A 60948-nucleotide genomic window follows, 5' to 3' on the forward strand; every position below is an offset into this window, starting at 1 on the left:
AGTGAGGACCAACTCCATATTAATGCCCATGATTTTGGAATGAGATGATCGATGATCAGGTGTCCACATACATGTTGTGTATAATGAAACAAGAATCTAAATAATTGTCAGTGCTATAATTTATCATTATCATTATTATTATTCTAGAATGATTATTCTAATATAATTCTAAATATATTTTTTATCGTTACCATGCTATATATTAAATGTGGCTATTAGTTAAATTAAGGTTAAATAAATACATGTAGCTAAGATAGCAAGACTTGAGCGGAGCAGGCCAGAGGGACCTATTTGTGCAAGATTCCATTCCTAGGCTTTCGGTTTTAATTAAGCGCCACTCTGCACGAAGGGACATATGGGTCCGGCAGACGCTTCATTAATCCCTTCATCGCATTTGTGGATGTTAAACAATAAAAGGCCTTGAGCTTGGAGTTTTAAAACCCAGCCTTGGCTCTGGTCACTGCTGCGGGGTGCGGACCAGGGCCCGGTTTCTCAAAAGGATCTTAAGGCTAAATTCGTTAGAACCTTCGTAGGAATATCGTTCAATCTCCAAGCTGTTTCTGAAAAACGTCTTTATTAACGTTGCACTTGAAAACGCTCATAATCTAACTCCTGCCTCAGACCACTCGTAGAACAGCTAAGTGGGTCTTCAGATGCTTTTTGCCCTCAACGCGTCACTTTATACACAGAAGATCTCCGTAAACATAGAATCACGTGGCTAATCCGTCTTTTTGTGACCGCTGAACAAAGTTGACTACAAATACAAAGTTGCCAATGTCTTTGCAATTGATACGAACAAGCGACGTATAACAATAAACTTCAATTGTAAACAGAGATGACTGCATTAAAATATAGACAGTAGGCTGTAAGCCTATTTCAATCATACTGAAATACATGTAATGTTCAATCAATTCATTTATATTTTGATACTTCTAGGCTACTGTCTGTAATGTGTCTCAATATATTTAATGATGTATAGCCTAACATGTGCGCAATCATGTGACAAATCGGTGATTTAGTGATTTTTTTAAAATTGGGAAAGCATTAGAATAAGTCGCCTCATAATGTGCAGCCATAGGTCGTAATAGGAGTTTATCAGTATTGTGAAATATTTCTAATGGAGAAAGCTGATCTGAGAGCAGCGCTCCCTTTTTTTCGATCCTATCAGTATCTGTGTTCCAATGACGCACTTAGCGACCATTATTTTTGCCTGGTGTTTTGGGAAATGCATGTTTCATCTTCAGAGGTTGTAGGAAAGAGGTATCTTAAAACACTCGTAAGACTAAATTCCACAGCTACCGGGAAACCAGGCCCAGCTCTGGGCTGGCCGAAAGGCCATAGAGGCAAAATAGAACTTTCCCAAGCACACCAGACAGGTACTTGCTCGTGCGCCCAGCGAATTCCACGCATTGCCATGAGCGAAAATAGGCTATGATTCAGCGCCCGCAAAGCGCCCCAAGCCCCAAACATCCGTAGAGAAACATTAGGAAATGTCAATATGACTCAGTCAACCTTTATTGGTTTTGTGACTTAGAGAATTTGTTAAGGGTTTTCAAAATACAGAAAGATCTCAAAGTTCTTATATTTGATCGATTTTCTGCTGCAGTGATATATTCATTCAGTAAATATAATTGTAGGCTAGACCTACAATGGTTTAGATATATCAGAATTGGGAAAAGTAGCCTAATTTCTCCCCTGTGAGCTATCAATATTATATCAATGAACTCTTCAGAATTTAGTTTGTATATGGGCTATTGGTAGACAAAATCATTGTTATTTAAAATGTCCCACACTGGGAATCTAAAAAAGACAAATAAAAATGGTACTATAATTTTGTACTCATCCAACTTGCACAACCAGGGTTGGTATATTTGATGTCAATATGTCAATATCATCACCTCCCCTATAAGCCATAATGCTATAGCGTCTTTTGTCATTTGAAATTGACCAGTTCCATGCAAACGCAGGTGTCTACAAGAACACCGTTAAAAATATACAAGTGTTCTTTTATAAAGAATAGAGCCTCTTTATAAAATAAACCAATGGCCATGTTGTTTGTGAGAACTAAACTAAAGACTACTGTGTATTGTTATGCAAAAGGGATGCTGTCCTACATTCCCAGGGATACAGGCAGTGACAGCAGTGTCTCTATCACATATCAACACAACAACACATACATAATTCATCTACATCACCAAACATGGAATCTCATTTGACTTGATGAAACAATAGTTTTTCTGTGTTATATAAAGGATGTAGTTTCTGACGGTTGGGGAATATGGTAAATGGTTAATAACCATGGTACACACACACTGACACCCACCCACCCACCCACACACACTGACACCCCCCCCCCCCCACACACACACACACACACACACAGACACCCACACTGACCCCCCCCCCCACACACACGAGTCAAACCATTTCATGTTTAGTGTGATTTCATCCAAAGGATGACATGATTTTATGAGATTAAATGTACACTTTAATATGGTATTTTAATGATGCAGAATGTATCCTGATGTATTAATTAGACAAAGTGCTCAGGGAAAATGAGGACCAAAACAGCAATTGCAAAAAACAAAGAAGAATGCTTGGTTGGTTATCATTGATGGTGAAGGAAATGCCTTCTACATTACACATTGACCAAGTATTGTTGTACATATTAGTGACATAAAACAAGATACCATAGATTATATATAGTATAAGAGGCAGATTTATTGTCATATTATGGTGTGACATGACTGAAACTACATTTCAAACAATATTCAACCAACAGGTCTGATAGGCTACACACAAAACCGACCCAATACAGGGGTGTTACTTCGTCGCATTTTCTCCCCTTGACTGTGACTTGGTTCTGATCCATTACAATTGACTATTGCTGCCCATTTTATAAGGGTCCCAGGCTTCCAACATGGACCTCCTCAGTGCACTACCAATAATAGCAGCGCACACCAAGGACGCTAACTGTTAGTGGCTCTGGATAAGAGTGCCGGCTAACTAAATTGTAAATATGTACCATGTTGGGTGTAAAACATAAAAACACCTCTACTACTATCATGTTAAACTGATGCTTGTTGTTTTCTTTACCCTTTGTGTTTGTCTGTGGTGATTTTGGTTACACTTTTTACATGAAAAAAAGGAATCCTCTTAGTCCATTGATTTTCTTGGACATATAATTGTAACGGTTTTCTTCCATTGAAGGAGAGGACCAAAGCGCAGCGTGGTTAGTGTTCATCTTATTTAATAATACTCCCAACTGAACACTTCAAATTACAAACAACTGTGAAAACAGTCGTACCTGGTGCATAGACAGAAGACAACCACCCACAAACACCAACACAAAACAAGCTACCTAAATATGGTTCCCAATCAGAGACAATGACTAACACCTGCCTCTGATTGAGAACTATATCAGGCCATACATAGAAACAGACAAACTAGACACACAACATAGAATGCCCACCCAGCTCACGTCCTGACCAACACTAAAACAAGGAAAACACAAAGAACTATGGTCAGAACGTGACAATAATATCATGTATACTCTTTCAATTCTTAGAAAACTATGGTTTATATCATATTCTGTACATACATTTTGCCAATAATTATTCATTTTATATACATATAAGTAAATTGTTTATAAGTATAGAGAATTCTGACTGTAAATTGGAATGGCTTTAGTTTAGGATTTGGTCTGTGTGGCGTTTTGAACCATATCGATGGGGTTACACATGTGAACCCAATATATCAACATCGTCTTCTTTATTCCAGAGATAAAGACACAAAGCTGAAAGCTTATTACAGGTTTTTAACGTTCGGACATCTGTAAAAAATAAAAATAAATAAATACCATTTGAGTATCAGAATGGCTTTCGGGTGATGTTAATGGCTAGTTATTGTTCCTCATGCAGCTTCCGTTTAGCTTGGAGACCTTTCAACCTGGATTATATAGACAGACTACAGGACAACCAGCCAATAAAACACTCCAGTCTTTATACCAACGCACCATTAGCATGAAAAAACACAAATCTCCTTAAGAGCAAAATGGAGATGCTCTAATAACAGATTACATACATCTAATGGCACAATTTGAATTAGTTCATAAGCTTGTTGTGAGGCTAAAAGCATTTGGAACGGAATCTGAAAAGGCTGATAGACTGGTGGTGTGTTGTCAGGCACACTGTCCCTAGAAGGGTACACAGAACATCTCTATGTGGTCTCTGGGACATATGATGGAGACTCATTGGCCCACCGCTCAGGTGTTTGAGTCTGATGATGTCAGTGAATATCCAACAGGCTCTCACCTGACCCAGTTAAGAGTTTGTTTTTAAAGGCACCCTATTCAAAGCTATGTCTCAAAAGGCACCTTATAGAGTGGGCTGTGTTTTTAAAGGAACCTATTCAAAGCTATGTCTCAAAAGGCACCTTATAGAGTGGGCTGTGTTTTTAAAGGAACCCTATTCAAAGCTATGTCTCAAAAGGCACCTTATAGAGTGGGCTGTGTTTTTAAAGGAACCCTATTCAAAGCTATGTCTCAAAAGGCACCTTATAGAGTGGGCTGTGTTTTTAAAGGAACCCTATTCAAAGCTGTGTCTCAAAAGGCACCTTATTTAAAGAGTGGGCTATATAAGGAATAACAAGCTATTCGGGGCACAGACAGAGAGAAAGAGACAGGAAGAGATGGAAAGGGAGAGAATAGAAAACAGTTTCATTGTTCACACAGCAGTTTATTTGTTCAAACAACTACAATTAGTCCTGAGGGACAGTGACTAAAGACTGAAGTCTCTTTACTTTAACTAGTGTTTGTTATCATCCTGGGTCGGATTTATGGTAGATCAGTGTCTAGGGGAAACAGACTCTGCTTTAATCATTCTCCAGAGTAAGGGTTAGGGTTAGAGATCAAAGGTCAGAGGGCCATCCCAGCTGTCAGCTGCCAGTCGTCTCCTGCCATCAGCTAACTACTGTAAGACTGGATCAGGAAGAGCACGGACATGGGATATCATCCACACCAGCACTGCAATGTCCCCCATCAACTAGATGTGGTACAATCAACCTCTATTTACATGGCATACATCTCTATGAGGGACAACTGGGACCCTCTCACCCTGAGTCCGTAAAGGGACACAAAGGAATGGCTCATTTCAAACCTAGTTGCTCACACTAATGACCTGTACACAATCTCTCATCTGAATCTAGACTCTAGAACAATGTGTCTAGAACACCCTACTAGAACACTATTCATGGATTGCACGTTTTGTCACAATATTGTTTTGAACATTGGACTGATGCCCAACTGAGCATTCTACTCAATGCATTGTCATTGAGCGCTGATGAAGATTTCATCAAAAGTGCATTACATTGGCTTGGAAATACAATGCAATTTCAAAAGGAGGCAAATAATTAGTAGGTAAATCTTTTGTTATCATGTTGGTGTCGCCAAATTTACTTTAGATGCAGTAACATTGAGGGGAGACCACCAGATTTAGCTAGCTAACATTGAGGGGAGACCACCAGATTTAGCTAGCTAATGTTATCATTGCTAGTTCATTTTTACTAACTTTTCTAGGTAATGACAACATTGACATCTGTCTAAAGTAGGAATTTGACAACATGATAATGATGGCAAAGTTATTTCCTACCAAATAGTTGCCTACTTTAGCAACGTAATCGTATTTCCAGGACACATAGTGTAATTTAGAAAAAACAGTCATTAGCCTCCGTCCAGAATGACTGGGCTTATCACGACTTTTGGGCACCACTATGGCGCCGATGGCAGAGGGTAGCTTGAGAACATTTATGATATAGGCTGTATTAATTAAGACACCTGGATAATATAGGCTGTATGAAGACACCTGACCAGTCTGGATGATATAGGCTGTATGAAGACACCTGACCAGTCTGGATGATATACTGTAGGCTGTATGAAGACACCTGACCAGTCTGGATATTATAGGATGTATGAAGACACCTGACTAGTCTGGATGATATACTGTAGGCTGTATTAAGACACCTGACCAGTCTGGATGATATAGGCTGTATGAAGACACCTGACCAGTCTGGATGATATAGGATGTATGAAGACACCTGACCAGTCTGGATGATATACTGTAGGCTGTATTAAGACACCTGACCAGTCTGGATGATATACTGTAGGCTGTATGAAGACACCTGACCAATCTGGATGATATAGGCTGTATGAAGACACCTGACCAGTCTGGATATTATAGGATGTATGAAGACACCTGACCAGTCTGGATGATATACTGTAGGCTGTATGAAGACACCTGACCAGTCTGGATGATATAGGCTGTATGAAGACACCTGACCAGTCTGGATAATATACTGTAGGCTGTATTAAGACACCTGACCAGTCTGGATGATATACTGTAGGCTGTATGAAGACACCTGACCAGTCTGGATGATATAGGCTGTATGAAGACACCTGACCAGTCTGGATGATATAGGCTGTATGAAGACACCTGACCAGTCTGGATGATATAGGCTGTATGAAGACACCTGACCAGTCTGGATGATATACTGTAGGCTGTATGAAGACACCTGACCAGTCTGGATGATATAGGATGTATGAAGTACCAGATGGTGAGGTGGTCGAGGAGGATGCTAGTTATTTGACAGATGCCCTCCCTACCTCCCCCACCCTGCCCTGAGTCATGTGCCTGGCCCACCTGTTTAGGCCAGCAGATAGGCCCTGAAAGCGTGCATGGCTGTGTGGATAGACGCAAGGAGAGGTGGAAGGGGAGCTGGGGTATATCAATTCTGGCACGTGCGAGTCTTTGGAATACTGTGTATATATCTATTTGTGTGTGTGTGTGTGTGTTTGTATGAATGTGTGTTTTTTGTGTGTCCAGTCCCTCTCTCAAGGCTCGGACACAAAGTGAAGCATTTGTGTGTGTGCGTGTATGTGTTTGTGTGTATTTGTGTTTGTGTGTGCGTAGGTGTGTTTGTGCGTGTGTCTGTATGTGTTTGTGTGTACATATGTGTTTGTTTGTCCGTGTGTCTGTGTGTGTGTGTGTGTGTGTGTGTGTGTGTGTGTGTGTGTGTGGTGTGTGTGCGCGTGTTAGGCGAGGCAGGAGGAGTGTGCCTTCTCTGCACCCCCACGGACACCACACGCCTGGCCACCTGCTCGTGGATTAGGGAGCATGCGGATTACACACGTCACAATGGAGACACACTAACACAAATTCACCAAACACCACACACCACCCGCACAACAAAGGATACACAGCATCGCCTGTCAACATGACCCCACAACAACTATAGCTTTTGGCATTTTCATTAGTTTTAAATAAGGAGACATTTCATTGGTCTATTGTATTGAACTGGAGAGAGGATTATCAAATCCATAGCATATAGTGCCAATGTTTGACATTCGATACTGTATGTATGTGTTGGCCCAATGTCTTTGTGTAAGGATAGTTGTGGATTATATTCAATATTATGATGGTGTAAATATTTACAGTTCATAGTAAGCATGTGAGATGTGGTTAACAAGAGTGTGAAGGGTTTCTATGTATTGTGTTTTTCTATTCCTGTGTTTCACTAGTGTCATGTGTTTATCCTATACGATCTGGTGTGTTATCTGGGAAAGAGTGGGATTGTGTTTGTGGGAGTGTGTTGTTGTTCCAGGGAGTGTGTTTTCCACGCAAGGAGGGACGAGATGACGCACTCTGACCCACTACAGCCCCACTGGCCTAGTTTAACCAACAACAACACTGTGACGTCACCATCCTAGATGCAGCAAGCTGTGGCACGACCCGGGAAAAGAGGGTCAAGTGAAGAAAAAACCACAACAACAATAATCCACAAGACAACAACATACAGTAAGCAACAATGACCATTCAAAACAACACCTTTGAATTGCCATGTACGTCCTTCCATGCAAAGCACTTGTTATAGACAATGAGTAGGCCGAGCTAGCCTACTGTGACATGGGGAGATTAGTTTGTGACCAAATTTAGTTTAGTTTAGTTCTTTTTTTGTTTGGATGGTTACAGGTACATTATTCGTTTCAAATTGTAATATGTTTATGTACCTGTAGGCTGCCACTCAAATGAAAGAAAGAAAACAGTAAGAAATACATACAGAGTTTAATAATAAATAATAAAACCAGGAGGATAAAACAAAAGAAGTAGACCTCCACCCTCGCATCCCATCCCATTCCATTCCACCAAGCCTAACCAGCCAACATGTGTCCATCCACATTTTTCTATACTACAAAAGGCCGCCTTTCAGATCACAAGGCATTATTGTGAAATATTGGACTATGGGCATGCCATTTGGATTCCCAATTACATTGTTTTTCAAATTTGTGTCAAACAGAAATTGCGGGAGCAATTTATTTAAATGTTTTATTTAATCTTTATTTAACTAGGCAAGGCCATATACAGTGAATTCGGAAAGTACTCAGAACCCTTCACCTATTCCATATTTTTTTAAGTTACAAAAATGTATTAAATGTATGTTTTTCCTCATAAATCTACGCACAATACACCATAATGACAAAGCGAAAACAGGTTCTTAGAAATGTTTGTGAATGTATTAAAAATAAAAACAGACATACCTTATTCTCATAAGTATTTAGACCCTTGCTATGAGACTCGAAATTGAGCTCAAGTGCATCCTGTTTCCATTGATCATCCTTGAGCTGTTTCTACAACTTGACTAGAGTCCACCTGTGGTCAATTCAATTGATTGGACAAGATTTGGAAAGGCACACACCTGTCTATATAAGGTCCCACAGTTGACAGTGCATGTCAGAGCAAAAATCAAGCCATGAGTTCAAAGGAATTTTCCGTAGAGCTTCGAGACAGGATTGTGTTGAGGCACAGATCTGGGGAAGGGTACCAAAAACATTTTGCAGCATTGAAGGTCCCCAAGAACACAGTGGCTTCCATCACTCTTAAATGGAAGAAGTTTGGAACCACCAAGACTCTTCCTTGAGTTGGCCGCCCGGCCAAACTGAGCAATCGGGGGAGAAGGGCATTGGTCAAGGAGGTGACCAAGAACCTGATGGTCACTGACAGAGTTTCTCTGTGGAGATGGGAGAACCTTCCAGAAAGACAACCATCTCTGCAGGACTTTATGGTAGAGTGGCCAGACTGAAGCCACTCGTCAGTAAAAGGCACATGACAGCCCGTTTGGAGTTTGCTGAAAGGCACCTATCGGAGTCTCAGACAATGAGAAACAAGATTGTCTGGTCTGATGAAACCAAGATTGAACTCTTTGGGCTGAATGCCAAGTGTCACATCTGGAGGAAACCTGGCAGCATCCCTACGTTGAAGCATGGCCTGGCAGCATCCCTACGTTGAAGCATGGCCTGGCAGCATCCCTACGTTGAAGCATGGCCTGGCAGCATCCCTATGTTGAAGCATGGCCTGGCAGCATCCCTACGTTGAAGCATGGCCTGGCAGCATCCCTACATTGAAGCATGGCCTGGCACCATCCCTACGTTGAAGCATGGCCTGGCAGCATCCCTACGGTGAAGCATGGCCTGGCAGCATCCCTACGGTGAAGCATGGCCTGGCAGCATCCCTACGGTGAAGCATGGCCTGGCACCATCCCAACGGTGAAGCATTGCCTGGCAGCATCCCTACGGTGAAGCATGGCCTGGCAGCATCCCTACGTTGGCCTGGCAGCAGCATGCGGTGGGGAGGTTTTTCAGTTGCAGGGCAGGGAAGATCAGTTAGAATCGGGGGAAAGATGAACGGACCAAAGTACAGAGAAATCCTTGATGAAAACCTGCTCTAGAGCACTCAGGACCTCAGACTGGGTTGAAGGTTCACCTTCCAACAGGACAACGACCCTAAACACACAGTCAAGACAATGCAGAAGTGGCTTCGGGACAAGTCTCTGAATATCTTTGAGTGGCCCAGACAGAGCCCGGACTTGAACCAGATCAAACATCTCTGGAGGGACCTGAAAATAGCTGTGCAGCGACGCCCCCCCATCCAACCTGACAGATCTTGAAAGGATCTGCAGAGAAGAATGGGAGAAACTCCCCAAATACAGGTGCCAAGCTTGTAGCGTCATACCCAAGAAGACTTGAGGTTGTAATTGCTGCCAAAGTTGCTTCAACAAAATACTGAGTAAACATTCTGAATACTTATGTAAATGTGATATTTTTATTTTATATTTTTAATACATTTTTAAAAAATTCAAAAAACCTGTTGTTGCTTTGTCATTATGGTGTATTGTGTATAGATTGATGAGGGGAAACAAGTATTAATCCGTTTTAGAATAACGCTGTAACGTAACAAAATGTGGACAAAGTCAAGGGGTCTGAATATTTTCCGAATACCTTGCCATATACATTTTGAAACTGCACTATGGATTTTATCCCAATAGCCAGAAGGGGGAGACAAGTGAAGCATTGACCTACCAAAATTCAGCCGTGGCAATGTATTCATTTTGACAGTAGATATTTGGCCGGCGAAAGCAAGTGGGACATTAGCCCATCTACTGAGGTCAAATTGAATTGATCTGAGCGTTCTGTTTAAGCTTCTGACAATGGTTTTATCAAAGGAAGGAAATATATATATATTAAATGGGAAACGATTGGGATTCCATAAGTAAAGATGGAGTCCTCCATCGGGGGCTTGAGGCAGTCGGGAGGATTTGGTTAGATTTATTTTATAACTTGAGATAGAGTTGAATTTGTCTATGATTTTAAAAGCTTTTGGGAGGGATTGAGATACATTGTCTAGATAAAGTATGATATCATGAGATGACGTGATCTGTAGAATTGAGAGATATTGGTGTAATTGGGCCTCAGCCAGGGGCATAAGAGACAATAAAAATAGAAGAGGTGAGATGGAATAACCTTGCCTGCTACTTCTAGTTATTCTGTACGGAACAGAGCATGCATTTTCTGCTATTACTATGGCTGAGGTATTGGTATATAGTATTTTAATCATGTTAATGAAATTGGAGCTAAGTCCAATATGTTCCAAAACTGACCAAAGATATGAACATTTTAGTCTATCAAAAGCTTTGTCTGCATCGAAATATAGAACTACCTGAGGAGCTTTAGTTTCTGATGAAGCATCTAAGATATGTAACAGATGATGGAGATCATCTGAAGATAATCGTCTTTTAACAAACCTGCTTTGGTCCAGATGTACCAATTTGGGTACATTTTGAGACTGGGGGTCAGAATTTTAGAAAATAGTTTATTATCTGTGTTTATCAACAATAGAGGGCGATACCGAGAGCACTGGGTGGCGTCCTTACCTTCTTTTTTTTTTTACAAAAGTAAAATTAGTGCTGTATTTACATCCTTTGTGAACCTCTGTGTTATTCATTTCAATTAACAGTGGATCTAATTGGTTACAATATTTTAAAAGACCTCAGGAGGAACACTGTCACAACTAGGTGAATCAATGCCCTTTTGTATTCATGGAGAGAGATGTTGGGTTCCAGCAAGCCGGCTTCTTCAGTTGAGAGAAGACTCCTTATATCTTTATAAAATGACTTAATCTGACTACGTGTGGATTTACGATCAGTGGTGTACAACTCTTTATAGAAACGGGAGAATCTTTGGTTGATTCATTTTGGCTCTGATATCAATTCACCTGATTCAGATTCAATTGTCGCAACATCCGCTAATTGATCATTACTGCGAAGCTTGATAGCCAGTCGACAAGTGGGTCGATTGCCATGGAAGTAATAGCAGAGTCTCAGTCGATGGATGGCAAATTCTGCTCTCTGCCTTATCAATGGATACAGTTCTGTCTTGACTCTGAAAATAGTCATCGCTACCTGGTCTGAAAAAAGAGTTAGTGGAGAACGTTCTAACGTCGTTAACAACTTTTCCAATTCTGATATCTTCATTAATTCTTATTTATTTATGCAAATGCAGTTGCATTGTTTTCAATAAAACCTTTAATGGCCCCCATGTCACACTCTGACCGTAGTTATCTTTGTTTTCTTTATTATTTTGGTCAGGTCAGGGTGTGAATAGGGTGGGTATGTTAGTTTTTATATTGTCTAGTTTTATTTGGTATATCTAGTTTTTTTGTAAGTCTAGGTATATGTAGGTCTATGGTGGCCTAAATTGGTTCCCAATCAGAGGCAGCTGTCTATCGTTGTCTCTGATTGGGGACCATATATAGGTAGCCATTTTCCATAATGTATTTGTGGGTTCTTGTTCTGTTTAGTTGCCTATCTGCACTACTGATATTAGCTTCACGGTTCGTTTTGTTGTTTTTGTTAGTTTGTTTAGTGTTCTTTCTTCATTAAAAGAATAATGTATGCATATCACGCTGCGCCTTGGTCTACTCATTACAACGAGCGTGACACCCCATCAAATCTGATGATCATCAAATACATTTTTGTTAGTCAATATGGATTCATTCAATTCAGTTTCAAATTGTTCAGAGAAAGTAGGATTTTGTAGCAAGGAAATATTAAAGCGCCATCTTGAGGTTATTTTAGGACATTCAGAAAATTGTATCTGGCAATAATAAGCATGATGATCAAATATGCTCATATGTCAAATGTATATTTTCTTGATTATTAAATAAAATAAAGGAGTAGGTAATAGCACAAAATCGATTAGGGATCATTTGTTGTGCCTATTTGAATACTACAGTAATGTCCACAAAAACACCAGTAAATACTACAGTATATTACATCTGCAAAAACACTACAGTAATTTCTATAGTATTTACTACTGTTTTTTATATACTATAGTAAACTGTAAATCCTAGAGTATACTACAGTCATGTCTGCAAAACTACAGTAAATACTACAGTATTCACTGTAATGTTTTGGTGAACTTTAGTCTCTCAAAAGCACTACAGTGAATACTACAGTAAAGTCTGCAATAGTATTTAACCATAGTGTGTCACGCCCTGATCGGTTTCATCTGTCCTTGTGCTTATCTCCACCCCCTCCAGGTGTCGCTCATCATCCCCGGGGGATTTATACCTGTGTTTTCTGTCTCTCTGTGCCAGTTCGTCTTGTTTGCCACGTCAACCAGCGTTTACCTCCTAGCTCCTATTTTTCCCAGTCTCTGTTTTTCATAGTCCTCCTGGTTTTGACCCTTGCCTGTCCTGACACAAAACCCACGCGCCTGCCTGACCTTTCTTCATGCCCTTACCTCGAGCCTGCCTAATGCCTTGTACTGTTTGGACTCTGACCTGGTTACTGAACCCCTGCCTGTCCTGACCTCGAGAACGCCCTGTACTGTTTGGACTTTGACCTGGTTCATGAACTCTCGCCTGTACCCGACCTGCTTTTTGACTACCCTTTGTGTTATAATAAATAACGGAGCTCAACCATCTGCCTCCTGTGTCTGCATATGGGTCTCGTCTTGTGCCCTTACATAGTATCCTATAGTATTTTTTCATACGGGGAAGAGGGAGGAGAGGAAATGTGGAAACAAATGCACTTGTATGAAATGAGACTCTTCACTCACGTGTCATCAAGCAAATTACGTTTATAGGGTTGCAATCCCAAATGAGTAAAAATACATTTCGATAGTTGTGCTAGACATTTGCTAGATAAAAGGATAAGTAGCATATTGTTTAATGCATGCTTTTCTCCTCCGAGTAAACAACATCTGCTTCAAAGGAGGTGTGGCAGATATCAAAACTATTTGGCGGGTAGAGGCTATCGAGGAGGCGAGGACACTCCTCCTGCTAACTAATTGACACTCTCTTTGACCACTCGATCACTTATCGGTTTCCGGGTCACGGAGGAGAGATAACGGAGTACGAACAAGTCAAGGAAAGGACGGTATTTTGCCCAAATATAAATCTCCCATAGTGTCCCTCATGCTCCACTATCATGTAATGACAAGGGTCATCCCAAGTCCCCAAGCCCATCCAGGGTCTCCTCCAAGGGTCTCTTTTTGGATATGAGAGGTCTTGAGAACAGAGATGACAGGAAGGCAGTGAACCAGGTGGTTCTTCACTTGGTAGACAGACATAATTTGTTAATATGTTAGTGGTGGAGGTGGAAGATAACTATTCATTTAGCTCTGGTCCAGGGTCAGTTAATGGTTAAATAATGTTGCGTTTAAGGTAGAGAAACTGATCCTAGAGCAGCACTTATTACATGGACGTCAATCTTTTGTCCTCATACTGAACCCACCATTATGGTCCATCACAGTGCCACCAATAGGTTTGAGGATGTAGTGCATGGAAAGGAATTGACATAAAAGGTGACAAGTACAGTACAGTAGTTTAGTGATTTTCTTAGAAATGGAGAAGGGCATTCTTTATAGTGATGTCACACATTTCTATCCTACTAATTAGATGAGGAATCTCACTCAGTAGTGGGGCTTGTTGTGTGGAGTTGGGGTTGGCAAGAGCAAAGTTTGGGGGAGTGGGGGGAGTGTGTGAGAGAGGGGAGATTTGCGCAATTGGGGGTAACTCTACTGCCCCTGCCACCCCTAGCCACCTCCTCCGGGGTTTATTTTGTTGATGACATGGTATTACCTCTGTTAATTGGTGGCACACTGACACGATGTTGTCCTCCAGGAGGGCCTACTTCTGTCACTCACGTCGCTGTGGAATAAATTCTAAAATTTCCCCACAGCGACCTGAGAGACTGATCAACAACCAAAGGAAGCATTTGGTTGGAGTCATTGCAACTAAAGGTGGCACAACCAGTTAGAGCAGGGGTGTCAAAGTCAAATGGACGGAGGGCCAAATAAAAAATTTAGCTACAAGCCGAGGGCCGGACTGTTCGAATGTTCATTGAAAAATTTTTAAATGACGCATATAGTCTAGTGAACCTAATTGAACCTACTGAAAACCTAACAAATATATTCCAATATGATCAGATAAATAAAGCAATATTTTCTTATGGCTCTGTCAGTAATCTTTAATTTTCAACAGACACAAAAGACAAATTTCCTTTATATAAAAATCCCCATAACATGAACATTAAATGAAAGAAACCGGTATTCAAGGCACCATCAGTAGCCTATATTTTCTATTTTAGCAAAAGTGGGCTAAATTTACTTCAAAGAAAAAAACAATAATAGCAATTTTCTATCATCCACTCAACTGAAATATTTTTAAAATATAATTGGATTGAAATACAATAAAATAAAGTGCAAAAATCTATTAATCAAAAACAACACTTTGTTTAAGGAGAAGTAACATGCAGTGAAAACAAATATTAAACTTTAACTTTTAAACTTGAACTGAGTAAAAACTCTAAATATGTGATTGCACAGTAATGTTCACTTGTTTGAGGTTGAGGGTGATACTTGGTGGTGTCCCATCTTTTCCACAAGTTCATCAATGTTCGGGGTAAGGCTCTGAGCTGAGGAAATCCTCAGAATTGAGTGGAGGTGTTCAGCAGTAAGTCGACTTCTGTGTGATGTTTTGTTCAGGTTCATCAAAGAAAAAGTTGTTCACACAGGTATGTGCTGCCAAACATAGACAACGTTTGAGCAGCCTGGATGCGCAGCTGGGGCATTGTGTCGGGGAGGAAACGGGCGAACTCCGCAGCACCCACTGCCGCATATTTTGCCCTCAGTGCATCATTGCATTGGAGGTCAATCAACTCCATTTGGAGGTTTGGTGGTGAGCTTTCCACGTCAACAGCAAATGGGTTACCGAGCAGTTCCAACCTGCTTTTTGTGCTTCAAAGTCAGCAAATCGGCGTCGAAAGTCAGCGGCAAGCATACCTATTTTATCAGCCAACTGTGCGCTCGGGAACGCACTGGTAGAGAGCTTCTCTTTCATGGTCTGGCAGCTGGGAAAGTGGCTCAAATTTTCTTTCCGCATCTGCGTCTCCCACAGAGTCAGTTTGGTTTTAAATGCCTTCACTGTACTGTACATATCAGAGATGACATGATCCCGACCCTGCAGCTGCAAGTTCATTGCATTCAGATGACTCGTAATGTCACACAGAAAAGCCATTTCACACAGAAACATTTCGTCTCGGAGTTGTGTTGTGTCTTTCCCTTTGCTGTCCAAGAACAGACAAATCTCCTCACGAAGCTCGAAACATCTTTGAAGCACCTTTCCCTGGCTTAGCCATCGCACCTCTGTGTGATAAGGCAAATCACCATGCTCCGTTTCTAACTCCGTCAGAAATGCCTTGAACTGGCGGTGATTCAAACCTTTGGCTCTGATAAAGTTAACTGTGCGCGTGATGATGCTCATTACATGCTCCATTTTCAAGGCTTTACCGCACAACGCTTCCTGGTGTATGATACAATGATAAGCTGTCAGCTCACCTGTCGCGTTTTCCTCTTGCATCTTTTCCCGTATCTTCGCCACCAGTCCGCTCCTGTGTCCACACATCGCAGGTGCTCCGTCGGTTGTCAAACCCACAAGTTTTTCCCAAGGCAGCTCCATCTCATTTACACATCTTGACACCTCTTCATACAAATCATGCCCCGTAGTTGTGCCATGCATAGGACGTAAAGCCAAAAACTCCTCTGTCACGCTTAGGCTGGAGTCCACTCCGCGGATGAAAATTGACAACTGGGCAATGTCAGAAATGTCGGTGCTCTCATCCACAGCCAAGGAATATGCAATGAAATCTTTTCCCTTTTTCACAAGCTGCTCTTTTAGATTGATGGACAACTGGTCTACTCTCTCGGCAATGGTGTTTCTGCTCAGACTCACATTTAAAAAGAGTTGCCTTTTTTCTGGGCAAACTTCGTCACAAACTTTAATCATGCAGTTTTTGATGAAATCCCCCTCCGTAAATGGCCGGGCTGATTTAGCGATCTCTTCTGCCAAAATAAAACTGGCCTTGACAGCAACCTGGCCTTGTGATTTGGCTTTTTTGAACAGAGCCTGTCGAGATTTGAGGCCTCGTTTTAATTCCTCTGCCTTTTGTAGCCTTTGTTCCATGTCCATATTCTTGTTTTTGTCCGCGTGTTTCGTTTCATAATGTCGTCTCAGATTATACTCTTTCAGTACCGCCACACTTTCTCCACACAGAAGACACACAGGTTTTCCAGCTACCTCCGTGAACATATACTCCGACTCCCACCTTGTTTGAAACCCCGGTTCTCAGTGTCCACCTTCCGTTTTGCCATTTTTGATGGGTATCTGAAAGTTAATTTTACTGTGATGCTGACGACTGCTGTGCCAATAAATATTGAAATGAAGCAGCCTACTGCTCGGTGCGTCACCGTTGCATTGTGGGAAATGTAGTATTGGTGCGTGTAAAAGATCTGCGGGCTGCCGGCTTGCTGCGGTCTGCGGGCCGGTTCTAATAATAAATCAAGATCATCCCAGGGGCCGTAAAAAACCTTCTCGCGGGCCGGATGTGGCCCGCGGGCCTTGACTCTGACATATGTGAGTTAGAGTGTAAGGGGGCAATTCATTTTCTCTGCATATTTTTTTATAGCGAATGTTATCAACCAAAATCTAATATTAGATAAAGGGAACCTGAGAAAACAAATAACACAACAATTACATACTTATTTAATTTATTTCCTAAAGAAAGTTATGCAACACCCAATGCCCCTGTGTGAAAAAGGCAAGTACTTTTTCACAGCACTATATGTCAGCTAATGTGGCACAAAATTACCCTCCTGAGGTGTTGAGAGGAGCTCCACCTTGACCAGGAGAAATGTCCACTCTGGCAACCTGTATAATTTTTATCATCTGGCAACCAGGAACATTCTCCTTGTAGTCCATCTTCCTCTGAAAGCAGGCAGAAATATCATTGGTAGAAATGCCCGTGGCCGTCCATGGCCATGTGTCTGTTTACACTCCATTACTCAAATGGGTCTAGGGTGTGTGTGTACGAGAGATGGGAGAGAGAGAGAAAGACACAGGGGGATAGAAAAAGAGGGAGAGCTTGTGTGTGTCTGCAAGGAAATGTGCCACCCATGACTTCAGAAGTCCCGCAGTGGTTATCGCCTATCTGAAAGTTTGTGTGTGTGTGGCTGTGTCTGTGTTTGTGTGTGTATGTGTGTGCGTGTGCACACATTAATTGAGTAGCCTTTTCAGACATATTCAATATACAGTGTAGGTGCTCCACATAACATGTCAAATATGATAATAATGCATATGATGCAATACTGCAAATGTTCCAGCCAGGTCACACCTGATACAAGTCAGTATTCGACGTCCATCACTTCCGGCGCCGACAGAGATGGCCGCCTCGCTTCGCGTTCCTAGGAAACTATGCAGTTTTTTTTTTTTTTTAACGTGTTATTTCTTACATTAGTACCCCAGGTCATCTTAGGTTTCATTACATACATCGAGAAGAACTACTGAATATAAGATCAGCGTCAACTCACCATCAGTATGACCAAGAATATGACTCGCAAAGCGGATCCTGTGTTCTGCCTTTCAACCAGGACAACGGAATGGATCCCAGCCGGCGACCCAAAAAAACGACTTTGTAAAAGAGGGAAACGAGGCGGTCTTCTGGTCAGACTATGTAGACGGGCACATCGTGCCCCACTTCCTAGCATTCTTCTCGCCAATGTCCAGTCTCTTGACAACAAGGTTGATGAAATCCGAGCAAGGGTAGCATTCCAGAGGGACATCAGAGACTGTAACGTTCTTTGCTTCACGGAAACATGGCTCACTGGAGAGACGCTCTCGGTGGCGGTGCAGCCAGCGGGTTTCTCCACGCATCGCGCCGACAGAAACAAAACCTTTCTGGTAAGAAGAGGGGCGGGGGCGTATAACTTATGGCTAACGAGACGTGGTGTGATCACAGAAACATACAGGAACTCAAATCCTTCTGTTCACCTGATTTAGAATTCCTCACAATCAAATGCAGACCGCATTATCTACCAAGAGAATTCTCTTCGATTATAATAACAGCCGTATATATTCCCCCCCAAGCAGACACATCGATGGCTCTGAACGAACTTAATTTGACTCTTTGCAAACTGGAATCCATACATCCTGAGGCTGCATTCATTGTAGCTGGGGATTTTAACAAGGCTAATCTGAAAACAAGACTCCCTAAAATGTATCAGCATATCGATTGCGCCACCAGGGCTGGCAAAACCTTGGATCACTGTTATTCTAACTTCCGCAACGCATATAAGGCCCTGCCCCGCCCCCCTTTCGGAAAAGCTGACCACGACTCCATTTTGCTGATCCCTGCCTACAGACAGAAACTGAAACAAGAAGCTCCCACGCTGAGGTCTGTCCAACGCTGGTCCGACCAAGCTGATTCCACACTCCAAGACTGCTTCCATCACGTGGACTGGGACATGTTTCGTATTGTGTCAGGCAACAACATTGACGAATACGCTGATTCGGTGTGTGAGTTCATTAGAACGTGCGTTGAAGATGTCATTTCCATAGCAACGATTAAAACATTCCCTAACCAGAAACCGTGGATTGATGGCAGCATTCGCGTGAAACTGAAAGCGCGAACCACTGCTTTTAATCAGGGCAAGGTGACTGGTAATATGACTGAATACAAACAGTGCAGCTATTCCCTCCGTAAGGCTATCAAACAAGCTAAGCGTCAGTATAGAGACAAAGTAGAATTTCAATTCAACGGCTCAGACACAAGAGGTATGTGGCAGGGTCTACAGTCAATCACGGACTACAAGATGAAATCCAGCTCAGTCACAGACCAGGATGTCTTGCTCCAAGGCAGACTAAATAACTTTTTTGCCCGCTTTGAGGACAATACAGTGCCACTGACACGGCCTGCAACGGAAACATGCGGTCTCTCCTTCACTGCAGCCGAGGTGAGTAAAACATTTAAACGTGTTAACCCTCGCAAGGCTGCAGGCCCAGACGGCATCCCCAGCCGCGCCCTCAGAGCATGCGCAGACCAGCTGGCTGGTGTGTTTACGGACATATTCAATCAATCCCTATACCAGTCTGCTGTTCCCACATGCTTCAAGAGGGCCACCATTGTTCCTGTTCCCAAGAAAGCTAAGGTAACTGAGCTAAACGACTACCGCCCCGTAGCACTCACTTCCGTCATCATGAGAGAGAGAGAGACTAGTCAAGGACCATATCACCTCCACCCTACCTGACACCCTAGACCCACTCCAATTTGCTTACCGCCCAAATAGGTCCACAGACGACGCAATCTCAACCACACTGCACACTGCCCTAACCCATCTGGACAAGAGGAATACCTATGTGAGAATGCTGTTCATCGACTACAGCTCGGCATTTAACACCATAGTACCCTCCAAGCTCGTCATCAAGCTCGAGACCCTGGGTCTCGACCCCGCCCTGTGCAACTGGGTACTGAACTTCCTGACGGGCCGCCCCCAGGTGGTGAGGGTAGGCAACAACATCTCCACCCCGCTGATCCTCAACAATGGGGCCCCACAAGGGTGCTTTCTGAGCCCTCTCCTGTACTCCCTGTTCACCCACGACTGCGCGGCAACGCACGCCTCCAACTCAATCATCAAGTTTGCGGACGACACAACAGTGGTTGTTGGTAATCAAGCCTACGACGAGACGGCCTACAGGGAGGAGGTGAGGGCCCTCGGAGTGTGGTGTCAGGAAAATAACCTCACACTCAACGTCAACAAAACTAAGGAGATGATTGTGGACTTCAGGAAACAGCAGAGGGAACACCCCCCCTATCCACATCGATGGAACAGTAGTGGAGAGGGTAGTAAGTTTTAAGTTCCTCGGCATACACATCACAGACAAACTGAATTGGTCCACTCACACAGACAGCATCGTGAAGAAGGCGCAGCAGCGCCTCTTCAACCTCAGGAGGCTGAAGAAATTCGGCTTGTCACCAAAAGCACTCACAAACTTCTACAGATGCACAATCGAGAGCATCCTGGCGGGCTGTATCACCGCCTGGTACGGCAACTGCTCCGCCCACAACCGTAAGGCTCTCCAGAGGGTAGTGAGGTCTGCACAACGTATCACCGGGGTCAAACTACCTGCCCTCCAGGACACCTACACCACCCGATGTTACAGGAAGGCCACAAAGATCATCAAGGACAACACCCACCCGAGCCACTGCCTGTTCACCCCGCTATCATCCAGAAGGCGAGGTCAGTACAGGTGCATCAAAGCTGGGACCGAGAGACTGAAAAACAGCTTCTATCTCAAGGCCATCAGACTGTTAAACAGCAACCACTAACATTGAGTGGCTGCTGCCAACACACTGACTCAACTCCAGCCACTTCAATAATGGGAATTGATGGGAAAGGATGTAAAATATATCACTAGCCACTTTAAACAATGCTACCTAATATAATGTTTACATACCCTACATTATTCATCTCATATGTATACGTATATACTGTACTCTATCATCTACTGCATCCTTATGTAATACATGTATCACTAGCCACTTTAACTATGCCACTTTGTTTACATACTCATCTCATATGTATATACTGTACTCGATACCATCTACTGTATCTTGCCTATGCTGCTCTGTACCATCACTCATTCATATATCTTTATGTACATATTATTATTACTGCATTGTCGGAACTGGAAGCACAAGCATTTCGCTACACTCGCATTAACATCTGCTAACCATGTGTATGTGACAAATAAAATTTGATTTGATTTTGATTTGATCACTGTCTGAGGACGAAGGGAGATTACATGGAAAACGGCCACTAGGGGCAACAGTGAGCACTGTTAACTTCAAGTAGATTTTAGTTTTGCTAGGGCATTGTGGATGGGAATGTCAGATGGGATCTGCCTCTGATTCCAAAGGTTGCTAGTTTAAATCCAGTGAGAATGTTTTTTGGAGATTTTTATTTTAACAAACCTTAACCCTTACCGTATCCATTTGGAGTTAATGCCGAACCTTAAGATTTCTGAGTGAATGCCTAAACTTAACCATAAAAACCTGAAACAAATGTGTTGTTTTGCAACAACTTCAGAATTGGATGAACATGAACAAACATCTAATTCTGATGCGAGACTGTGAGAGCTAGTTGAATGTTCGGGTGCATCAGAGTCTATAGTGTTGTTGGCGGATGAACACTGAGCAGACTACTGAAGTAAGGCAGGATGATAAAGATGAGAGAAGAGGGAGGAGGAGAAGGACGAGTAGGCGGGAGGAAGAGAGGAACAGGGAAAAAAGAGATGGAAGGAGAGGTAAAAGGTCATTTAGCTTCATCCTCGTTTGAAGGTTTCAAAGTCCTGCCCTTGAGTTGTGGCACAGCCTCACAGTAGGCCAAAGACTAGCATAGGTACCAGTCTTCCTGCTACATGTGAGGGTTTTCTCATCTAAACAGAAGGACCTATGGTGTTACAAATACGCCATGCTTGAAGGTGAGCACCACTGGGACCCAAGACAGGTAAGAGGATTTTAGAGGATTTCATTCACTTGTTCATTCACACACATACACTTACAGAGTGAAGCGCGCACGCACGCACGCACGCACGCACGCACGCACACGCACACACACACACACACACACACACACACACACACACACACACTCTTCCTTTTCAGACTCAGCGGGTGGCAAGTAAAAGTCATATTTGCAGCTCCCTCTCTTCCTGCCCCTCTCCCCTTCTCCCTCCTTCCCCCGCTCCCTCCTTGCATCCCTCCCTCCACTCCAGCCTCTATCACATCGGCCAGGGTCTACTTAGAGCAGTGCGCCACCACAGAGAATAGGTAGAGAATGGGTATTATGACAGTGGGTAGAGAAAGAGAGGGAGAGACAGAGAAAGAGAAAAGAAAGGCAGACAGGGTATTATGAGAGAGAGGGATGAGAGCAGTGAAGGCATTTGGAGTCTTTATTCTCGGTTCTAAGCCGCAGGTTCTGCTCTGCAATCCAATTGGTCGATACAGCCAGGCATGTAAATGAAATGCAAAGCAGAGTGAGGCTGACTTTTCCTTCGCCAATTTGTGGCCCCCTTCTTCTTTCTCTCTTAAAGAGAAAGGGAGAGAGTTTAAATATGTGTATCACTCTCTTTCTTTCCATTTCGGTGTATCACTCTTTCTCTCTGTATCCGTCTCCCCCTCCGCTGTTCTATTTGTTGTTGTTCTCCCCCTCCGTATCCTTCTATGTCTCCCTCAACATCTGTCGCTCTCTCCCTCCTTTACTTGCTCTCTCTAGCTCTTTCTCTCTCTCTCTGAGGAAATATAATCATTTGCCTTTTCAGTGGGAGCTGAACTGTGCACTTCTCTAATGTTCTGCTCTGAGGGTTTTAATCCACAGAGGCTTTTTGAGTTCCTGGGAGACTCCAGTGGTGATTAAGCACATGCACTAGATTCATCTCTCTCTCCCCCTCTTTCTCTCTCTCTCTTTTTGTGTGTGTGTGCATGTAAGTGTGTAAATATGAGCCCTTTGTTTCGACTGTACTTTTACTGCTGTGTATGTGACAGTGAAGTCAAGCTGCTCTGCCAGGCCAGTGTTTGTTCAACTGTCTGTCTGCATGATTACCTGTCCAAGCATTCCAATGTGGCCAACTGTATTTGGCTATCACCATCCAGAAACAGAAAGGTAGATATGATGCATCACATCACGTGGCTGGCCTAGGGTTTTGGCTATACCCTAAGAGGGTACTGTGCGCTCCGAACACTCACCAGGGGGTAGAGTGGTGTTAATGGGGTGTCTGGCTGACCATAAAGCCCCCAGTTTAAAAAAAGCCTGATCAGCCCTAGCAGTGTTTAGTGCACTAACAGGACTAGGCTGGGGCAAGGCACACACACACAACAGACACACACACCACACACACACAGGGGGTAGTCAGTGGGACTGTTTTTAAGTGCAGATACACACAGACAAGGACAGTCTGTGACAGATTAAATACTAGCACCACTGTAATCCCTGGCCTGTCCCTCAGCCAAAATATAAGCTTTCCTTTACCCCTCGGAGAGAAAGAGAGAGAGAAGGGAGAGATAGAGAGACAGAGAGAGACAGAAAGAGAGAGAGAGAGAGGAAAATCAAAGAAACAGACATGCAGATATATAGACAAAAATAAAGAGGGGTAGAGGGGGATTAGTCAGAAAGAGAGAGACGAGATGTGTTCTCAACTCAACTCAAATGCCTCTGTTACTTTTCATTTAATTCCCATGTTCATTCTCAACTAACCCCTCAACCCCCCCCAGGACATATTCACCCCCACATGCATGCACCCCAAACTGTAATCCCTGTGTGGTAGTGTGGTTGTCTTGGTTCAGTGGGGTCCTCTGGTTGCAATGGAGAGTTCTCCAAGCAGATACTGCCCTCTGCAGGACACTGGTATATGGCCTACAGGGTTGGTCCAAGTTGACCTCAAGAGTATATCATCCGAACAACACTAAAGTATGATCCTGTTTCCTTATTTAGTCTTTTCATGTCACACACAGGATGAGTTTCCCAAAGCCTTTGTTGTTTGTTTTGCGTGGCTGCGTGCAGTGTGTTTGAACATTGTGACTGTCTATGCTGTGTGTGCCAGAGAACTCTCTCTCTCTATTGTGTGATGAAGCTTAGAGAGCTCTCTGCAGACTATCAGTTCACTGACAGACATGGAGGAGAGGAGAGAAGGCCTGCTCTATTCTATTCACACTATGGGCCAAAACAACACTTGTGCCAGCTCCCTCATGACCCCACAATATACTCCTCTCTATCTCCTCCCCCATCTCCTGAATTTCACTCCTCCTGCTCTTCACCTTCCCTTTCTTTCAGTCTCCTCTTCTTCCTCTCCCTCCTGTCATCTTCTTCTTACTTCAACCCCTCTCCCTCTCCTCCTCAGTCCTCATCTCCTCCCCCCATCTCCAAGCTTTCTTTCCTTCTCCCTTTCCTCTCCTCGCCCCCCACAGCCCACCAAGCTGACAGCTCCAAGCTCCGTGGCAAATGAGTCTCGCTTGCATTACAATCGCGCGGGACAGATTCCATTAGCGCTATCTGAAATTGAGTGTGAGGAGCAGGCAGGCGGCAGCGCAAGAGGCCGGTTATCAGAGAGGGAAGAGAGCGCTGGAGTTGTAACCGACGACCTCATTAATCTGGAGGGTGGGATGGAAGAACGCACACAACGAAATCGAACAACCTCGCGTTTCCCGCTCTGGTTGCGACAAAAGGAGCCGTGTTGAGACTGAAACATTAAGGGAGAGAACATGTCGAGAACAAATGCCATATGAAGGAAATAGTGATGAAACTAAGGAAAAGATCAACTCTTTCTCTCTTTTACACACACACTCCATTTGTCTCTTATTTCTTACAACCCTCTTGTCAGGGGATTTGTAATGTGTTAGTCAAGAGGTTGGGAGGCTCTCTCTCTCTTTCACACACACCACTTGAACCCCCCCTCCTCCCCAATATACTCATCCTTATAGTTATTAACCCTTGACACGTAATCCAAGGGTATGCAGTATGCGATATTAGGTATGGGGGTGGGGGGGTCATCTTTTATGTAGAGAGCTCTTTCACACAAGATCACTCAATTTAAATAGACCACCACTTTGATGTCTCTCCTCCCTTCTGTCTCTTGAACACACTCTCATTTCCATCTTGTAGCCCTCCAGTGCTGCTACGATAAGGAGTAATGAGAAATGTTTTCAAATTACTCATAGGCATAGGATGCCGACCTGTCTAATAGGCTAATTGAGCCTGTAACTGATGCCCAACCTCACTGCTGGCTACTTCATATCAAGAGTGCCAATGTCTACTCTGGGGACTCCACTATATTACACCCTATTCTGGAGCCAGGATCAACAAGGAAGGAGAGTTGAAATATTAAACACAAGTGGAGAAATCTTGGCCTGTGGGCAAGTAAAGTAGCCTAAATTGTGGTGGATGAGGCATACACACACACACACACACAGTAATGAGGAAATATAACATGTTCATTAGGCATCACTTACAGTGTATTATGGTGTGGTCCCTGAGGGCTGTATTGTTCCCACTGTACCACGCTGACAGTTGGGACGTTGGGGAAGAAAAGATGGCTGTTCTTATGCTTGTATCCACCATCTTCATTTGTCCTCTATTTTGAGTATAATCTCTCATCGTCTTATACTTGTTACCAAGCTTGAGAGAGCTGTGTTCAAGTGGTTATGTCGATACTCAATTCTGTATTATTGAAAGTAATATGTGGAGAACTGTTTAGTCCTACTGTAGTCATGGTATGAAAATAAAATAAAACAGACCTGTGCCCAGTTAGACATGAACAGTCTGGTCTGAACAGTCAGTTAGGTCTACAGAGGACAAGACACAGATACTTACTTAAAGGCCAAGTGCAGTCAAAATCAGGATTTTCCTATGTTTTATAGATATATTTCCACACTCTAAGGTTGGAATAATACTGTGAAATTGTGAAAAATATGTCCTTCTAGTGTAAGAACTGTTTGAAAATACCACCTTAAATTTCAGCCTGTTTAGGTGGGATGGAGTGACGTCACCAGGTGGCAAATTAGTTAACGGGCCAATAAGAAAGAGAGTTCCAAACCTCTCTGCCAATAGCTGCTAGTTTTCAGTTTTTCCTTCCCCACTCAGACCACTCCCACACCGTCCTGGCAAAATTCTTGCTTGGGAAATTGCTCTTAGCTAAGAAGGTATTTGTGTTTCTTTTTGACCATTTTAATGGAAAAATATCAATAAGGTATTTGATATTGATATTGAGATAAAAACGGCTGCATTGGACCTGTAAAAGGAAAAGCAACAGGCTGGGTTTTTAAAGAGACCACTCAGAGCGATGGGAGACACTCAGGATTACCACAACACCACCTCCCTAATAGGATAACACAGCATAATAAACTCCTTTCAATAACCAAACTTATTAGAACTGCTAACCCTATTTAATACATTATTCTCCGGCTTACACATACACACATTGGTTGTTCTATCCACATAAGAGGATAGTATTATAGCTAAGACTATGCACGGGACAGCTTGTGAAGCCTTACTATTGACTTTAATTGGATTTGTAAATTGTGTGGCTAAATTAGCGCATTCTGTAGCATCCCTGACTTAGCAAACGAAGTGTACAGGAAAGAAAAGAGGAAGTCAAGTCTTAAAGTGATTTAATTGCAGCAGGCCCCAAGATTAATTCAAGTTGTAGTGCGTTAATGAGTGAATTGATTGAACAATAGAGAAGATGGCCTCTGCTGCTCTGATCATCGCTCCATAGGGACACACAGAGGAAGAGATGATTATAGAACCCAGTGATTACCACTGAGACACACACAAGACGAACGAACACACACAAACACAAGTCCCCTTCAAACTTCCCTGTCACAAATACCCAGTTGTTCCATTGAGGGCTCCAAGTTAATTAGCCAAGATCAAAACCTGGAAATCCCTCCTCATAGAATTGAAACTGTTTGACTAAACCCTGCCTCCATCTCCATCACGCCTGATTTTCTGACACACACACACCCACGAGATACTGACATGAACACACATACCCAGTCACACACACACACAGTCTGTCCATCAATATTGCACATTAAAATAAAGGTAATTACTGTTCAATTATATATGTTAGCATTATACAATAAAATAATTGAGTTCAGCTTGTATCTGCACTGTATTATAGAACAGTATTAAGGTTTCTGCTCTCTCAGATCAGTTCTAATGAAAAAAGTTTGCTGACACAGTGACAAGAGAAGAGGGTCCCCTCCTGAAGATTTTTGGCAAACCAGTTCATATTTGGAATATACACTGAGTGTATAAAACATTTAGAACACCTTCCTAATAATGAATATGAATGTGTACTCATAGTCAATATGAATGTGTACTCAAGCTGCTTCCCAGGAAATGACCCACCAACAAACTCTGAACAGCTAGCTCTTTGGATCTCACAGAAACTCTTTCTCTCTCCTCTCCCTCCTCTCTCTTTCTCTCTCTCTCTATGGAGGATGAGGTGAAATACTCTGTGTCACTAAGATACCCATGAAATAGGCTTCATAATCTTTTTAAGGGGGAAAAACACAGTCTCCTCTTCAGTTGAAGAGTGAAATAATTTCTGAACAAACTTTTACGTAACAGTCAGCAGGTTCTTTCTGAGTTTTCGGGCATCCAAAGAACAAACTGTCTCAACTCTTCCTAAACCTTTATCTTCATATCGAGGTAGTTCTATTATTACGAGTAAAGTAGCATAGCGTCTTATCTGGGTTAGGATTGTATATTTAAGGCAGTCAAAATGACTCATTCTAATCAGTGAGATGAGTTGAAGAGGTGATGCAACACAAGAGCAACCCTTATATGATGGAGATTGTGGATGCATTCCTCTACCCAAGCGTTGCTGACGCCTGTCAGATCTTTCAATGCCTGGATAGGTATTTTACATATCAGCTAACCACATCATATGTTATGGTAATTTGTCAGTCAATGACACAGCATGCAGGCATTGGTTGATGCATACAACCGCTAAGCAGATGAACCCAACCGATGAGCTGATGGCCTCAGTCGGAGTTAGCAGAGGCTGCCCCCTGGTGGTCTGGGTGGAAAACACATCTAGGGTCACCATTTGATGTCTCAGGCACAAACTTCAGTCAAGTCATCCTCAAATATTTTCTTAATAGTCAACTCATACAGGTATATTCTCTAGATATCCCATTTCCACTATCAATATAATTAGTGCAGACAAAGACAGTCACGCTCACCAGAATCTGGGAGCTCCAGCCCATGTGATAGAAGGGTAAAATAATGATATTCAAATGAAAATGTTTATTTAAAAACATTTTTTATTTCACCTTTATTTAACCAGGTAGGCTAGTTGAGAACAAGTTCTCATTTACAACTGCGACCTGGCCAAGATAAAGCAAAGTAGTGTGACACAGACAACAGAGTTACACATGGAATAACATGGAATAAGCAATAAACAAGCCAATAATACAATAAACAAGTCAATGACACAGTAGAAAAAAAGAGTCTATATACAGTGTGTGCAAAAGGCATGAGGTAGGCAATAAATAGGCCATAGTAGCGAAGAATTACAATTTAGCAGATGAACACTGGAGTGATAAATGAGCAGATGATGATGGGCAAGTCGAGATGCTGGTGTGCAAAAGATCAGAAAAGTAAATAAAAACAGTATGGAGATGAGGTAGGTAGATTGGATGGGCTATTTATAGATGGACTGTGTACAGCTGCAGCGATCGGTTAGCTGCTCAGATAGCTGATGTTTAAAGTTGGTGAGGGAAATATAATTCTCCAGCTTCAGCGATTTTTGCAATTCGTTCCAGTCACTGGCAGCAGAGAACTGGAAGGAAAGGCGGCCAAATGGGGTGTTGGCTTTGGGGATGATCAATGAGACATACCTGCTGGAACATGTGCTACGGGTGGGTGTTGTTATCGTGACTAGTGAGCTGAGATAAGGCGGAGCTTTACCTAGCATAGACCTATAGATGACCCAAGCCAGTGGGTCTGGCAACGAATATGTAGCGAGGGTCAGCCGACGAGAGCATACAGGTCGCAGTGGTGGGTGGTATAAGGTGATTTGGTAACAAAACGGATGGCACTGTGATAGACTGCATCCAGTTTGCTGAGTAGAGTATTGCTATTTTGAAGATGACATCACCGAAGTCGAGAATCGGTAGGATAGTCAGTTTTACTAGGGTAAGTTTGGCGGCGTGAGTGAAGGAGGCTTTGATTTTAGATTGGAGATGTTTAATATGAGTCTGGAAGGAGAGCTTACAGTCTAGCCAGACAACCTAGGTATTTATAGCTGTCCACATATTCTAGGTCGAACCACCCAGGGTGGTGATGCTAGTCGGGCTGGCGGGTGCGGGCAGCGAATGGTTGAAAAGCATGCATTTGGTTTTACTAGCGTTTAAGAGCAGTTAGAGGCCATGAAAGGAGTGTTATATGGCATTGAAGCTCGTTTGGAGGTTAGTTAGCACTGTGTCTAAGGAAGGGCCAGAAGTAGACAGAATGGTGTAGTCTACGTAGAGGTGGATCAGGGAACCACCCACAGCAAGAGCGACATCATTGATATATACAGAGAAAAGTGTCGGCCCGAGAATTGAACCCTGTGGTACCCCCATAGAGACTACCAGAGGTCTGGACAACTGCCCTCTGATTTGACACACTGAACTCTGCCTGCTAAGTAGTTGGTGAACCAGGCGAGGTAGTCATTAGACAAACCAAGGCTACTGAGTCTGCCGATAAGAATACAGTGATTGACAGCGTCGAAAGCCTTGGCCAGGTCGATGAAGACGGCTGCACAGTACTGTCTCTTATAGATGGCGGTTATGATATCGTTTAGGACCTTTAGCGTGGCTGAGGTGCACCCGTGACTGGCTCGGAAACTGGATTACACAGCGGAGAAAGTACGGTGGGATTCGAAATGGTCTGTGATCTGTTTATTAACTTGGCTTTCGAAGACTTGAGAGGCAAGGTAGGATAGATATGTATATAGCAGTTTGGGTCTAGAGTGTCACCCTCTTTGAAGAGGGGGATAACCGCAGCAGCTTTCCAATCTTAAGAGATCTTGGACGATACAAAAGAGAGGTTGAACAGACTGGTAATAGGAGTTGCAACAATGGAGGTGGATAGTTTTAGAAAGAGAGGGTCCAGATTGTCTAGCCCAGCTGATTTGTACAGGTTCAGATTTTACAGCTCTTTCAGAATATCTGCTATCTGGATTTGAGTGAAGGGGAAGCTGGGGAGGCTCGGGCGAGTAGCTGCGAGGGGGGGGGGGGTGGAGCTGTTACTCGCGGTTGGCATAGCCAGGAGGAAGGCATGGCCAGCCGTAGAGAACTGCTTATTGAAATTTTCGATTATCATGGATTTATCGGTGGTGACCGTGTTACCTAGCCTCAGTGCAGTGGGCAGCTGGGAGGAGGTGCTCTTGTTCTCTATGGACTTTACAGTGTCCCAAAACTTTTTGGAGGTAGAGCTACAGGATGCAAATTTCTGCTTGAAAAAGCTAGCCTTTGCTTTCCTGACTGACTGCGTGTATTGGTCCCTGACTTCCCTGAACAGTTGCATATCGCGGGGACTATTCGATGCTATTGCAGTCCGCCACAGAATGTTTTTGTGCTGGTCAAGGGCAGTCAGGTCTGGAGTGAACCAAGGGCTATATCTGTTCTTAGTTCTGCATTTTTTTTTTAAAGGGACATGCTTATCTAAGATGGTGAGGAAATTACTTTTAAACAACGACCAGGCATCCTCGACTGACGGGATGAGGTCAATATCCTTCCAGGATACCCGGGCCAGGTCGATAAGAAAGGCCTGTTCGCAGAAGTGTTCTAGGGAGCGTTTGACAGTGATGAGGAGTGGTCGTTTGACCGCGGACCCATAGAGGATACAGGCAGTAAGGCAGTGATCGCTGAGATCCTGATTGAAAACAGCAGAGGTGTATATGGATGGCAAGGTGGTCAGGATAATGTCATGAGGGTGCCCATGTTTACGGATTTAGGGTTGTACCTGGTGGGTTCCTTGATGATTTGTGTGAGATTGAGGGCATCTAGCTTATATTGTAGGACTGCCGGGGTGTTAAGCATATCCCAGTTTAGGTCACCTAACAGAACAAACTCTGAAGCTAGATTGGGGGCGATCAATTCACATATGGTGTCCAGGGCACAGCTGGGAACAGAGGGGGGTCGATAACAGGCAGCAACAGTGAGAGATTTATTTCTGGAGAGATTAATTTTTTAAATTAGAAGTTCGAACTGTTTGGGCATAGACCTGAAAAGAATGACAGAACTTTGCAGGCTCTCTCTGCGGTAGATTGCAACTCCTCCCCCTTTGGCAGAATCTTGACAGAAAATGTTGTAATTGGGTATGGAAATCTCAGAATTTTTGGTGGCCTTCCTAAGCCAGGATTCATACACGGCTAGGACATCAGGGTTGGCGGAGTGTGCTAAAGCAGTGAGTAAAACAAACTTAGGGAGGAGGCTTCTGATGTTAAGGGGAGAACAGCTATTCCTTTTGACATTCATGACCACCAAACCTTAATCTCATCCCCTTCCAGTCAGTAAACAGACAGTCTAGATTTAAAACAGGTTTATTGACGTGTGTACAGTGATTGTCTGTGCACCCCAGGATTACAGTGAAGTAAGAGGCAAAGCACTTCATAAGCATTTAAAGTTTTGATCGCTCCAGAGTAATAGTTGTGAGGTTAACAGGTCCTTACAAATCAAAAGGTAATCTGTGAGGTGGGGATAAACAGATAGAAAAATGGTGTAATGTTGGTTTAATAAGGTTTAATAAATTCCTCTTAACAGATCTAGGATCAGATTATGCTCACCCCAATTCCAGAATGAAGCAATAGAGGGACTGAAGCGATATCTGACCATGGACCCGTCATTAGGAGTGACTTATACAGACTCTGGGGCGCAATGGGAGAATAAATCAGAGGAGAAAAAACCAATGGATAAAATAACCCAGAACAAAAAGGATATAAAACATTAAAATATGACAAAAGTCTGGGCAAACATTATTTCATTCACCTGCTATATCATAATAATAGGCCTACATTTATGAATTGGCACGTTCAATAGCAGAATATCCCGTGGACTGGGGCAAATTTAGGCTATTTTAATGGGGTAGGTAACAGAAATGTAACTGACTTTAAAAAGAAATCCTGACTAGTTCCACCACAACCCCTGAGGTACTGGGTAACTGTATTATTACCCGGATATGGAAGTCATCAGACTGATCTCAGACCAGGTCTATTAAAAAAGGTAATAATGTTTTACCGAATGTTGCAAACAGAAATGGACTTTACCGAATGACATGACTCACTATTCATGTATTTCTAAACAATGTATTCTTATCGGAATGTTCTCTAACATTGCAACTCTTTCAATGTGGCCATGAAATAAATGACCATCCAAAATCTTGTCTACTACTAGCTTACTGTAGCCGAGTGTCCTGTGCTGCCCCGTGGGCAAACTCTGGGTATTCTAAACCTGAGCTAATAGACAATCGGTTTGGTGAAAATACTGGCACTGAGGAAGAGAAGGTTGTTCTTTTAACAACTGAACTCGGAAGACGTCCTGATTGGTTGTAACATCCTGAAGTGCTTCTATCTTTACCCATTGGTAATATTACCCATTTCACACTACACTACCAAAAGTATGTGGACACCTGCTCATCGAACAACTCGTTCCAAAAACATGGGCATTAATATGGAGTTGGTCCCTCCTTTATGGCTATAACAGCCTCCACTCTTCTGGGAAGGCTTTCCACAAGATGTTGGAACATTGCTGCAGGGACTTCCATTCAGCCACAAGACCATTTGTGAGGTCAGGCACTAATGTTAAGCGATTAGGCCAGGCTCGCTGTTGGCGTTCCAATTCATCACAAAGGTGTTCGATGGGGTTGAGTTCAGGGCTCTGTGCAGGCTAATCAAGTTCTTCCACACCTATCTCAACAAACCATTTTTGTATGGACCTCTCTTTTTCATGCTGAAACAGGAAAGGGCCTTCCCAAACTATTGCAACAAGGTTGGAAGCACATATTCATCTAGAATGTCATTGCATGCGGTAGCGTTCAAATTCCCCTTCACTGGAACTAAGGGGCCCAAACCATGAAAAACAGCCCCAGACTATTATTACTCATCCACCAAACTTTACAGCTGGCATGATGCAGTCGGGCAGGTAGCGTTTTCCTAGCATCCGCCAAACACAGATTCATCCATCAGACTGCCAGATGCTCCAGAGAATGTGTTTCCACTGCTCCAGAGTCCAATGGTGGCAAGCTTTACACCACTCCAGCCAACGCTTGGCATTGCACATGGTGATCTTAGGCTTGTGTGCGGCTGCTTGGCCATGGAAACCCATTTCACGAAGCTCCCGACGAAGACAGCTCTTGTGCTGACATTGCTTCCAGAGGCAGTTTGGCAATCGGTAGTGAGTGTTACAACCAAGGACAGTTGATTTTTACGCACTTAGGCGGCCCCCAAATCCGCTAATTTCAAGGTGTGTCCACATACTTTTGTATATATAGTGTATGTCAAATACAGCATGGTAGTGTGCGGAGGACTGACAGCTGTAAACCTGAAAAAGTTAATACATCATAGAAAGGTAATATAGAGCTGACACGATCATCTCTATTCTAGATAACTACATCATGTCGGTTCTGCTGCATGTTCTCTGTCCCTGAATAGCAGCTGAGTAGGCGTGTACATTTCTTATATGGGAAAGAACATGTTTAAATTATAGATTTCTGTTGGACTGCTCACTTCGCCAGCATTTCTTTTCACTTGAGGCATTTAGTACCGTGTATAATTAACATGTAACACTGTGTACAATTTAGCATAAATGCAAGGTTTGGCAATCCACAGTGCAAGATGTGTGTGTGTGTTCATGCAAGATAAACGAGAAGTAGTGTAGGTATGTTATTTAACGGGTTCATCTTCTTGAAGCAATTTGAAATGTTCCAGCTATATCACGATGTTTAGATAAAAAAATAGTAGCATAATATAGAACAATTCAATACGAACACATTGAAAGGCTAAGCTAGTATAGCCTGAGTATTTGGCTACATTCATTGTCTGGTCAATTTTTATGGTTGTGTGACACAGTGTTGGCAATTTTCTCACACTCACAAGTTCTCCCAGTTTCATCGAACACGCATAATAATAATCATACACATAGAGAAAACGCTTACATTGACAAATCACATTTAACTAAAAACAATACTCAAGATAAAAAAATAGTTGTATCTTAACATCTAAATAAAATCCTAACCCATCCCAAACATCCCCAATTTTAATAAAATAGTTACATTTTAATTGAAAAACTGTTGTCTTATGAGGTTACCTTCGGTCACAGCCTTTGATCTTTCTGCTATATTGTCACATGGCAAAGACCTTGTCTGTCTGACTGGTTCCCAACCTGAGGTGTGGTCAAACTGCAGAATGTTCACAAACATCACTTATCTTTGCTACTATAGAGTAAGTTATTGGTAATTGTGAGGTGAACCGCTTCGCAATATTACAATGTTTTGTTTTCAGAAAAATTCAAATTTTGTCAAATGGAATATTCAATCAAAACTTTGGAAGCATCATTACATTGTTGGTTCAAAATTAGGCTGAGAGAGAAACCATTAACCATTATTTTCAGGAAACCATTAAATATGAACATCCAGTGACTTCAACATACCCCAGGTTTAGCCCTTGAGCTGCAGACAACATTCAGCCATGTCTGAAGAGACAACTGGAAACATGGATGACTAACGGAACAACTAGCTTATTTATGAGTGTAATGCTTTGCTATAGTGGAGTTCTTATTGCTTTTGAAGTGAGGTTCTGTTATGGCCAAAATCTTACCTTGAGAGAAATGTGAGTCTAACTTAAACTTCCACACAGATCCTAAACTGACATCAACGCATGATTTACAAAGATGTTTAAGTTACACGCACTTGTCTAAAATCATACATCAAGGATGCAGTGTAAATGGAAGAAATATTCACGTTAGTTCCGCACTATTATCTCAAGTTAGGATTGGGCCCTTGGCTTAGTGACGTGGTTGGTTCCACGTTTGCGTGGTAGTTGGGCCCCCGGGAATGGAGACCACGAGCTAGTCGATAGGGCCCTGGAAGATGAGGCGTGTCCAGCCCTGTGGGGTGCTGCTGAGAGGAGCAGAGCAGAAGGGACAGGTGGGCCGGAAGGCGTGTGTCCCATGAGGCAGTGGGGTATCCGCCCAATACTTGGCTGTCCTCTCCGAACAAACGTGGCCGCAGGGTACAAACGCATATGTGGGAGCTCCAGCATCCACGTACACGGCGGGCTCACACCCCAGCCACAGGGGCACGTAGGGCCCTACGCTCCTGCATAGAGGGCACTCCCGGCGGACCGTTGTGATCCCTTCCTCCCCCTCTTCTCCTCCCTCCTCCCGGCGCTCCGGACGCTGGCCCCAGTCATGGTGGCCATGCACATGTCCACAGGTGAGGTAGACCCAGGGCTGGCGCTCCTCCAGACTGGGGGGAAATGACAACGACTTGGTTTTAGCTTTTATCAAACTCAAAGCATCATTTTTATTTGTTTTTGGTAGTAGTTATATTATATTGCAAAATAGCTATAAATAGATTACATGGGATAAAATCAGATTTGGAATTGGGTCATGTTGTGTCGTGCTCAAGGTTGAATTTGCACCTGATCACTGTAACAGTAGATAGGGGCAACTTATGAATAGGTATAGCTCCTAGTGTACCACTGTTTAGTAGCTACCCATCTGTGGCTGCTTACTGAGGTCTATGGGCCAGGAAGTGTTGAGCTACTAGTGTAGCAGTGTGTAGTAATAATAATAGTAATTGTGGGTGCTTATATTTGTCCTATTTCACACAAGTACAAGTGTTTATTAATACGCATTTGTGAGTTAGATGTATATTTTTGCATATCCCCTTGGAGTGGGGTATCTGCCATTATCAACAGAGACCATGGCGCAATTAGGGTTAAGTGCCTTGGTCAAGGGCACATACACAGATTGTTCACCTTGTCGGCTCAGGGATTCAAACCTTTCGGTTACAGGCCCAACACTTTGACCGATAGGCTATAACCGCTGTGTGTTTGTGTGTGGGTGTTGCAATGTAGTGGTAAAAAAAAGTAGGTGGGTTAACTCTGATCACCGTACAGGGTGAATCAACTAACACTCCCTATACTTGGTGATGATATTTATTAACAATAATTTTGATCCAATTGAGCAAACTGTACAAAACAGATCCGAAAGTTAGAAGGATTCTTTTAAATATGTTATTGGACCATAAACAGATTTGGCTCATTAATCTATACAGTCCAAATAATGATGATCGAAGCCCCTTAAAAATTAATTTATCAAGCCTACATGCAATACAAGCGTCTGTTATTATGGTGGGAGACTATAATACAGTTTTAAATACTTTAAAGGGCTTGTAAAGGAAATCACACTAGAAACGATTACCCTCATGTACTTAAGGAAATCACAAAATACCATGGATACATAGGAACTAGTGGATATATGGAGGCTTTAATATCCTGAACAACACTACCAGTCAAAAGTCGACACACTTACTCATTCAAGGATTTTTCTTTATTTTTTACTATTTTCTACACTGTAGAATAATAGCGAAGACATCAAAACTATGAAATAACACATGTAGTAACCAAAAGTGTTAAACAAATCTAAATAGATTTTATATTTGAGATTCTTCAAAGTAGCCACCCTTGCCTTGATGACAGCTTTGCACTCTTGGCATTCTCTCAACCATCTTCATGAGGAATGCTTTTCTAACTGTCTTGAAGGAGTTCCCACATATGCTGAGCACTTGTCTGCTTTTCCTTCATTCTGCAATCCAACTCATCGCAGACCATCTCAATTGGGTTGAGGTCAGGTGATTGTGGAGGCCAGGTCATCTGATGCACCACTCAATTACTCTCTTTCTTAGTCAAATAGGCCTTACACAGCCTGGAGGTGTGTTTTGGGTCATTGTCCTGTTTTTAAAAAAATGACAGCCCCACTAAGATGGGATGGCGTATCGCTGCAAAATGCTGCGGTATCCATGCTGGTTAAGTGAATTCTAAATATATCACTGACAGTGTCACCATCACACCTCCTCCTCCATGCTCCACGGTGGGAATCACACATGCAGAGATCATCCGTTCACCTACTCTGCGTCTCACATAGACACGGCGTTTGGAACCAAAAATGTCAAATTTGGACTCATCAGACCAAAGGACAGATTTCCACCGGTCGAATGTCCATTGCTCGTGTTTCTTGGTCCAAGCAAGTCTCTTCTTCTTATTGGTGTTCTTTAGTAGTGGTTTCTTTGCAGCAATTGGACCATGATGGCCTGATTCACGCATTCTTCTCTGAACAGTTGATGTTGATGTGTCTGTTACTTGAACTCTGTGAAGCTTTTATTTGACTGACCTTCATGTTTTAAAGTAATGATAGACTGTTGTTTCCCTTTGCTTGTTTGAGCTGTTCTTGCCATATTATGGACTTGGTATTTAACCAAATAGGGCTTCTTCTGTATACCACCTTGTCACAACACAACTGATTGGCTCAAACGCATTAAGGAAAAAAATTCCACAAATTACCTTTTAAATAGGCACACGTATTAATTTAAATGCATTCCAGGTGACTTACCTCATGAAGCTGGCTGAGAAAATGCCAAGAGTGTGCAAAGCTGTCATCCAATTTGTAAGTCGCTCTGGATAAGAGCGTCTGCTAAATGACTTAAATGTAAATGTAATCTAGGCAAAGGGTGGCTACTTTGAATCATCTAAAATATATTTTAATTTGTTTAACACTTTCTTGGTTGCTACATGATTCCATATGTGTTATTTCAAAGTTTTGATGTCTTCACTATTATTCTACAATGTAGAAAATAGTAAAAAGAAAGAAAAACCCTTGAACGAGTAGGTGTGACCAAACTTTTTACTGGTACTCTATATACAAAAGAAAATATTTGGGGGAATTGGAAATTATGCAGGCAATTACATTGATAGAAGCCACAATCTATCTGCAATATTAAAGATAATCTACCCACTAAATTGAAATAAATAAACACTCCCTATACTTTCAATGTATTTTTCCACAAATTGTGGGTAAACCCCCATGCCAAAAAAAGGTGTGTGAACTCTCCACTACATCACTGTGCATATTACTAACCTATGGCTGCGTGGCAAGCTGGGGAAGGCCAGGGTACTGAGGCCTACAGGACACTGTGGCCGGGCAGCGTTGAGCTCCTGTCGCAGTGCCTCCAGGTGGCGGAGGGTGGGAGCGCGGAGCAGGCCCTCTCCAGTACGCCACAGCAGAGTAGCTCCACACAGGTCCACCAGAGAACCATCACGAAGGGCACTGCTTTCTCCCTCCGCCTGAGGGAAAATACCTTTTATTTAGCTTTTATTTAGCTAGGCAAGTCAGTTAAGAACACATTCTTATTTTCAATGACTGCCTAGGAACTGTGGGTTAACTGCCTTGTTCCGGGGCAGAACGACAGATTTTCACCTTGTCAGCTCAGGGGATCCAATCTTGCAACCGCATAGTTAACTAGTCCAACGCTGTAACCATTGCACTCCACAGGTAGCCTGCCTGTTACGCAAATGCAGTAGAAGCCATAATCACTAGTTATAACTACTGATCCAGTTTAGCAGGCAATATTAACCAGGTGAAATTGTGTAATTTCTCTTGCGTTCATTGCATGCAGTCAGGGTATATGCAACAGTTTGGGCTGCCTGGCTCATTGCCAACTAATTTGCCAGAATTTTACGTAATTATGACATACATTGAAGGTTGTGCAATGTAACAACAATATTTAGACTTAGGGATGCCACCCGTTAGATAAAATACCGAATGGTTCCTTATTTCACTGAAATAATAAACGTTTTGTTTTCGAAATGATAGTTTCCGGATTCGATCATATTAATGACCAAAGGCTCGTATTTCTGTGTGTTATTATGTTATAATTAAGTCTGATTTGGTAGAGCAGTCTGACTGAGCAGCAGCAGCAAGCCCGTAATCATTCATTCAAACAGCACTTTTGTGCGTTTTGCCAGCAGCTCTTCGCAAGCACAGCGCTGTTTATGACTTCAAGCCTATCAGCCCAATGGCTGGTGTAACCAATGTGAAATGGCTAGCTAGTTAGCTGGGTAAGCGCTAATACTGATTCAAACGTCGTTCGCTTTTAGATTTGGAGTAGTTATTCCCCTTGCCGCTGCTTTTGTGGAGCGATGGGTAACGATGCTTCGAGTGTGGCTGTTGTCTATGTGTTCCTGGTTCGAGCCCAGTTAGGGGCAAGGGTGGGGGGGGGCTATACTGTTACACTGGCAATACTATAGTGCCTATAAGAACATCCAACAGTCAAAGGTATATGAAATACAAACAGTAAAGAGAGAAATAGTCCTATAAATACTATATTAACTGCAACCTAAAACCTCTTACCTTGGAATATTGAAGTCTCATGTTAAAAGGAACCACCAACTTTCATATGCTCTCATGTTCTGAGCAAGGAACTTAAACGTTAGCTTTTTTACATGGCACACATTTTTACATGGCATATATTACTTTCTTCTCCAACACTTTGTTTTTGCATTATTTAAACCAAATTGAACATGTTTCATTATTTATTTGATGCTAAATTGATTTTATTGATGTTTTATCTTAAGTTAAAATAAGTGTTAATTCAGTATTGTTGTAATTGTCATTATTACAAATATATATATATATATTTTGTTGAAATCGGCCGATTAATCGGTATCGTTTCTTTTGGTCCTCCAATAATCGGTATTGGCGTTGAAAAATCATAATCGGTCGACCTCTAGTTTAGAGCTTGCGGTAGTCACCTCAAACAAGTACTCGGGAGTATGGCAAGACAGTACACGGTCCTTCTCTCAGCACATATCAAAGCTGTAGGTTTAAGTTAATTCGAGACTTGGTTTCCTTTATCGTAATCGCTCCTCTTTCACCCCAGATGCCAAACTAACCCTGATTCAGTTGACCATTCTACCTATGCTAGATTACGGATACATAATTTATAGATCGGCAGGTAAGGGTGCTCTCGAGCGGCTAGATGTTCTAAACCATTCGGCCATCAGATTTGCCACCAATGCTCCTTATAGGACACTTCACTGCACTCTATACTTCTCTGTAAACTGGTCATCTCTGTATACCCATCGCAAGACCTACTGGTTGATGCTTATTTATAAAACCCTCTTAGGCCTCACTACCCACATCTGAAATTTCTACTGCAGCCCTCATCCTCCACATACAACACCCGTTCTGTCATGTCTTATTATGTCTGTTCCTGTCCTTTCTCTTCACTCTGTCTCTCTCTGCTGGTCTTTTTAGGTTACCTTCTCTGTCTCTCCTTCTTCAGCTGTTCTACATCTCCCCTAACTAGCTCATTCACTCTTTCCCACCTGTTCTCTCTTTCCCCTCTGATTAGGTCTCTATTTCTCTCTCTGTTCCTGCTACTTTCAGTGTCTGATTCTTGTTTGTGTTTTTCATGCCAGAAGCAAGCTGTCGTCTCGTTTGCTTCCACCTTGTCCTATCCTGTCGGAGTCTGCCTGGCAGGTGCATCCTGCACTATACTAACGTTCTTTTTGTTCCATTGACAACGTTGGAAGAGGATTTATGCCATTCCTGTTTTTCATTAAAGAACTCTGTTTTCTGTTAAAACCGCTTTTGGGTCTTCACTCAAGTACATAACACGTTCTGCCAGTCACATTCTGTTAAAGGTCTCCAAAGCACACATCCCTGGGTCGCTCCTCTTTTCAGTTCGCTGCAGCTAGCAACTGGAACGAGCTGCAACAAACACTCAAACTGGACAGTATTGTCTCAATCTCTTCATTCAAAGACTCAATCATGGACACTCTTACTGACAGTTTTATTGTTGTCTCTACCTTCTGCCCTTTGTGCTATTGTCTGTGCCCAATAATGTTTGTACCATGTTTTATGCTGCTACCATGTTGTGTTGCTACCATGTTGTTGTTATGTTGTTGTTATGTTGTGTTGCTATGTTGTCGTCTTAGGTCTCTCTTTATGTAGTGTTGTCTCTCTTGTCGTAATGTGTGTTTTGTCCTATATTTATATTGTATTTTTTATTATCCCAGTCCCCTGTCCACACAGGAGGCCTTTTGCATTTTGCTAGGCCATCATTGTAAATAAGAATTAGTTCTTAACTGACTTGCCTAGTTAAATAAAGGTTAAATACATTTTTTAAAGAGTCTAGCTAGCTACCTTTTCAGATATTACAACTTTCAAATTTTGTCAGAAAGTCGAACCTGGTAGGTTAGCTACCTGCAGTTTCATGCAGGGTAGTAATGTCACGAGTTGGGATTATGGTCCATTGTTTAGCTATCTAGCTACATGTCTAAAAACTCCACTATGCAAGTAACTATTTCCATAGAATGTTTATGATGTCACTGCAACAATTTTCGATAGACGTAGCTGTTAAATTTGTTCTGGCCATCTACTCCGATTTCAGAACACTTTAATCTGAGTGTGTCAGAGTGCAGAATAACTGATGAATTTACGAATGCCCAACAACAATATGGCCGGTGTCAGTAAACGTTGGCAAAAAAAAAGCGTAAGTAAATTGTTGCCAGCAGCACAGTTGCAGTCACCAACACTGGATAAGATAAAAACAGCCTAAGCAGCTCCACTAGTGCGAGTAAAATGGTCAGAGATGGGTGGGGCTAAAGCTTAAGAGTGTGTTAACGATGCTAAATGGGTGTAGACAAAGAAGAGCTCGCCAGTAGGTACCAAAACACTCCAGGGCCATTTTCTCAAAAGTGAGGTTACAAGTCTATCAACTTTCAAAGCAGAATTACTTTCCCATTGTTTCTCAACTGTAGTGTATGATATACCATTTTGTAGCTCTAAATCTCTACTTTTATCCAATGTAAAAAAGACAATTTCAAATTTCGCTACATGAGACCGAATCGAACCGGTGGGTCACATATATGGAATAGGGTGCCATTTGGGGCAGAGTTCTGGTTGTGCCTCTTGTGGCTTAAGTACTGACCAGTTTTCCTCGGCTGGGTCCGGAGCGTGTCTCTCGGAGGGCGTAGACGTCCCCACATACAGAGATCTCCCTCCATAGACCCTGTCTGCTGTCCTCAGGGAAGCCCTCAGGGTGCATCACCAGCACCCCGTTGGTGGTCAAACCATCCATGTGGCCATCCGGGTTCTTCCACTTCGTGGCTTTCTCCTGAAGGAGGAGGAGATGATGAAGAAGAAGATGAAAAGGAAGAAAATCGAGAGGGAAAGGAAGCTTGGTTATTTGTATCTATTGCATTCAGTAGGCACCCAGAGGGAGAAAACGTAGGTAGGTACTGCCGGCACCTGTCCAATAGGAACACACTCGTTTGTGCCTATTGAATTTGGCCATAACGAAGTGTGATTCTTCTCCAACTCATTTTCAACTGACATCCAACTGTCTGGTCCAGCGATGGTGGGTTTGTGCCCATACATCTCTCCATTTGGTCTCTCTACCGAGCCTGTGCTACACACTAACCCCTAGGAAGATGTTTTTGGAGGAGTCGAAGCCAGCGGCATAGATGCGTGCGGTGTAGGGGGGGTTGCGTTCACACACCACCCGGCAGGCGAAGCGGGAGATGGTGCTGGGGGCCACCGAGGGGTCCTCACCCTCCTTCCCCTCTCCTGAAGTGTCTGTCACAACAAAGTCTATTGGACTTTCTGTGGAGCGCCCAATCTGCAGGGAAACGAGTGAGACGGAGAGAAACATTACATGGGATCTTTATTGTGTTCAGAACAGCGTTCGATTGGAAAGCAATTTTAAGGCCCTTTGCTCTACTAGTCGCTAAAAGTAAAATTTTATGTCAAGTCATGACTTTTGTTTTATTGATTATTTTAGCTTTTCTTTAGCTTGTTAATTATTCCAGGACTTGAAGGATCCTGTTGTGCTTATGACTTACCAATACTTTATCTTTCACACAAAAATAGCAGTAACATCCAGCAACATTTATTTTCAAGCTGTGTGTAGTTACTCCTATTAAATTAACCACCTGTGATAAAACACTTAAGATACAAGTACATGTATTTATAGTTCTACACCCCTCTCCATGCTTTGAATGTATCTGGGTCCCTGTTCTCAGCTGGCCACCAACAGACATCTTTTCAGAACTGAATCTTCATCACGTTCCCTGCGGTTGTAATGTGTGATGTGGTTCTTTCAGTACAGTAAGGGGTTTGGTGTGGGATTGCCAAACCCATTGATGGTTCAGAGTATACCCAGCATCAGAGTCAAAATTAAGCATCCAATAGAAACTCCGGAGGACGTGGTATACACATAGCAGAAGCAATAAATAATAACCAAGTCCTTCAATTATCTATTCAAAAAGGGAAAGTGGTAGCAACACCTCTTTCTGTTCTTCATGGTTATGGAAGACAAAGAACTCCTTGTTCTCTAGATAAGCTGGCATCATTCTGGTATTTAGCCTAAATAAAACCCTTGTTGTGGTGTTTACCTGGAACATGTCAGTGTCGTTGTCGTGGCAGTACTCCACCACCACTGTCTGGTTGCGGGACAGAGTGAAGGAGATGCTGTGCTGCCCTCTGCTGTGGACTGCCTGCAATCACACAAGGACACAGACACAGCAATAATCCGTTTACCCTGTCCACTCTTACTGTAGGTTACTATGAGGACAGAATTTCCCACCATAGGAAGACTATAGTAACATCACACACACACCTTGCTGTCGTGTGGTGTGTTGAGAATGTGAACAGTGCTGGGTTTGACTCCGTTGGCCTTGGTCCTCCGGTACAGAGCGAAGCGGCTCTTCCTCCTCCCCCTGTCCCCACTGGGCAGGGAACCATTGTACCTACAGAGAACACAAACACAAGTACACAGAGAGGCTACATAATTAGCGAAAGGGAATGCTCCATGAATCCCATTCACCTCATGTGATCATTGAAGACAGTTGATATCGCAAATCAATACTGGTCATTAGGCTCTTTTGTTTTGGCAGTTGGATGCCTGTAGGCATACTTTGTCACAATTAAACATCCCTTTTATTCTGCTAGCCTATCACACCCACCACTCATTCCTCACAGACAACTAATGTATTGTACAACTGCCTGCTCATCCATTGGTAAGTACAACATGAGCCCAATTCACTGACAGGCAGCTTAGAATAGTGTGGTTACTGTGTGAACCCTCTTTACACTGAAATACCAATTAAACTGTATTCAGTGTTTGTGTGTGTGTGTGTGTAAGCAAGCAAGAGATGGAAAGAGAAAGAGTGGATGAGTAAGCGTTAGCCTAAGTGGAACGGTGCTGTCATCTCTGCTGATTGTTCAAACCTAAACTCTTTGTGTCTCGTCTCTAGCTTCCTGGGCAACAGAGTGGAGCTGCGCTGTCATGCTAGGAGTTCACAGACAGGGCCGCATGCTGGTTTTAGCTTTCAGCTAATCAGCGGTATTGTACCTATTAAAGACTATTCAGATGATGCCCAGTGGGCACAAAGCCCTTTGTGAGGGGACATCAACTCTGCTTCCAAATCAACTCTCCCGCTCTCTCTCCCTCCATCCCTAAGCTGTAGCTACTCTTCCTGGACGATTAGAATAATTTAAGTTCTAAACCAGACCTGACTAGAAAAGCCAAGATCGTTCCCTTTCCCAGTGTTAGAATAGGGCGGCCCTGTCATGAGATCTGAGGAGAGGAAAGCTGAAGGGAACACACTGCTACCTGTACAATTACCCTATGTCACATTAGGACAGAGCTGAGGGAGAAGGGAGAGGAGGAAGAGGGCAGGGAGAGGGCAGAAAGAGGAGAAATATACCAGAAAGAGAGAGCAGGAAGAGAGGGCAGAGAAAAATAGGGAGAGATGGCAGAGAGAAAGGGGGTGGACATGAAGGAGAGAGGGGGGGCAGAAGGAGAACAGGGCAAAGGTCATGAAGAGGGATACAGAAAGACTGCGGTCCAAACACTTAAAGACACACCCTCGTCCACTTACCCTTGCCTTATGCCCTTGGGGGAATCCCCGTCCAAATGACTAGCCAAGCAAGGGACGTTTTCAACATAAGCCCCTCAGTCCTCGTTTTTAGTCGGCTTTGCGAGTGCACAATAATGTTCACTCCGGGGCATGAAACTCGCCTTAATTCAATTTGCAACGATTGTACATCTGCTAAGAAAAGTCAGTGAAAACTTAAAAACAACATGGAGAAGTCAACATACTAGTGTCATGACGTTGGTCTGTGGGTAAGGTTTATGACCCCCCCCATAAATACCTTTCCCCCTTCCCTCTCTCTGACTACTGAGGAACTCTTGAATAGCCTTTGTTAAACATAGAGAGTCTGGGAACATCAAACAAGTGGAGGGAAAGGAAGCATATTTCGGTAATAGAACCAGTTGAAAATATGCGTTGGTACTTAATAAATATGATGTCAGTTCGGTTGTCATCTGAGACATTATGACTGATGACAGGATGACATAAACTGTATCTGGGAAAGTCTACACATTATAGTTATCAGATTCACGTGGAATTGTTGTGCAATTTAAATAAAACTATTTGTGAAAAGATTAAATGTAATTTTAGCTTCCAAATGAGAGAATTGGGTTTTCATAAGATTAGAGCTCTGCCCAATCAGTGGCCCACCCCTGTGAAGAGACATTGGCTATAAACTATGAAACACACCCTTCTCTCCCTACACTATATAAGCCCTTGACGAAAAAGTAACCTTCTGTTCCGGGTACATTAGGACGACGGTCCGATGTCAGAAGGATTCAGATAATAACTACAGAACAAAGCAAACCTCAGCGTGAGCTTTGGTTGCGAATGGTATGAACTTTGAACTCTTATTCGCTACAGAAGTGATACCTCCTAGCCGTTGAGTTCGCAGCGGCCGCTGTAAACGTGGGCTAGGAAAGGACGGACAGAGTATTCCATCTACCACACAACGACGACACTACAACGTATCCCGTTCACCACCAGACACTCTTCAAAGGACTATGTTGGGCAACACGACCTTCCATCTACCACCAACCTATTGAAGCGCAGCTCAGAGTAAATATTTATTGCATTTTCCTTTTCCAAATGGGCGGTGATTTAGAATGCATAAGATTTTGTATTTGCGATAGAGTAGCTACCTACAGCCCGATAGAGACATAGCTTCTCCCTTTGTTCCTCAAGTCTACCTGCTCTCTCACTCAAACCCAATCCCCTTCTATTTGTGTAACCAGCGGTCATATCTGTTCCGTCCGCTAGGGACGTTTTCCTTCATGACATAATTTGTAATCAAGGTATGATTCATTCTGTGCGATTAGTTAGGTATTTAGTAAATAAATCATTAAACCCAATTTTGTATTGCTGATTCAACTTGTTAGCCAGGGTTCGTGAAGATAACCAAGAATTTACAACTTTCAGATTAATTAACAACGATTAATATTGACTGCTATTGGTGCAAAATATTACTAGATCTTTAAGAGTTTCTTCGGAAGATAACCACTCTATAAATATTATTTTGTGGTGCCCTGACTTTCTAGTTAATTACATTTACATGATTAGCTCAATCAGGTGATATTAATTACAGAGAAAGGATTTCATAGAATAGCATGTCATATCACTTAATCCGGCATAGCCAAAGACACGACACCAGTGTAAGTAAAAACAAATGTAAATAAGATAGATATGGTGCTACTAAATGCACATGACGGCACAAACATGTCTCGGAAAAAGTAAATATGTTTTTGTTTGAAAATGGAAATAAAACATTTTCCTTATTTTCCAGCTAGGCAGGCTAACGTTAGTTAGCTAATTAACTTTATAGCTATCGTACAGTAGGCTTATATTAATAATGACATATTTAATATAAATAGACATGCACTCATAATTGACTGTTGTGCATATAAAGCACCCACATGCTACCGGTGGCTGAAAACACAATCATCGCAGGATGAACCAGTGACGAATTTCTGGCTAAGGGTGGTCAATTTAAAAATCATTCCTTCCTCCCTCGCCCCTTGCCCTGCAAGTGTAAACTCGTCAAATGTAATGATACGTCATCATCATTAAGTGTCCACTTAATTTGAAGCTGAAGGGATAGGGTGGCTTTTAAGTGTTTGGACCGCAGCCAAAAAGATGGTCCGACAGCGGCACGCATATGCACCTCGGCAGCACATTGTACACAATATGAAATATTCACTCCCTCTGCTGAGAGAAAGGCAAGCGATAGCAGCAAAGTCTTGTATGGTAATACTTTGAGAAGTTAAATGAGAAGAAAATGCTAACTTTACGAGATGAGATTGAGGTACAGTAATGGTAGTACAGGTACAATGCTTAACCATCCAGAAGAGACACCAGTGAGACCCAAACCGTTAAGTGTGAGAGAGAAAGAGAAGACACAGGCTAGCACACAGAGCCCACTCAGCCTAGTGTAACTAAGGTAATGAAGGAGAGATAGCAGACAGACAGGGACTCACTACAGAACAGACATCACATCACCTCACATGCCCTGCACTGAGATAGACAGGCAGAGACTGCAGAGCATGTGATCCTTAAGGTGTACCTGGCAAATCATGCCATCGCAGCAGGATATAATCAAATCAATATTTATTTATACAGCACATTTCAAACATGGAATGCAACGCAATGTGCTTTACAGCAAAACAAAAACAAAAAAAACAACGAAAAGAAAAGCTGAAATATTTACTACAGAGCAAAGATAATATACAAAAATTAACTATAACAAATTGAACAACTAAAAAACACACTAAGGAAAAGTATAGCTAAGAAAATGTGTCCACAGTTTCAGCCCCCCTCCGCTTCTCTGGCAGGCAATTCCAGAGCCTAGGGGCATAATAACTAAAGGCTGCCTCTCCATGCCTCTTGGTCCTAGGCTATGGTATAGTTAAAAGGCCAGTGCCAGAGGACCTGGTGGGACCTATTGGGTACATAACCTAATAGTATGTCTAACATTTATTGGGGTGCACATTCATGGATTGATTTAAAAACCAATAGAATCATCTTTAATTCATTCGAAAACTCACTGGCAGCCAGTGCAGAGACTTTAAAACCACACCTTGACTGGGACGGGGAAAAGGGTTCGAAGCCGAGTCACGACAGACCAGAAAAATGCGAGTCCAATTCAAGACCATCATAGTAATTTTGTCAAATCAGCACCATAAGAGTTGAAAATTTCAAGTATTTCAGAACATATAGATTCTTTAGACATTCAAAATAGTGCAAAAGTGCATGCTGAAGGAAAATAGAGCCGCTCTACAAATTATTACTAACCCAAACACAGTGGTAAACAATGGACCTTCTACGCCTTCAGAGAAGGGCTAAGGATTTAAAAAATAATGATTATAATAATATATTAATGATAATAATTATGTTATTTTCAAAGATGTTCTGATTTCATCTCGGGGGTTAACACTGAAGAGAAAGAGAAAAAGAGGAAGAGAAAAAAAAGGTCCAATCAGCAGTTCTTTGCTGGTCTCTGTGGAGATAAATCTAAACTCAGCAAAAAAGGAAACATCATCTCACTGTCAACTGTGTTTATTTTCAGCAAACGTAACATGTGCAAATATTTGTATGAACATAAGATTCAACAACAGACATAAACTGAACAAGTTCCAAGGAGATGTGACGAACAGAAATGGAATAATGTGTCCCTGAACAAAGGGAGGGGGGGGGGGGGGGTGTCAAAATCAAAAGCAACAGTCAGTATCTGGTGTGGCCACCAGCTGCATTAAGTACTGTAGTGCATCTCCTCCTCACGGACTGCACCAGATTTGCCAGTTCTTGCTTTGAGATGTTACCCCACTCTTCCACCAAGGCACCTGCAAGTTCCCGGATATGTCTAGGGGAATTGACCCTAACCCTCTCCCTCTGATCCAACAGATGTGCTCAATAGGATTGAGATCCGGGCTCTTCGCTGGCCATGGCACAACACTGACATTCCTGTCCTGCAGGAAATCACGCACAGAACGAGCAGTATGGCTGATGGCATTGTCATGCTGGAGGGTCATGTAAGGATGAGCCTGCAGGAAGGGTACCAATGAGGGAGGAGGATGTCTTCCTTGTAACGCACAGCATTGAGATCGTCAGCAATGACAACAAGCTCAGTCTGGTGATACACCGCCCAAGACAATGACGGATCCTCCACCTCCAAATCAACCCCGCTCCAGAGTACAGGCCTCGGTGTAACGCTCATTCCAACGACAATAAAAGCGAATTTGACCATCACCCCTGGTGAGACAAAACCGCTACTCTTCAGTGGCACTTTTTGCCAGTCCTGTCTGGTCCAGCGATGGTGGGTTTGTGCCCATAGGTGACATTGTTGCCGGTGATGTCTGGTGAGAACCTGCCTTACAACAGGCCGACAAGCCCTCAGTCCAGCCTCTTTGACTATTGTGCATTCCTGGGGTAACTCGGACAGTTGTTGTTGCCATCCTATACCTGTACCTGTCCAACCCACACGTGTTGTTACACGTGGTCTGCCACTGCAAGGACGATCAGCTGTTTGTCCTGTCTCCCTGTGGCGCTGTCTTAGGCGTCTCACAGTACGGACATTGCAATTTATTGTCTGGCCACATCTGCAGTCCTCATGCCTCCTTGAAGCATGCCTAAGGCACATTCACGCAGATGAGCAGGGACCCTGGGCATCTTTCTTTTGGTGTTTTTCAGAGTCAGTAGAAAGGTCTCTTTAGTGTCCTAAGTTTTCATAAATGTGACCTTAACAGGCTAACCAGCTCTGCTACGGCGAGTAAAATAAGGTGTTCTCTCATTTGTGTCTGGCAGTAGTTGGCTAGCTAGAAAGCTAGCCAACTTTAGCCAGTTAGCTTGGGTGCTTGGTTGGGACAAGCATGCATTGGCAGGCAAGCTGCAGAATAAGTTTCAAAATGTAAGAGGACTCCCGTGGTGTTTACATATTTGCAGAAATTCATTCAGGTGGCTTTTGGCGAATGCGTTCTAATGATCTAAAAGTTGCGCAGTTGCAACTTCCTGTAAAGACCAGTTCAAAGCGAATGTTAGCAGGCCCATGTGGCAAATGGCTTGTTTGTATAAAGGCCTACTGTTGCTCTGATTGGCAATAGTGCACCAGTCTGTGTAGACTCCGGTCCTGGACAAGACAGATGTTTTTATTCTGATTTATTTACTGCAGTGTCTATTAATTGGCCAAACTCACTCTATATTGTTAAAGAATTTTAACAAACAAACATTCTAAGAATTTATGAAATTGTGAAAATGACCATATCTAAGTGGTCGCTTGTCAGATAATGTTTTTAAGAAGTGCCATATTCTTCCTGGAAGTGTATATGAACAGATATTAATAAGATGTCATGTTGCTGAAATGGTGTCAGTTCCACTTTAAATGAAACAATGTTTCACACACAAGTTATTTTAAAACAGATGGGTAACGGCAAGCACGCTGCAATAAAAAACCACCGTTCCACTCACCAGGTGATGATCATTTGAAACGTAACTTCTTGTTGAACATTATTTATGATAATTAAGAAGCTAAAAAAATTAGCAACAACATCATCGTCGATAACACCTGCTGCAGCCCCTGCTAACTAGTCGACAACAAAAGCTAGCAAGCTAGACCGTGGGAAACTACTGCTCGCTTTTGCCGTCATGACCTGTTGGCCTTTAAGAATTCAGAGGTTTCCATAGGTTTTTGTTAACGGTTCCACCCATTCAGTCAAAATGTGATTGGTTGATTCTAATGTCACGCCAAAATTTTGCCCTGATACAGTTTAATGGCAGATGGCTTTATCTAGCTTATGATGGCCTAGCCAATGGCTGACTTGGATATCTAAACTCAGCAAAAAAATAAACATCCCTTTTTCAGGACCCTGTCTTTGAAAGATAATTCATAAAAATCCAAATAACTTCACAGATCTTCATTTTAAAAGGTTTAAACACTGTTTCCCATGATTGTTCAATGAACCATGAACAATTAATGAACATGCACCTGTGGAACGGCCGTTAAGACACTAACAGTTTACAGACTGTAGGCAATTAACCTTTTGCGTGTCGGGGGCAGTATTTTTGTTTTTGGCTAAAAAAACGTACCCATTTGAAACAGCCTATTTCTCAGCCCCAGAAACTAGAATATGCATATAATTTTAGTTTAGGATAGAAAACACTCTACAGTTTCCAAAACTATAAAAATATTGTCTGTGAGTATAACAGAACTGATATTGCAGGCGAAAACCTGAGGAAAATACAATCAGGAAGTGCCTCTTATTTTGAAACCCTTCTGTTCCTATGCATGCCTATCCTCCATTTAAAGGGATATCAACCATATTCCTTGTTCTATGGCTTCCCTAAGGTGTCAGTCTTCAAAGACGGGTGACATCCTGTGGAAGTCGTAGGAACTGTAAAATGGGCGCTATCTACTTTCCCTTGGCAAAGACAACTGAGGGAACTGTCAAGAGGAGAAAAAATGTTTTAATCTGAACAGTTTTTCCTTGGGGTTTTGCCTGCTACATAAGTTATGTTATAGTCACAGACATGATTGAACCAGTTTTAGAAACTTCAGAGTGTTTTCTATCCACACCTACTAATCATATGCATATAATATATTCCTGGCATGAGTAGCAGGAAGTTGAAATTGTGCACGCTATTTATCCAAAAGTGGAAATGCTGCCCCCTATCTATAAGAAGTTAATCGACAGCCACGTCGTCAGCACCCGGAGAACAGTGGGTTAACCGCCTTGCTCAGGGGCAGAATGACAGATTTTTTTACCTTGTCATTAAGTAACCTTTTGGTTACTGGCCCAACGTGCCAACCTGCCAGGCTGGAGAAGTGGGTATACACAGATTTTGCCAAAAAGTTCCCAATTGGCCTGCCCAGCGAAGGAAAGGCACCCTGTGTGAGTTTTTCCAGATTATTTTTTTAACGCAAAAATTTGATGGTCTAAATCCACAACAATGCTTAAATCACATCAATCTGATTTGGTGGGCCTGGCTCCCCAGTGGATGGGCCTCTGTCCACCGAGGCCCATCCATGTCTACACCCCTGGTGCAAACAGTGCATGATGACAATTACACATCACAAATTGTCTACTAACCAACACTTTGGACTAAACTTTTTAAATACCTGGTTTGCATACCCATTGTTGCCTTAGTTAACATTCACTGGTAGATATCTTAAATTGTAAACGTCTTTCTGACCCCACCAGCTACCGATGTCATTCTTCTGTGAGTTGCTCCATGCCAAAACCAGTTGAGTGCTGCACTTTCTTGCTGCCTGCAGATGATATTCTGCTGAAACTAGGCTGTGTGCGGCGTGCATGTGAATATATTTCACGTGCTTTGCGATTGTGTAGACTACGTTGGGCATGACTACTCTACTGTACTACATACTTGATAAGAAGTATACCTCCACTACACTACTTTGTTACGCATCAGTAGGGATTAATAAGTGAGTACACACAATGCCCATTGAAAACAAAGTGGGTATACGGCTCCACTACACCACTGGCCCTTTGTGTTTTACAAAAAGTACACTGTCCTACATGAGTGCGCTGGTATTATGGTTGCTGTCCTTTCAGAATCACCAACCTGTCACACACTGAAGGCCTATTAGGTTCGCCACTGAGAAAACATGTCTATAATAGATATTAAGGCTGTTAAGAGACTGTATTAATGTTACAAGAAAGGAGTGTATATATTTGGCCTGGCGAAGCGGTTTTATGCGCTAACGGAATGGAAGCTAATAAGAGTTTTTTTACTCTGCTGGTCTCGGGAAGAAATTAGTACAAATGTATTCAAATCATATCTAATTTTATTAGTCACATGCGCCGAGGTGTAGACCATACAGTGAAATGCTTACTTACGAGTCCCTAACCAACACTGCAGTTAAAAAAATATGAATAAGAAATAAAAGCAACAAGTAATTAAAGAGCAGCAGTAAAATAATAGCGAGACTATATACGGGGGAGGGGGGTACGGGTACAGAGTCAATGTGCGGGGACACATGTAGGTAGAGTTATTAAAGTGACTATGCATAGATGTTAACAACAGAGAGTAGCAGCGGTGTAAAAGAGGGGGGAGGATCAATGCAAATAGTCTAGGTGGCCATTATGGTCAGATTTGCCAAATGGAGGGTGAGGGAGAGCTTTGTATGCAGCTCTGTGTGTGAAGTAAAGGTGGTTCAGAGTGTTTTCCCTCTGGTTGCACATTTAACATGGTGATAGAAATTTGGTAAGAAAGATTTAAGTTTCCCTGCGTTAAAGTCCCCGGCTACTAGGAGCAAAAATGAGGAATCTGACAGTCCGTGGTGAGTAATAGCAGTTCTTATGTCCAGAAGTTATTTTCAGTCATAAGCGACAGTAGCAGCAACATTATGTACAATATAAGTAAAAAATAAGTTACAAACAATGCAAAGAAATTAACAAAAAACACAATTGGTTAGGAATACGTAAAACGTCAGCCTTGTTCTCCGTAGCCCTCTTGTCGACACTGAGACAAGACCGGGACACTCAATATGTGGTCTTGAGACAGGAGTCGAGACGGTACTACTTAACAGCTTAAAACCAGTGTAATGTGTGATCTCCGTCTGGTCTTTGTCAGTACCTGTGCTGTTGCATTCTGTATGTTTTGCAGTTTACCAATGGCTTTCTTGGGTAGACCAGACAGGAGAGCATTACAGTAGTCAAGCTTGGTTGTAATAAAAGCATGAATGTGTCTCTCTGTTATCAGCTTGAGAGAGAAACGGACGCACCTAGGCTAGTGAAAATGTACACATGATGTCTGATAGCGACGAGGAGAGGGTTCTCTCAAGATTATACTGCAGCTAGTTATTCAATATAGAGAACAGAGAAGAACATTCAGCATTTCATAGAACATCATTGGGTCTGGGGTGTGTGACGAATATTGTAAGAGTGTTGGGTCAGTAACCAAACGGTTACTGGATCAAATCCCCGAGCAAGGTGGAAATATCTGCCGTTCTGCCATTGAACAAGGTAGTTAAACCCCAACAACAACTGCTCCCTGGACGGCGATGTCGATTAAAATAGCCCCTTGCACCTCTCTGATTCAGAGGGGTTGGGTTAAACGCATAAGACACATTTTGGTTTGAATGCATTCAGTTTTGCAACTGACTAGGTATCCCCTTTCCCTCTCCCTAAATCATTACAGTGTAATTACAGGCCTATTCTCACTACAAAAGAGAGGAGTATTCTGATAGAATTTCTGCAGAAGACTGAGTACCTTGTGTCAGCCATGGTTGTTTTCTCTCTGTCACCGTCTGTCTTTTAGCTACATCCAGTTAATCATTATTCAAGTGCCCATGATGGTCAGCAGCATATGTATGGATAGCATTGTCACGGGGGCTAGGTGGAGATTTGACCATAACACTAACACCCATCTACAATTACTAGACAATCTACAATTACTAGAGCGAGTAGTCAGTCAGTTTATTTTATTTTATTTTCAAATGAGTGGAACTGCCATTTCCTTACATATTTTTTGCACTTTTTTGAGACAGTACTGAAACGAGAGGGAAAGACAGTCCAGTGTGAGAAGGGAGGATGTAAGGATTGAACCCCAGTCTCTGGAGGGGGAAAGCATAATGTGGTTACAGCCGGGAGCGTTAGTTAACACAAGACTGTATCAACCCTTAGCCCCTACCCTTATGTGGTGTTATCTGTGTAGGTCTGAGAGCATTGGAGAGGTACATGCAATATGCCAGAAGTTCCACCCTGGCCTATCAGAAGACAAGTGGTAGGCTAGATATATTAATCTAACGTAGCATGTGTAAAAAGACGCCTGAACGGAGACCCCACACTCATTTTTCAAGGGAAACGGAAGTTAGGTTGAAAATAATGTATCCCTGAGAAACGGAAACATCTGCTTTCTGCCACCCCACGGAGAGTGAGCTGTATTAACCATACTGTTCACACCTATCCAACCCCTTCAGGTCTGTGCCAGGGTCAGGGCAAGGGGTTGATTTTGGATTGGGCAATGGTCTAGTCCAAGAGGGCTGCAGAGGAGAAGAGAGGGGCATTTTGGGGTCATCACATCACAGGCTTGTATACAGGAAGCAGGACGGAAGTGTGGGTATAAGAGAGCACATGAGAGAGTAGTTAACCCACCGATCCTCTGGACTATAGACTGGGCAGAGATGGAAACGCTGAATGTCTGTCTCTCTCTTATGCACATCCTGTCTTGTATGTGTTGGGATAATATTTTTTCAGCCTACATGCAGGAGCCATTTTTGAATGCTCCAATAGGCCAATGTGTGTCTGTTGATTAAATTCCCCTATGTGAAACACGAAGGTGAGCTATATATACACACACATCAGTGGTGGTGGCATATGTTAGGCTGAGTTTAATCGGTTGGTTTGGTTTCATCCAGTGTCCCACATTCTGCGATCTTCACAGATCCAGAATAGTATGACATCAGAGATTTTCAGCCTAAGCAATCGAGTGCTGATTTTATACCCACTCAGACATCCATTGAAGAAAAAAAGGCTACATCCTTCTTACTAATTTCAGTATGGGCTTATGATGATACAATGTAACGTTAGTAGGCTACTTATTATAACGATTATCTCCAGGCGCTGTTACAAAGTAACACAGGCTATTGTGCTCAGCGCCTTTGGGCGAAAGTGTATAGTAGGTCCAAAGTAACAATATGTTGTTGATGTAACCACCAGTGTATCAAATCTGTCCTAAAGTGTTACAAAGTTACTGTAACGTGTCCTTGGCGCTCGTTCTCCTGAAACTTCACAATAATTCTCCCACAATGTGTGGGGTAAATATGTTACAAAATAACAATACGTTTTCTGTACATCACAGTAAATGACAACGTTTTTCTGTGTAGACCTAAACCAACCGAACTCTACTGCTTCGCACGTCATCCTTTCCATTTTTTAGTAGTAGGCTAACGTAGTAAACTGGTAGCCTAAGTGCCCTACTACGACTATTAGCTCAGTTTCGAGACAGAGATATGAACTACAATTTATCCGTATAGCCTACCGTTACTCACCCCAATATGACCAACTCTCCGTATTTTACCGGGTCTTTAACGGGCACATCATCTTCGTCCTGGTTTGGCGAATTCATCCGACTGGCGCGAGCTTGCTCTTGTAAACCTTCGAGAGCAATAGTAGTGAAAAAAAGAAATAGGCTACACCTTTCAAACTATGAGGAAGTTACTTGAATGTTAGTATATCCGAGTTTGGATAGAGGCAATTGTTCTTGTTCTTCGTTTTATTGTTTTAATTCCGTGAGCTACCATCTTTTGGAAAGATTGTTGCAAAGCTATCGATTAAAGGCCCGCGCGACACGAATCTGTTCTGTAGCAGAGTACAAAAACATCTCGCGGCAGGGAGTCGACTGAGCCATTTTTTTTTACAGGGAAGGACAATGAACATCTCTATATTATAAATATATATAATACAGTCCCTATACGACCACAATAAAAAAATGCATATGTATTATTATAAATAAGAAATACTGTGTGGGAATAATACTGAAATACAATTTTGTGTTTTATGAAAAATATTCAGTTACCACAATCTCCCTTTGAAACCATTTAGAGTGATGAGGTCTTGATGATACGCTTGCTACTGACTGTTATGTAAAATAAAAAGGCGGTTTCAAATTCTGGAGGAAAAACACTCGCTTTGTAGCCAAAGCCAATTTACACCATGGGACATTCTTATTTTCAAATTTTTAAAAAATTTACAGAAACGCGTGAACAATTGTTCAATGTCTCCGGTGCCAGTCATTATAAAGTCCGACGTAATGAAACAGTTTGCCTACTTCTCTAATTTACTATTTCGATTTCGTTTGGATTTCATTTACATTTTAGTCATTTAGCAGATGCTCTAATCCAGAGCGATTTAGAGTTAGTGTATTAATTTTAAAATAGCTAGGTGGGACAATCACATATCACAGGCAAAGAAAGTACATTTTGCCTCAATAAAGTAGGGGGGGGGGGGGGGGTCGAGGCGAGAAGGAGGATGGATTATTTAAAATACTGTTTGAAGAGGTATGTTTTCACAAGATTGGCAGGGACTGCTTTCCTAGCTTCAGGGGGATGCTGATTCCACCATTGGGGTACCAGGATAAGGAATTGCTTGGACTGGGCTAAACGGGAGGGCCAAGAAACCTGATGTGGCAGAATGGAGTGCTCTGGTTGGGATGTAGGGTTTGAGCATAGCCTGAAGGTACGGAGGGGCAGTTCCTCTTGCTGCTCCTTAGGTAAGCACCATGGTTTTGTAGTGGATGCGAATTTCGACTGGAAGCCAGTGGAGTGTGCGGAAGAGCGGGGTGACATGAGAGAACTTGGGAAGGTTGAAAACCAGGCGGGCTGCATCATTCTAGATAAATTGCAGGGGTTTGATGGCACAGGCGGGGAGCCTAGCCAACAGCGAGTTGCAGTAGTCCAGACAGGAGAGGACAAGTGCCTGGATTAGGACCTGCACCACTTACTGTGTAATGTAGGATCATACTCTATGGATGTTGTACAGCATGAACCTGCAGGAGCGAGTCACTGCTTTGATGTTTGCAGAGAATGACAGGGTGTAGTCCAGGGTTACGCCAAGGTTCTTTGCACTCTGGGAGGGCGACACTGTGGAGGTGTCAACCGTGATGGAGAGGTCTTTGAATGGGCAGGCCTTCCCCGGGGGGAAGAGCAGCTCCATCTTGTCGAGGTTGAGCTTGAGGTGGTGGGCCGACATCCAAGTTGATATATCTTCCAGGCACGCAGAGATACGTGTCGCCACCTGAGTGTCAGAAGGGGGGAAGGAGAAAAGTAGTATCCTCCGCATAGCAATGATAGGAGAGACCATGTAGAGCCGAGTGACTTGGTGTGCAGAGAGAAGATGAGAGGGTCTAGAACCGAGCCCTGGCGGACATCAGTACTGAGAGTACGTGGTGCAGAGTCTGATCGTCTCCACGTCTCCTGGTAGGAGCGGCCTGCCAGGTAGGATACAACCAAGAGTGTGCAGAACCTGAGATGTCCAGCCCTGAGAGGGTGGAGAGGAGGATCTGATAATTGTCAAAGGCTTTGATAAGTGCCTTTGATAATTGTCAAAGGCAGTGGATAGATTAAAGAGGAGGAGAACAAAGGAGAGAGAGTCAGCTTTGGCAGTGTGGAGAGCCTCTGCGACACAGACAAGAGCAGTCTCGGTTGAGTCACCCATCTTGAAGCCTGACTAGTTAGGGTCAAAAAGATTGTTCTGAGAGAGATAACGGGAAAGTTGATCAGAGACAGCACCCTCAAGTGTTTTGGAAAGAAAAGAAAGAAGGGATACAGGTCTATAGTTTTTGACGTCAGATGAGTCGAGTGTTGGTTTCTTGAGGAGGGAAGCAACTCGGGCCATTTTGAAGTCAGAGGCAACCCAGCCAGTGGTCAGGGATGAATTGATTAGGAAAGTGAGGAGCGGGAAAAGGTCTCCAGGTCTGGAGAAGAGAGGAGGGAATGGGGTTGAGCAGGTAGGTTGTCGGGTAGCCAGACCTCACTAGTTGCAAGATGTCATCTTGGATGCGGCCTAGTCAGCCATTCTTTAATTACAGGTAACCTAAAGCCAATTCCAGGATATTGGTCCAATTCACTCAGGATGGCAGGCAGCATGCATTGGACATGTAATAGATTTCTGATTAAAATTCATGTAATCAAAGAAGTAATGCATTTTGTTGGTCAGTTCCACCATCTATATTTTACAAAAAATGAAGGCCTACCTTTTACTTTTTGTGAAATATTTGTAAGTGCTCACTCATTTCTGTAATGTCTGAATCTTAGTCACATTGGGTCAATACAATTGTGTTTACTTTAGCTGACTACTGCTAACTACTACACTTTAGACAAACTTCCTCCCTCTTGCCCTCGCTGTGTGTGTGTGTGTGAGTGCGAGCGCAGGTGCATTGTGTGAGAGAGAGACAGAGAGGGAGAGAGAGAGAGAGACATTGAAATTCACTGATAGCTTCAACTCAGGGACTGTTCCCCTTCGGCAGAGAAATGTCTGCTTTCTGCCACAGGAGGTCAGTGCTTTTCACAAAGTTCCTGAAGTTTTCAAATACAAGTGAGGAAATTAAAATGGTATCTATTCATCACCATAAATGACTGTGTTGACAATCACTATACACCTCACTGTGGTTAGAGCGTTGGACTTGTAACCGAAAGGTTGCAAGATTGAATCCCGAGCTGACAAGGTAATAATCTGTCGTTCTGCCTCTGAACAAGGCAGTTAACCCACTGTTCCTAGGCCATCATTGAAAATAAGAATTTGTTCTTAACTGACATGCCTAGTCAAATAAAGGGAAAAACCGGGCCATGGTGTGCCACTATGTCTGTAAGGGTGTATGTTTGGCCTCCACAAGGTCAGAGACTGACTCTAAGGCTGAGGCATCACCTGTGGCTATGCTAGGGTTAGGTTGGGTTGCCAACTGGGATCAAACTCCTTCTGGTATGTCATCAAAGTCCTTCTGGTATGTCATCAAACTCCTTCTGGTATGTCATCAAAGTCCTTCAGGTATGTCATCAAAGTCCTTCAGGTATGTCATCAAAGTCCTTCAGGTATGTCATCAAAGTCCTTCAGGTATGTCATCAAAGTCCTTCTGGTAAGTCATCAAACTCCTTCTGGTATGTCATCAAAGTCCTTCTGGTATGTCATCAAAGTCCTGGTATGTCATCAAACTCCTTCTGGTATGTCATCAAAGTCCTTTTGGTATGTCATCAAAGTCCTTCTGTTATGTCATCAAAGTCCTTCTGGTATGTCATCAAAGTCCTTCTGGTATGTCATCAAACTCCTTCTGGTATGTCATCAAAGTCCTTCTGGTATGTCATCAAAGTCCTTCTGGTATGTCATCAAAGTCCTTCTGATATGTCATCAAAGTCCTTCAGGTATGTCATCAAAGTCCTTCAGGTATGTCATCAAAGTCCTTCTGGTATGTCATCAAACTCCTTCTGGTATGTCATCAAAGTCCTTCTGGTATGTCATCAAAGTCCTTCTGGTATGTCATAAAAGGCCTTCTGGTATGTCATCAAAGTCCTGGTATGTCATCAAAGTCCTTCTGCTATGTCATCAAAGTCCTTCTGCTATGTCATCAAACTCCTTCTGGTATGTCATCAAAGTCCTTTGGTATGTCATCAAAGTCCTTCTGGTATGTCATCAAACTACTTCTGGTATGTCATCAAAGTCCTTCTGGTATGTCATCAAACTCCTTCTGGTATGTCATCAAAGTCCTTCAGGTATGTCATCAAAGTCCTTCTGGTATGTCATCAAACTCCTTCTGGTATGTCATCAAAGTCCTTCAGGTATGTCATCAAAGTCCTTCTGGTATGTCATCAAAGTCCTTCTGGTATGTCATCAAAGTCCTTCTGGTATGTCATCAAAGTCCTGTTATGTCATCAAACTCCTTCTGGTATGTCATCAAAGTCCTTCTGGTATGTCATCAAAGTCCTTCTGTTATGTCATCAAAGTCCTTCTGGTATGTCATCAAAGTCCTTCTGGTATGTCATCAAACTACTTCTGGTATGTCATCAAAGTCCTTCTGGTATGTCATCAAACTCCTTCTGGTATGTCATCAAAGTCCTTCAGGTATGTCATCAAAGTCCTTCTGGTATGTCATTAAACTCCTTCTGGTATGTCATAAAAGGCCTTCTGGTATGTCATCAAAGTCCTTCTGGTATGTCATCAAAGTCCTTCTGGTATGTCATCAAAGTCCTTCTGGTATGTCATCAAAGTCCTGGTATGTCATCAAACTCCTTCTGGTATGT

At 42.7% G+C, this 60948-nt stretch overlaps 1 protein-coding gene across 1 annotated transcript; it reads right to left on the reverse strand.

Moving 5' to 3' along the window:
* Positions 1-31801: 31801 nt before the first annotated feature.
* LOC135557816 (E3 ubiquitin-protein ligase pellino homolog 2-like) lies at positions 31802-56518 on the reverse strand. Its single transcript, XM_064991448.1, has 7 exons — positions 56209-56518; positions 43955-44084; positions 43731-43832; positions 42758-42955; positions 42266-42451; positions 38410-38615; positions 31802-35737 (listed from the first exon to the last, which is right to left on the reverse strand). Exons 1-7 carry the CDS (start codon positions 56283-56285, stop codon positions 35338-35340), a joined length of 1299 nt encoding a protein of 432 aa, XP_064847520.1. The 5' UTR covers positions 56286-56518; the 3' UTR covers positions 31802-35337.
* Positions 56519-60948: the final 4430 nt, after the last annotated feature.

Source organism: Oncorhynchus masou, chromosome 16 (genome assembly GCF_036934945.1).
Source record: "Oncorhynchus masou masou isolate Uvic2021 chromosome 16, UVic_Omas_1.1, whole genome shotgun sequence".
NCBI classification, from domain to species: domain Eukaryota; kingdom Metazoa; phylum Chordata; class Actinopteri; order Salmoniformes; family Salmonidae; genus Oncorhynchus; species Oncorhynchus masou.

Coding starts and splice junctions, on each gene's coding strand:
- LOC135557816 (XM_064991448.1), bottom strand. CDS start 56,285: ATGAATTCGCCAAACCAGGACGAAGATGATGTGCCCGTTAAAGACCCG. Junction 44,085..56,208: donor GGAGAGTTGGTCATATTGGG/GTGAGTAACGGT, acceptor TGTTCTCTGTAG/GTACAATGGTTCCCTGCCCA. Junction 42,956..43,730: donor ACGACACTGACATGTTCCAG/GTAAACACCACA, acceptor GTTTCCCTGCAG/ATTGGGCGCTCCACAGAAAG.